The 59,808-nt window shown below is 53.5% G+C and overlaps 19 protein-coding genes across 19 annotated transcripts; 11 read left to right on the top strand and 8 right to left on the bottom strand.

The window, feature by feature from the left end:
* Window positions 1–611: 611 nt before the first annotated feature.
* Window positions 612–4,457, top strand: CORC01_13619 (uncharacterized protein; the record flags this gene model as incomplete). The annotated part of the gene is made up of 2 exons (XM_022625235.1): window positions 612–3,035; window positions 3,090–4,457. 2 exons carry the CDS (start codon window positions 612–614, stop codon window positions 4,455–4,457), a joined length of 3,792 nt encoding a protein of 1,263 aa, XP_022468274.1.
* A 3,399-nt stretch (window positions 4,458–7,856) lies between these two features.
* On the top strand, window positions 7,857–9,400 carry CORC01_13618 (uncharacterized protein; the record flags this gene model as incomplete). The annotated part of the gene is made up of 2 exons (XM_022625234.1): window positions 7,857–8,316; window positions 8,415–9,400. 2 exons carry the CDS (start codon window positions 7,857–7,859, stop codon window positions 9,398–9,400), a joined length of 1,446 nt encoding a protein of 481 aa, XP_022468273.1.
* Window positions 9,401–10,483: 1,083 nt separating this feature from the next.
* Window positions 10,484–11,467, bottom strand: CORC01_13617 (golgi apparatus membrane protein TVP23; the record flags this gene model as incomplete). The annotated part of the gene is made up of 4 exons (XM_022625233.1): window positions 10,484–10,641; window positions 10,755–11,038; window positions 11,235–11,280; window positions 11,365–11,467. 4 exons carry the CDS (start codon window positions 11,465–11,467, stop codon window positions 10,484–10,486), a joined length of 591 nt encoding a protein of 196 aa, XP_022468272.1.
* A 732-nt stretch (window positions 11,468–12,199) lies between these two features.
* CORC01_13616 (HpcH/HpaI aldolase/citrate lyase family protein) lies at window positions 12,200–13,213 on the top strand (the record flags this gene model as incomplete). The annotated part of the gene is made up of 2 exons (XM_022625232.1): window positions 12,200–12,245; window positions 12,297–13,213. 2 exons carry the CDS (start codon window positions 12,200–12,202, stop codon window positions 13,211–13,213), a joined length of 963 nt encoding a protein of 320 aa, XP_022468271.1.
* Window positions 13,214–13,222: 9 nt separating this feature from the next.
* CORC01_13615 (uncharacterized protein) lies at window positions 13,223–15,481 on the bottom strand (the record flags this gene model as incomplete). Its single annotated transcript, XM_022625231.1, has 5 exons — window positions 13,223–13,604; window positions 13,766–13,812; window positions 13,922–15,012; window positions 15,063–15,090; window positions 15,173–15,481. The coding sequence occupies 5 exons, from the start codon at window positions 15,479–15,481 to the stop codon at window positions 13,223–13,225; spliced, it is 1,857 nt and encodes a 618-aa protein (XP_022468270.1).
* A 3,115-nt stretch (window positions 15,482–18,596) lies between these two features.
* Window positions 18,597–18,851, top strand: CORC01_13614 (uncharacterized protein; the record flags this gene model as incomplete). The annotated part of the gene is made up of 1 exon (XM_022625230.1): window positions 18,597–18,851. A coding segment is annotated over one exon (255 nt), but the record flags the coding sequence as incomplete, so codon positions are not given.
* A 3,609-nt stretch (window positions 18,852–22,460) lies between these two features.
* Window positions 22,461–23,342, top strand: CORC01_13613 (RNA recognition domain-containing protein; the record flags this gene model as incomplete). Its single annotated transcript, XM_022625229.1, has 5 exons — window positions 22,461–22,480; window positions 22,564–22,636; window positions 22,780–22,886; window positions 22,982–23,214; window positions 23,269–23,342. The coding sequence occupies 5 exons, from the start codon at window positions 22,461–22,463 to the stop codon at window positions 23,340–23,342; spliced, it is 507 nt and encodes a 168-aa protein (XP_022468268.1).
* A 735-nt stretch (window positions 23,343–24,077) lies between these two features.
* On the bottom strand, window positions 24,078–25,434 carry CORC01_13612 (ChaC-like protein; the record flags this gene model as incomplete). The annotated part of the gene is made up of 2 exons (XM_022625228.1): window positions 24,078–24,648; window positions 25,229–25,434. The coding sequence occupies 2 exons, from the start codon at window positions 25,432–25,434 to the stop codon at window positions 24,078–24,080; spliced, it is 777 nt and encodes a 258-aa protein (XP_022468267.1).
* A 3,162-nt stretch (window positions 25,435–28,596) lies between these two features.
* On the top strand, window positions 28,597–29,673 carry CORC01_13611 (uncharacterized protein; the record flags this gene model as incomplete). The annotated part of the gene is made up of 4 exons (XM_022625227.1): window positions 28,597–28,637; window positions 28,721–28,739; window positions 28,855–29,152; window positions 29,210–29,673. The coding sequence occupies 4 exons, from the start codon at window positions 28,597–28,599 to the stop codon at window positions 29,671–29,673; spliced, it is 822 nt and encodes a 273-aa protein (XP_022468266.1).
* A 1,733-nt stretch (window positions 29,674–31,406) lies between these two features.
* On the bottom strand, window positions 31,407–32,786 carry CORC01_13610 (uncharacterized protein; the record flags this gene model as incomplete). The annotated part of the gene is made up of 1 exon (XM_022625226.1): window positions 31,407–32,786. The coding sequence occupies one exon, from the start codon at window positions 32,784–32,786 to the stop codon at window positions 31,407–31,409; it is 1,380 nt and encodes a 459-aa protein (XP_022468265.1).
* A 4,198-nt stretch (window positions 32,787–36,984) lies between these two features.
* Window positions 36,985–37,416, top strand: CORC01_13609 (uncharacterized protein; the record flags this gene model as incomplete). The annotated part of the gene is made up of 1 exon (XM_022625225.1): window positions 36,985–37,416. The coding sequence occupies one exon, from the start codon at window positions 36,985–36,987 to the stop codon at window positions 37,414–37,416; it is 432 nt and encodes a 143-aa protein (XP_022468264.1).
* A 286-nt stretch (window positions 37,417–37,702) lies between these two features.
* CORC01_13608 (uncharacterized protein) lies at window positions 37,703–38,002 on the bottom strand (the record flags this gene model as incomplete). Its single annotated transcript, XM_022625224.1, has 1 exon — window positions 37,703–38,002. One exon carries the CDS (start codon window positions 38,000–38,002, stop codon window positions 37,703–37,705), a length of 300 nt encoding a protein of 99 aa, XP_022468263.1.
* Window positions 38,003–40,777: 2,775 nt separating this feature from the next.
* On the top strand, window positions 40,778–42,144 carry CORC01_13607 (uncharacterized protein; the record flags this gene model as incomplete). Its single annotated transcript, XM_022625223.1, has 2 exons — window positions 40,778–41,128; window positions 41,197–42,144. 2 exons carry the CDS (start codon window positions 40,778–40,780, stop codon window positions 42,142–42,144), a joined length of 1,299 nt encoding a protein of 432 aa, XP_022468262.1.
* A 539-nt stretch (window positions 42,145–42,683) lies between these two features.
* CORC01_13606 (uncharacterized protein) lies at window positions 42,684–44,008 on the bottom strand (the record flags this gene model as incomplete). Its single annotated transcript, XM_022625222.1, has 3 exons — window positions 42,684–42,961; window positions 43,031–43,455; window positions 43,536–44,008. The coding sequence occupies 3 exons, from the start codon at window positions 44,006–44,008 to the stop codon at window positions 42,684–42,686; spliced, it is 1,176 nt and encodes a 391-aa protein (XP_022468261.1).
* A 529-nt stretch (window positions 44,009–44,537) lies between these two features.
* On the top strand, window positions 44,538–45,148 carry CORC01_13605 (acylphosphatase; the record flags this gene model as incomplete). The annotated part of the gene is made up of 4 exons (XM_022625221.1): window positions 44,538–44,559; window positions 44,684–44,696; window positions 44,794–44,878; window positions 44,999–45,148. 4 exons carry the CDS (start codon window positions 44,538–44,540, stop codon window positions 45,146–45,148), a joined length of 270 nt encoding a protein of 89 aa, XP_022468260.1.
* Window positions 45,149–47,241: 2,093 nt separating this feature from the next.
* CORC01_13604 (helicase associated domain-containing protein) lies at window positions 47,242–50,172 on the bottom strand (the record flags this gene model as incomplete). The annotated part of the gene is made up of 1 exon (XM_022625220.1): window positions 47,242–50,172. The coding sequence occupies one exon, from the start codon at window positions 50,170–50,172 to the stop codon at window positions 47,242–47,244; it is 2,931 nt and encodes a 976-aa protein (XP_022468259.1).
* A 784-nt stretch (window positions 50,173–50,956) lies between these two features.
* CORC01_13603 (WD domain-containing protein) lies at window positions 50,957–52,667 on the top strand (the record flags this gene model as incomplete). Its single annotated transcript, XM_022625219.1, has 2 exons — window positions 50,957–51,183; window positions 51,272–52,667. The coding sequence occupies 2 exons, from the start codon at window positions 50,957–50,959 to the stop codon at window positions 52,665–52,667; spliced, it is 1,623 nt and encodes a 540-aa protein (XP_022468258.1).
* Window positions 52,668–53,355: 688 nt separating this feature from the next.
* Window positions 53,356–53,883, bottom strand: CORC01_13602 (uncharacterized protein; the record flags this gene model as incomplete). The annotated part of the gene is made up of 1 exon (XM_022625218.1): window positions 53,356–53,883. A coding segment is annotated over one exon (528 nt), but the record flags the coding sequence as incomplete, so codon positions are not given.
* Window positions 53,884–56,349: 2,466 nt separating this feature from the next.
* CORC01_13601 (uncharacterized protein) lies at window positions 56,350–57,255 on the top strand (the record flags this gene model as incomplete). The annotated part of the gene is made up of 1 exon (XM_022625217.1): window positions 56,350–57,255. One exon carries the CDS (start codon window positions 56,350–56,352, stop codon window positions 57,253–57,255), a length of 906 nt encoding a protein of 301 aa, XP_022468256.1.
* Window positions 57,256–59,808: the final 2,553 nt, after the last annotated feature.

The following is a 59,808-nucleotide window of genomic DNA, read 5'->3' as shown; positions in this document are numbered from 1 at the left end:
GGATTTGATGTTTGGCTGACTCCCTAACCAAGGTAAGGTAATAATAACTGAACGATCAAATTCGCCAAACGACCTCTACATCATTCCTTTCAAGCTCGCGGGCCCCCCTCGCGAGAGAACCACCCTGCCAGAAACACAAAAAAAAAAAAAAACACGTGGACACCCCTCCACTCCCCCACCCCCCCACCCTTTTGCTTCCATCCCCCCCTCCCCCCCTCCCCCCCCCCCCCCCCCCCTCCCCCCCCCCCCCCCCCCCCCCAAAAAAAAAAAAAAACACGTGGACACCCCTCGAGTCCCCCCCCGGTCCATCTTTTGGGTTGGATGCGCGCTTGCTTGAATCCTCGAAAGTCAGCACGTCTTGCAGCGCATTCGGCACCTCTGGAAAACATATCGCACAGTAATTCTAATCTCAGCCACTTTACGAAGTCAGTGGTTCGCTTTCGCGCCACTGGCTGCTGCGCGTCGTCCTACTCCAACTGGCATAAGTCCGCGACCCATTTGTTTCCAATACTCCAAACTGTCACCCCCTCGCCTTGGCTTGCCTGAGTTCTTTCTGGCACATTGAGACAGCTCGCATGCTTGTGTCAAGGCACACACACGACATCTCCATCATGGCGGGCTCAGACGAGTCTGCCACCATCACCAACAACAATCCCTCTTCGACGACAGCCGCCGCCGCCGCCGCCGCGGGTACGGAGGCAGATGACCAGCTACCGAATGGCACTCATGCACCAGATGCGACTGCAACTGCACCAAAGCAAAAGCAAACTACCACTGTGGCCACGACGAGCGACAATCCCGAGGTGGACGATTTCGGCCTACCCATTAGACGATACGTGTTACCGCCACCCGAAGAGGCCGATCACACGAGCGACACTCAATCCGAACCGAACGAGTCCCAATCGAAGTCATTGCACGATGGGCAGAAAATAGACGCAAGTAACGAGACGGTTCCTCAACCGAGGAAAGTGGTTATTGGCAAAGACGGCGAGTCTGAAAGCGACGATGACGAATTCAAAGATGCACAATCTGAGCAGCCGGCCACGGCCGCAGCTTCCGGGTCGACCTCGAACACACCATCAAGCCCAGTAACTTCAAATTTGGACAAAGAAGAAGCTGGTGACAAATACGTGACAACCAGGAACGATGACGGCAAGGCCAATGACCAGGATATTCCGGCAATTAGGGAAGTCGAGGAAGAGACGAAGGATCAAGCCAAAGAGGTGGTGACCGCCAAGGCCAGCACGGAGACACCATCAAAAACAGGAGTTTCAACGTCCGGTCAGACCGAGAGCAAGAACCAGGCCGTTGCGATAAACAGAGAAACAGATCGGGTCGATGCAGAGGAATCGCAGCAGACAGCATCAGACACTAAGCCCAATGGTTCCCAGGTGCAGCAGCCTGGGTCACCTGCAAAGCTCACTGACAAGGCAGACGAGCCCGAGCCTAAGATGACAGAGCCTACCTCTCCCAAGGCACAGCACAAGAGAGACCAAAGCAACGCCAGCAATGTCGGCGTGTCCGAATTCTCCCATCAACAACTGACGTCAGACAAGAAGGAGGACGATGACAAGGATGATGGCGACTGGCAAACGATGCCTGCATTCGCCCCGTACGACATTTATGACGATGACAACAAGCTCGTTGCAAAGGAGTTTACCGCCGATGAAATTGACGAAACCTACGGCTACGGCGGACTCGGGGGTGCTGGAAAAGGATATACCCGAGTAATTATGGACGATGATGCCGAATCAGCAACGAGTATGGATGACAATACCCAATACCTCTTCAAAGAAGTGAATGGCACGAGCATCGGCGAGGACGATAGCGAGGCTCGCGATGCTGTCTCTCAGATGCAGGCGACCAAGGACCTGTTGACTGAAGGGCAGAGGATTGCATACGTGGGGCTGACGAGACTGGAGGTTCATAACATGGTCAAGGAAGCCGAGAGCGTCGAACACACAAGGAGTGCGAAGAAGGACGTCACAATGTCTGCCGAAGCGACCAAGATGTGGGGCCAGAAGATGATGATCCGGCTATACACCCACATGGACATCAGCTCCGCCGAGCAGATCATGGTTGAACAACTTAGCGACCATGGCGTAGTACCGTCGGACCTAACGCCGATTTTGATGGCTAACGCTCGTGTCAAGAACCCCATGGCCGAGGACGATGGAGAATCGCGTAGCTCTCATTCCGTCACATCACCGAGGAGCTTACCGCCCCCCTCGCCCGCACTTTCTCAACATGAGAAAGCAGCGGAGGCGCCACCGCCATACGAAGCGCACGAGGGAGAGGAGCTCCCCCCTGTCAAAACTCCAGCCCAGATGGTTACCTCTGACAAAATCGACATCGACCTACGATGGACTGTGCTGTGTGACCTGTTCCTACTTTTGATTGCCGATTCGGTGTACGATTGCAGATCAAGAATTCTTTTAGAGCGGGTCGGCAAGAGTCTTCAAATCGACTGGCTTGATGTCAGAAAGTTTGAAAAGAAGGTGACGGACGCGTTGGAGATGCAGCAGGCCGCGGAACAGGAAAATTGGAACGAGGACGAGCATATGGAGCACCGAAGGAAACAAGCTCTCAAGAAGCGCTACATGATGATGGGTCTGGCTACCGTGGGTGGTGGCCTGGTCATCGGCCTCTCAGCAGGTCTCCTCGCTCCCGTCATTGGTGCAGGCTTGGCAGCTGGCTTCACAACGATTGGAGTGACGGGCACTTCCACCTTCCTCGGAGGAGTCGGCGGAGCTGCCATTATCACATCCAGTGCCGCGGCATCCGGGAGCGTTATCGGTGGCCGAGCCGCCAACAGGAGAACGGGAGCTGTGAAGACATTCGAGTATCGGCCATTGCACAACAACAAGCGAGTGCATCTGGTTGTCACGGTGGCCGGATGGATGACGGGTAAAGTGGACGACGTCCGTCTGCCATTCAGCACCGTGGATCCCATTATGGGCGACTTGTACTCCGTCTACTGGGAACCGGAAATGCTTAGGAGTATGGGTGACACCATCAACATCCTCGCTACGGAGGTCTGTCGTCGCCACTTCTAACCTCTTTTCTCATTCTCACTAACCTTTCCTTAGGCCCTGACACAAGGTCTCCAACAAGTCCTGGCAAGCACAATTCTGACCAGTCTGATGGCTGCACTTTCCTTACCTGTTGTCTTGACCAAGCTGGCGTACCTGATCGATAACCCGTGGAGTGTATCACAAGACAGGGCGTGGTCTGCAGGCCTAATTTTGGCAGACTCTTTGATCGACAGGAACCTGGGAACCCGCCCAATTACGCTTGTTGGATATTCGCTCGGTTCACGAGTGATTTTCTCTTGTCTTTTGGAGCTGGCGAGAAAGGGGGCTTATGGCCTGGTTCAGAACGTCTACTTGTTCGGTTCTCCCCTGATCATCAAGAAGGACGAATACCTCAGAGCCCGCACGGTTGTCCCAGGAAGATTTGTCAACGGATACAGTAGCAACGACTGGATCCTCGCTTACCTGTTCCGTCTAACCGGCGGTGGCCCTCGTAAGGTGGCTGGCCTGGCTCCCATCGAGGATCTACCATGGATTGAGAACTTCGACGTGACAGAGTTCGTCAAGGGTCACATGGAGTACCGTCAGGCTATGCCACGTCTCCTCCGAGAATGCGGATGGCTCGTAGAGAGTGACGAGTTCACTGAAATCGAAGATGCCGACCCCGACAATCACCAGGAGCGTCAACGGGAACTCATCAATGAAATCGAGGAGGCTCGTAAGGAGCTTGAAAGGGAGGGGCAAAAGAAGAAAAGCCGGTTTTCAATCTTTGGACGAGGAAAGAAGGCAGACAAGGAGAAATGGGAGATTTACGAAGACTCCGCGAAGGATGGAAACAAGCCGAACCCGAGGACAGAAGATAAGGAGGGTAACAACCACGGTGTGCTGTTTGACGTGGAGGCCATTCGAGCCGAAGTCGCAAAGGAGAAGACTTCAACAACACAACAGGAGCCCGAGGAGTTCCAAGTAAAGGAGCTCAAATCTACGCTTCCGCCAATGAGGCTCGACCTGAATTCTTCAAACTCATCGCTCAACCCACGAGACAGTCTGCGCGAGACTAAGAGCGCGTACGCAGTGCCGGGCCGGGCTTCATACGAAACGACGGGCTCATACTCGTACACGCCGGAGAGGACGCCGACGTTCCATGGGAGCCAGACGTTCCCACCGACGCAGAGAGCCGTATCGCCGTACCATTCGGCGCAGTCTCCACTCGAGGAGGAGGTCGAGATGACGTTTGACACTTCCTTCCACGACCCGCCGCCCGCCCCGCGGCCGCCGCCAAAAGACGATCCTCCTCCACCTTCACGGCCGGAGATGAAGTCGGCGCAGACGGTGCCCAATATGGGGGCATCAAACCCCTGGGCGGACGTTGATGACGATGACGATTTTGGCAAAGAGAAGGAGATCCAGATGACTTTTGCATAGTGTGGGGGTGACGAGCTTGCATGGCTTGGTGGCGCATGGTTTTTTTTTTTTTTTGAAGCGAATAGGAACTACCTTACGATACTGCTGCAGTTCATCTCCCTACCTGAGCAAAAGTTTGCTTTCAGATTGGGAAGTCCTAACAAAGCATGTTCACAATCACGGTGTTCTGTGCGACCGGGTGATGCTGTTGGTTCTTGGGTAGCGTTTTGGGTTTCTACACTACCAAGCCGTAGACTGACCGTTCAAGTACATAATTTCGTCTGCAAGGACGTTCAAAGTAATACAACAAGAGAGACTATGTCTCTGAAATTTCAAGTAGTACTTGCGTATTGGGGAAACGTCTGCACAATTGATGTCAGAAACGGAAAGCTGGCAACAATGTTTGATAAGTTTGCCTAATGTCGTGAACTGGGAGACTCGTGGAAAAGTCTTCCGGACATGGAGGTGCCAAAGTAGCTTAGTCAGTGCGGTGGTTCAGTCTCGGTGTTTCCAACAAGATAATAGCTAAACAGGCTCTTTCTCGGACTATAGGCCAGGCTGGCTGGACGACGTCTCATGGCAATCTATCTACAAATCTGGATCACGTGGGCCTCTAGACAGGTGCATAGTGATGAGAAAGTGGGCGTCAGAGCATGAATACGGAAAGGAAGTGACAGAGATGACGGTCCAACTGCTACGCCTCATGAATTCTTCCCTGATGAGAGTCCCCATTATCCGTCTCACCGTCTCACCGTCTCCACGCGCGCGTGCAGGGGCGTTTGGCATTGCAAGGGCTCCTACGGATGACCTCGAGCAAATGACATTCACGGGAAAGACCGCAGCAGAATCTTTTGACTTACTTGCAGAGTTGCGAACACGCGCCGGCGAAACGCTCATTCGGTGAGTGGGATATCTCCCCGCCCTTCTTCAGGACGCGCATGTTTCGTCGTCGTTGGGCGTTGGCTTACATGCGCATGCGCGCACGGGGTGGAGCTTCGGGAAAGGGTTGCATGGAGGGGAATTTGGCAGAGCCCGGCCGGTGTGGTTGGATTGGATCGGCAGACAGCAGAGAAGAGGGTGTGGAAGCGATGCGACGTAGCGGGTGGGGAAGAGGGTAATTGTATTTTCGGGACATGGGATGGCATGGAGAGGAAAGTTGGGTTCCGTCCCTTCTTCTCGTTTTGTTCACGAGCTTTTTCGTCTGTACTGGATGAAGCATGCTCTCGGAACAGATGACATTTCTCTGTGTTGAAATGGGATGGGTTTTGTCCACGGCACAACATCTGAAGGAAGCCTCGGGGGCTTGAAAGTGACGAATGGCCGTGCGATGGGGCGGTGTTCGAGCAGGGGAACGAATGCTTGAAGGGGAAGCTTGTGCTGTTAAATGAACAGGTCCACGGCATACATAGTCCCATGCCATCACCCGTTGATAAGGGAGCCTGGCCGGGAGGTGGAGTATATTGAAAAGTGAGAGAAAACGGTCGACAACGGCAACTTGCAAAATGCGGAGTTCAGCCGGCGGCGGAAGAAGGATTCGTGTCGAGGTGGGCATCGCCCCGGTGAGCATCCAACGCCTAACGCGCGTTGGGAAAAGCTCACATCAGCCGCAGCGGCACTAGCAGGTGGCCTGGTAGCGTAAAGTAGTGCTAGTCCGTTGGCGGTTTCTATCAAACGGTAAGGGTCATCCGTCTCGGCCGTCTTTGGATGAGGCGGGTTGTGAGTTGGAGAACCAACGTCTAGCGGTGCAGTATGTCTGCAGGGGGGCGGCGCCTCTTCTTTTTTTGTTTCAATTAATAGCATCAGGTCTGTTGGCTCCGCCGCGTTCCATTGGATGGTGCTCATTTGCTGACGGTGGGGCTGGGGCTGGAGTTTGGGTGGCTCTCCAGGGTTTAGCGTTGGAAGTTGGACCCGCTTTTATACAGCCTTACCACGCACGACCTCCCTCTCCCTCTCTGCTTCTCGCCATCTCTCCCTCTCTGTTGCTCTCCTCTTGTCCTTCAGGCAGATGCACACTGATGACCTCGAGGCGCAAAACGTCGACGGAAATTCGTTTGATCATGGAAGAGCTGGAACTGACTGTCCATTGGTAAGACTGCAGAGTGCTTATGAGCCGCCTGAACCCCTCTCCGTTCTCCTTAGAGGGTGACGTTGAGCATTGAGACAAGCTGGTGGCGGAGCAGCGTACCTTAGTGATTGCATTCAGCAGTTGTTGCTGCTGCAGTATAACATCTCACCAATCCATTGTGCTAATATTGGGATGGTGGGTGGGGTTTTCAAAAAAATGACCAAGTATGATAGGTAGGCTGATCTTCCAAAGGGAGAGGAGGTGAGAGCATGATGAGAGGGACGCTTGGCCCTGCGTCGAGGTGCTTGTTGGATAGGTAGACCCACCCGTTTGGAAGGCACTCGGTCCCAGGTCGTATCCTTCTACGGATGCTGTCAAGACTTAAGTTGTTTCCAACAAAGTCTTCGTTCAAAGACGAGAAAACAACCCCCGCAACCTATTACCGTCTTCGTCTTCACTACTTACCTGTAGACAGTCTGACTAACACAAAACACTCGAGACTCAGCCTCAACCAGCAACAAAGCTGCCTCGCGACGGAATTTACAGCGCCTCAGTGCAAATATCCTGTCATAAGTGGTCCAACGGAAAGGCGACGAACGGTATTCATATTGTCAATCTGACCATCGACCAGCCGCGAATCCTTCCTCTCTCATTTCTTTGAGCGGCGCTGCCTTGGCGCGTGGCTTGCTGTAGTTGGCGTAGCGCAGATCTCGGAATCCCTGCACCGGGAGACGACTAAACTGCAAAGGCTAGGAAGCGAAGCGAAGAATCTCGCGAACCTTGACAATAGGTCGACCGGCCGGATGTCCAACAACGCTTTTTCTCGGTAACGCGCGCGCCCAAAAGCCCAAGCCCCTTAACCCCCGTCAGCAGCAAGCCGGCCGAACCCTGGCCAACGAAAGGCGCCCGTCTTATTGATCCTGGTCAGCCCCAGGGTGCTGCTGCATCTGCCACTGTCCTACCCAGTACCAACTTGTCTCATTGCTTCTCCCCTCTTACACGCCTGGTTGGCTTTCTGCTCTCGCTTTCCCGCCTCTCAGCCTGGCCTTTCATTTTTCCCATTCCTGCTTACTTCGTTTCTCGGATTCGGTTCAGTTCTTGCTTCACTTCATATCATTTCGACGCTTTGCGAAGTGCCGGTATTCTCCTTCGACGAGAAGGGGGCTTAGGATTCTAAAGTTTAGGTGGATTTTGAACATTTCGCCGATTCAACAGAGAGAGTGGGTACAACTGGATTCGAGAATAAGGCACCATCACATACAGCCGAGAGCGACCAAGTCAAGCAATACAATCATCGTCAAGAACACCACTTGCACAACATATAGATTGCCAAGAAGGACGAGAGATATTACAATATGTCAAATCCGGCGCCGGTCCAGTTAAGCCACGGAGACACCTCCGAGACGGTACGCATCGTCATCAACAATGGCGGCGAGAACGGCAACGTGGCCTTTGAGGGCGATGCTTCAAGTGGTGCTGGATGGACGACCACATTGATGGATCCAACGAGGTCAACCACGGGCCCAGAACAGAGAAAAGTCATGTTCAACACCACTTCTTTTAGCTCGCACGGCGACGGATCATACGTCATCACGGTAGACAGTGCAACTCACACCATCAGGTTCAAGCTTGCCGACGGCGTCCAGCTCAGCAAAGCTACTTGGAAAGCAAAATCAACAAGCGGGAATGAAACGGTCATTTCGACGGTATCCGCAAGCCAGGAGAATCCGGGAGTAGGCTCTGGGATGACGACCTTTGCGGGGGCCTTACCAACAGCGGCGGCTTCTGGTGTAAGGCGTCAAGAGTCCAATGCAAGTGAGTAAACTCCGCTTGCAGATTCGTGGATTGCCTTCCAGCGTCGCTAGCGTTGTTCTTTTCTCCGTTTCAGCTGCTGACTTCCCATAAAAAATTAGTGACCCTCAATAACGATAATCTTGTCATGCCGATCAATGCTCAGGAGATGTCAATCTATGCGAACTATACTATGTATATTGAGCTTCAGTGGATATCGGAAACCAAATCCGGCACGACGACGAGTGGGGCTTTCGCCGTCTTCACGGGAGCCTATCCATCTGAAGAGTACAACCAGACAGTCGGAAGACTCGCGGACAAACGCGGTAGCAGTGCCACCGAGGCTTCTGGCAGTGAAGATGAGAGTGACTCGACGTCAACGCTGCCAACGTCCGTCATTCAGGCAACAGCCACCTCTACGGCCTCTCTCAACCCAAATGCATCGCAAACAACCATCAGCGGCGGTTCCAGTAGCAGCAGCGGTAGCGGAGGGAGCGGAGGCCTTGCGCCCGGTGCCATCGCCGGCATCGTTATCGGCACCGTGCTCGGGCTCGCCCTCATTGCATTCCTGTTGTGGTTCCTCCTGCGCCGTCGCCGCCGCCGCGCAGACCACGTCTCGGACGGCGTGTACGGCCCCGGACACAACCCCCACGGGTACCTCGCCGACAAAGAGACCCATGCCCGCGTGACCGAATCGCCGCGCTCCCCATACACTGACGACGGACAGCACCAGCATCGCTTTCACCAGCCGCAGCAACCCCAGGAACAGCACCACCTCGCGCGGGAATTCCATCAAGACGATCATGGTCGCGATGACGCCCTTGAGGCAGGCGGCGCGGTCCCCGCCTCGGCCGTTAGCGCCACGGAACACCACCAGCGTCCCTTTGCGCCGTACAGCGAGGAGCACACGTCCATGGCCTCGCGATCCGCCGAGGACATGACCCGCAGTGGCGGCGGCGGTCCGCGCTCCTCGACGCCCAACGTCAACTCCAACGTCGCGCATCTGATTGAGGACGGTATGACGGAGGACGAGATCCGGAGGCTGGAGGAGGAAGAGAGGGCGTTGGACGCGGCGATTGAGCAGGCCGGGCCGCGTCGGAAGCCGTAGGGATTTCGTGTTGGTAACCCACAATCGTTGATACCTTTTATATATATGTATTGCACATTTTTGTTGCATATTGTTTTTGGCTGTAAAATCATGTGACGACTTTGATAATCCTGAGCTCGCTGGGCTCGTCACAAGTGTTTTGGTCCGTTTGTCGTTATGGAGTTGCGGGGAGACTTGTCGGTATCCCCCTGTCAGGCGTAAAGAACGCAGAAGGAGGAGCGATGAAAGGTGCCAAAGTAGTTGTCGTTAGAATGGGTTCTTGCGGTAGAAGGGGTGGATGAGAACACTGTTGCGATCTCCAAGTTTGTTGTCAAATCCTCCATGTACGTCGCCTTCACTGAAGCTGCCAGACATGAATCTTCTTTCGCCCGTTTGGATGTCCTGTCACGAGTCCTGGGCAACTTGTCACCCAAGATCAAAGATGAAGAGGGGCCTCCTCACCGCCACTAAAAGAGACCAGAGGTTATCTTATCATATGGATGACTTAAAGAGACACTTGCCCGGAGGTAGAACGCAAAGTTCGACATTTTGAAGCCCAGCCTTGGACCTGTTCAGCCTCCATGATTACTAAAACTGACTGACTGCGCCCCTGAGCCTGGTCATGAAATCCCGTGGCCCATTGCCATCGGCATAGAGGGAGAGACCACAGAGTAACTCATTAGCTATTATAAGGAGACATTGACGTAACCCGTGCGGAATCTAGAATCATTACAGTACACACAATGCCCCTTTCTGAACAGAAAATGCCTTGATCATTTGAAACCTTCTGAGTCATGCTTACATGTCTAATGTACAGTTTGGGTATAGCAATATCACAAACTCACCACTTGCGTCCGGCCTTGCGGCGAAATTGCTGTGCTCTTTTTTCTTTCTTTTTCGGTTTTGGTTTTGTTGGTCTCCCTCCTCTACCTCTTCACTTTTGTGCTGTTTTGATGATACCACTTGCAGCAGGACCTACACGCAGCTTGTCCTCTCTATCGAGTGAGAACCCTCTCGTGATAGTATGGACAAGCTCTTGTTCCAAACACCCCCATGGCATGCTCTTGGCCGATCCGAGCAGTCCAACGTCGGTTGCTATGTAACTTAACCGCGGTTGAAAAGGCGGCCGACCATGCCGCTCGCGATGCTCCCCGCCAGACCGCCAGAGTATAGGGCGCTTCCAGCCAAGTTGGACGCGTGGCTAAACTTGTCGCATCTCGAAAAGGCCATGGCGTTCATAATGGTCAAGACCAGGGCGATGACTGCGGACCCACCATAGTAAGTACAAATTGCCTCAGTATCTAAATGTTGCCTCCAAAGAACCCCCTCATCCCAAGGGATGTGGGGGTCAGGCAGGGGGAGGGGGCAAACTCACCAACGAGCGGCAGCCACAGGAACTGCAATCTCACAAGCGCAAAGATGGCGAGCAGAATCCAGAGAACGGGCTGCACATAGAGCGCGAGCCAGAAGAAGCGGCTGTCGGTCGGGTTGATCGTCTTGGTTCCCGGCTCGCTGCTCTCAAAGACCCACTGCGAGTCGCCCGTCTGCACGTCCACCTCGTTCCACCACCGCAGTCCCACGAGTCGACGGCCGGCAATGTTCTTGAGGTAGTAAAAGTCGGCGGCGAGGAGGAGGATGGTGATGATGAAGATCATAATCCTGTAAAGCATCGGCGAGAGGTGGTTAGCAAACGGAAGACAACGAAGGTATGCAGCGAAGAGCCGTGGGCACGTGAGCACCTGGTCCGGTGCATGTCTGCGGATCAGGAAACAGCTCCGGAGGCGGTGGTGTTTGGAGGACGAGTTTATTTCGAATTTCGAATTTCGAGGAGTAAGTGAGCTTTGCGAAGACATACATGCTTCGAATGATCCACAGACCGAGGAAGTACACGAGTACACTTGCTGTCCTCCCGAGAGCATGTCAGTCTAAGTTCCAGTACATATGAAAGATGTTAAGGCAATGCGAGATCTTGGTGATTGACTGACATATCCGAAATGCAAGAAATGTTAAAAGTGTGATGGGATGCGAGCTCAACCGCCAGCTCAGGGAGCCCGGCGCATCTTGCTGCTGTTGGTGCGAGGAATCCATCTCGGGGCGACTAAGACGCTCGTTTCGGTGGCCCGTCACACTAGGTAAGGTATCGTTTCTTCGAAAAGTTCAATTGCTCTGTTTCGTTTCCAGCCGATGGATACAATAGATCGACGCAATCAGGAGCTTGACTTGGTCTTCGTAGTCGTGCGCATATCGTGGTTCTAATGGCAGTCGGGGAAACGAGGGATACTTGTTCGAAAAGAGGCCCTGAGACTCATTACGGTACAGCTGTCGTAATGCGCGGACCGCAGGCCTGCCCTCCTAGGCGCGTTCCTTGGCCCAGACCCGTTGAAGCTACGGTAAGCTGTTCGGCGGGTGGAGGCTGAATTATTCCGCCAGGGGGTCGTTGGTGCAGGAGACCCACTCTTTGCGCTCCCGGTGCCCAGGGGTACTTCGGCGGTCTAACCCGGCAGAAACGACAGCTCCTGATCAGAGCTCGCATTACATCATCAGCATCACCCCAGCTCCATTAAAGCAACATCCAAATAGCCGACTCGATCTAGTCGTTCCGAAGTCGAGTTACCGGGTGTCGTCCGTACATGAAGTGACGACGAGCTGCCAGCGCCAGTGATTCAAGAGCTACGCCTGGTTTTATTTGTACTTATCAATTGCCTTCATCATAATAAGCTTTCCTTCATTGCTTCAACTAAGTTTTAATCAATTCAAGAGTGATAGGCTACGGCTTACACAATCCCAACGTGTAGCATTGCGTCCGGCAGTCTATCCATCATGGCGGCAAGGTCCTCTTCAATCGTCCGCCGAGCGTTGCTTTATGGTAATGAAAGCCTCTGCAACTCCGCCTAGAGATTGACTGACAAGCGTCCAGTGCCTTCATCATCGGAAAAGATGCTGACCAAGTCGTTGGGTCTCAAGTCCGACAACGTGACTTATGATCTTGAGGACTCCGTGACTCCCTCGTTGAAATCGGACGCTCGACGACAGCTACGTTCATTCCTCTCCAAGCATATCTCGCGGCCGTCTTCCATCTCCGAACTGGCTGTCCGAATCAATGCAGTGGAAACCAAGTTTGCCTTGGATGACTTGACGTCTTTAGGCTCACTCCCAAATATCGATGCTGTCGTTGTTCCCAAAGTCAACTCCGCTGCCGATCTGACTTACGTTACCGATGTTTTGCGTCACGTAGCCCCCGAAAGACACACGGCAACATCCCAAAATCCCATCAAAATTATCGCCTTGATCGAGTCTGCTCGTTCGGTTATGAACCTTTCAGAAATCTGCAAAGCGTCTCCATACCTCAGCGGGCTCATCTTTGCGGCCGAAGACTTTGCGCTAGACTTGTCTCTTACAAGAACGCCATCTCTCACCGAGTTCCTCTACGCACGCTCCGCCATCGTAACTGCTGCCAAGGCCGCCGGCTTGCCGAGTGCGATCGACCTTGTCTGCACCTCCTACAAGGGGGATGAAGGCCACAAGCGATTGGAAGAGGAATCTATCGGGGGAAGGTCCATGGGATTCAATGGAAAGCAGTGCATACACCCGAATCAGGTGGGACTTGTCCAGAAACTTTTTGCCCCTAGCGAAAAGGAAGTGGAGTGGGCAGTGCGCGTTGCAATCGCAGACGAGAAAGCTAGCAAGGCGGGCCGTGGAGCTTGGACGTTGGACGGTATGATGATCGACGCACCGGTAACAGGAAAGGCAAATGCAATAATCGTGAGGGCAGAGAGATGTGATATCGACGTGGCTAACCTCTGGGCGAAATGGAAGGACCAGCAGCCTGAATAGAATGCGTCGCTAACAAAAGTAGTTAGGCCGCCAGAAGGCGCGCATTTCGTCCTTTTCGTCCTCTTCGTCCTGGTCCAGCTGTGTAACCTTCTGCTGTTGCCGATAGTCGTTCTCGTAATTGGGTCGTTCACCATAAAATTCGATCTCAGAAGGCTGCTCTGCTAAGGGGTCAAATGCGTCTTCTGGGTGCCGCCAATCAGCTTTTGTAAAAGACTGGTCGATCAAAACATCCTGAGATACCGGACGATAAGGCCCTCTGGCCATGTCGAAAGGCAGTTGGAGTCGATCGTCGTGCTGCTGAATGCCAGGTTCATCGAAAGGCTTGTCCTCGCATCCTGAGCTCCCTATTCCCAATACCTCTTGTTCAATGCGGGCGATAAAGTCGGTTATGCTTTCCGACGGTTGGAATTGAGACGGATGAAAACTATTCATAGAATCATGACCGTTTGTTCGGAAATGAGACAGAGGGTAAGGCTTCCTTGGTTGGTTTGCCAGAGATATCAGTCGCGAAAACATCGGTGGCTCCCAGAAGGCTTCTTCCCTGTGACTGACCTTGCTGTATGGATGATCATGAAGATCGTTACTAGAAGCTTCTCTTTCTGGAAAAGCGCAACGAAGATTCGCTTTCTCTCTATGCGGAGGTTGGTGATTTTGGGCGTATATATTTCGCCGGTAAGGTATTGCAGGTATGGCAGACAATTCTGGCACCGCATTCTTGTCATGTTGCTCGACCGTTGCCACACGTTCCGGCTCGGGGCCATCCGCCACACGTATTCCGTCTTTTTCAGTCATTACCATGGAAGCTTCGTCGGTCATTAGTATCATCTTTCGTACTTCCTGGGTATTCCCTGGCGTTACTTCCATTTCTGTGGATAGTTCATTGGGGTGTGGTGCCAAACACGCTTGCGCAGCCGTAGCTGCTCGGGTCGTCAGAGTGGTAGTCTTGGAGCGAGACTCTGTATCAGAGTCATTGTGTATCCTTCCACCAGACGGTTCATCCGTGGCTTTTTGTGTGGTTGAATCTACCGAGCCACCCGCCCTCAACCTTCTCTTCCTCTCTGGCTCAAAAGTATCTTGTGCATCTGCCAGATTCGTGGAATTCTCCAACACGCGAGGTGACAGTGATGGTTCGTGTGTGGTCATGACTCCCTTGTCCGAATATAGAATGATCCTCGGCTGCTCCCGGAAGGCTTTGGCTGTCTTGTGCTTCTCTTCTTCTTCAAGATGCAACCCTTGCCTCCGTTGACGCGAATCATGCGACGAGACACGAGCATTCCCACCTTTTCTAGCTCCGTCGAATACACCGGTCTCCCGAAGCGCTTCTCTCATCAGCTCAGGGGTACTACTATGGTGACGGCCAAGAATGTCGCCTGGCAAGGATATTTGATGATTGCCACTGGTGTTCTGAGTCACGTAAGTCGTAGATCTACTGCTTGATCGAATGTGTCGAGCCGGTGCGACATAGGTCTCGTCATGGATATGTTGGCGTTGGCCATCGCTTATAGAATCGGACCTCGTAATACTTCTCCTTGAGAAGTGATCTTCACACACCAGGAGCTTTTCTGGTAATCGATCGCTCAATTCACGGTCCTCGTAGCGGGCACGATGTAGCCCTAGTCCCTGGTCCGAATGAGTTGCTGTAGGCGTCTCCTTGCGACGAAGGAACGCTGATATTCCTACAAATTCACTCTCTCGCCGTTGTCTGCCCTTGGCTTCTAAGCGTTGTTGTCGTTGCCATGAGGACTTGCGTGATGGAGGCTGCTCAACCGAGATCATGGAGTTGTACGCCAACTCTTCAACTACTACGCATTAGTTTTGCATTCTCAGCTCATAGAAAATGATAGCTCACCAGGCTTTGGCGAGGATATGCGCCCATTCTGGAAGAGGCCTGGCGTCAGGCATGGTTGTAGCTACAAATTCATCAACATACATAGACCCTGGTCCCTACTGATTACTTACTGTGAGTCTGTTATTGAGAATGGCCTCAGATTGGAAATTATTTGGGCCCTCTCGACCGGAGGAGGTGGTCTTCTTGGGCGAGTTTTCCGGCCGCGTAGTGGTCTCCTCACGGGTCCTTTGTCGCTTCTCTTTAGGCTTCTTCCGAGAGTCGTAACGATCTTCTCTTGTTTTGTACCTCGCCCGCTTCTCGAATCTAGGTGGAGGACTACCTGAAAAGACGAGGACTTCGTTCGATCTGAGCCGTACCGTTGGGGAACGTTGAATGGGGCCATGTATTACCGCCGTTGGCAGCCTGTCTTTCCTCTTCATTGGTTCGGCGATAATGGAGCTGTCTCGCGACAGGTCGCGCTTGTGATCGCCTCGAGCAACTCTCTGGAAGGATATACCGTGTGGTCTCCATCCTGAGGCTTGCGGACTGTCCTCGCCCTGACTTGGTTGTGATCTGTTTGCAGGCTCTACAGTATCTACGCCTCGACGACTAACATTGACAAGCCAGTCTTCCACAATGCCAGTGCCACTTCTAGCAGCTCCAAGCACGTTGCTTTTCGGAGGCTGATTCGACTTTCCCGAGTGAAAACGACTTGTCCTTAATTCTTCCCGGCGGGGTTGACTTGATGCAGTGTGTCTGTCGCCAGAGCGGCGGAAATGATGGCGATGTAGGTCTAGACCACGGTGATCCTTGGTCGGACGACGGTCCATCGTACGCTGTTTTCGCGCCTGTCCAGCTTGGCAACGGTAGCTAAGATGGCAAAGACTGACAATTAAAGGGAACACAACGCAGAAGACTGTGGTGGGCACGTATAGTCCCAATACATCCAGCCTCGGAACTTGAGCCAGACGCCAAATATGTCTAGGAGAAGAACCTCTTATGTACCCTAGGGGCCCGACCTCGCCTAAAGACGACAATAGCTATCCACGTCATACAGACCAACGTTCTGTTTCTTAGGATAGTGTTCCTTCTTCTTATTCTGATTTCACCAACACTTTCTCCATGGATTGCTGTTTAGCAGTGAAGAAAGCGCTGCTCGCTGGATTAAGGCAGGTAGAAGGCAAGGGTGGAGCTCGTTTTAAAGCCGGAAAGAGCTCGACTGATGTTCCCACCCAGGTAGGTACCTTACCTGCCTGCCTAAGGTGGGAACAGGTTGCCTGGTATCAGGCGCTAGTATTGCTGTGTAAGGTAAACCAGGCAGGGACCCAATGTACCTTGAAAATTTGGGTCAGACGATAGCTAGACTTTGCAGGTCGGCGCACTTGATATGCAGTCGACGCGAACCTCAAAGTTGCGGCTGTCTCAAAATGCCAAGATGTGGCCCTGTATAGACGGAACACGTCCTGTATCGAAAACCCGGCCGACTACTATTGATAGCACCACCTTGGCTATGGCGAAGCCGTACCGGACGCGACCCGTCCTGACAGATGCTTGACAGCTGAACTTGCAGACTATTTTTGCCCATAGCCGCGAAAAATGCCAAATCCGAGCTCGCACGGTTTCCACGCCTAGCCCACCAACAAATCCACATCACTTGAATGCAGATAGGGCGGCCAAAGCCTATAACCTACATTTATCACATGACTTTGAAAAGATGCGGAGAAAAGGTCTGACAACAGCTATACCGTTGTCTCAGGGTTGCACGGAGACAAAAAAAAAAAAAAAAAAAAAAAAAAAACCTCTTTGAGAGCTTCTCGGCGAAAGCGTTGAATGGTTGAGGAGCTGGAGAGCTAAGATTCCGCACGCAGCTGGAAGAAAGTAGTAATTGAGATCAGCCCAAAAGACATTTTACAGGGTTGCATCGTCCGTGACGACGCACGTGTCTACAAGAGCCCCCCCTGGACGGGTCATTTCGCAGCAGTATCTCAACATCTCTGCCCTCCTCCTATTCCTCATAATGGCCAAATAATCCGTATTGCATATTCGTATACAACATATTTACAGCATCTACACTTTGCTGGTACACACCTTTTTGAGATAGACGTCGAGATGCGTTATCTCAACATGTGTCGATAACAACGGTGGCCCCAATGAGCTCTTTGCTTTTGCGGCCAAGAAATCAGGCTGTGGACCTCGATGAAGGCGCAGCAAGTTTCATCTTCGTCCGGTGACGACCTAATAGACGGTCCCTGGCAGTTTCGAATGTTCCTGGGATCCCCAGAGAACAAGCCCGTTCGTTCTCTTTCATACCGCCAGCCCTGCCTGCATCGAGCTTGTGCACAACATTCGTCGACCACCTACCTATATTCGACTTGCGAAAGCCAAAAACCCACCATTGGAGCAGCAACTAGGTAGTATGTGAAGACGGTGCCAGACCGTGGAGCCATCTCTAAGTCTTGGTATTCCTGGCTGGATCGCGGGACATGTGCATGAGGTTTCCTGCTGGTGGCATTCCGGAGGCCAAGTTGCCCCTCCATCTCGAATGCAAGGCCCCCATAATCGCTGGCCCATGCGACACATCACGGCGGCTATACTTCCAAGGGTAAGGAGGTTAAAGGTTCCACCACCTTAGTCCCTACCGATGCGGTGCTCTAGCCGTTGACACATCATTGCGTCACATCATACAGTTGTATTGAAGCTGTTCCAAGATGGCGCTGCTATATCCTGGTGATGGAATACAGCCTGGTATTCAAGCGCTACTGCCGCAGAGCTCGACTTCGCCAAGGGATATTGCTTTTGGCCGTCGTTGCGCTGGGCTGCTGGCTCAGGGCTATCCAATATAGGCTTTCGATGTCGCGTCATACGAAGCGGGCAATTGTCGGGCGGATAGGTAATATCAGATGTACCGAAAGTCTCTAGGTCGAGGACAGCCGAGGGGTTGTTTGCGCGACGTGCGTAGCTTGGGGGAGGGGCTGTCATAGCCGAACCAAGTTGACGATACGACAGAGGGGTGAGGGTGAGGGCTATCCACGTCTCCACTGGATCGACCAGCTCCACTAGCATGGACAACTTGGACCACAAGATACATCCACTCTGAGAGGTTTAGTTCACAACTTCACGACTTCACCCACATCGCAGAGGCTGCTCATGGGCCTCTCGCTGGTCAGTGCCTCGCGGGGAGTGGAGCTCCAAGGGGACGACTGCATGGAGCGATTCTGCGCGACAACAGAGGTTGCTTACCGACTTCTAGTTCGCTGCGGCCCTAGGGCTCTCCCAAGACGTACTGCTTCGCATGTCGCGTCGCATGAGTAGTTAATGCCGGCAAAGGAACTCTCGTCTTGGGAAGCTGCTTGGTCACGTCTTTGCGCATGGAAAACAAGCATCTAGGTCAAGATCACGTCAGAACGGGTTGACGAGGGTAGCATGACAAGACTCACAAGAGGAAATGGCTGGAACACTGGAGCGCATTGGACGACAAGCCAGGGACGGACTACAGAGTACGGACCGACACCACCCACGGGCGGTTTTGGCGAGTGAGATGGCGATGGAAGTTGTCCAGACTCTCCAGCGGCGTGGCACGACCATGCCAGCAAACGGATAAACGATTGCGCCAAGGACGAGCAAGGACGGCGGCGGCGGCACGTGAACGGCGAATGTCGCAATATGGCGGCTGGACGAGATTACCAAACGGATGAGGATAGACATTCTAGCATCAGTCAGAGTTGGCCGCCTCCCAGAGCCCGTCAGGCCGCACATCTGGAATGCAAGCCGAGTCGAGAACCGGTTCTGCAGGCTCTGCAAGTGCAGTGAGGTGCTACACTAGTAGACCCCACTTTCAGGAGAAGGTGGACGTTGGAGAATGATGTCGCAGCTCCAAGATGTTCATCTTGCTTCAAACTGGGCATGGTCAAAGGAGGCTGTGCAAAGTGTGGGGTCGAATAGGACTGCCACTCTTGGTCCGGTGCGTCCACAAGTGAACAGGCCAAGCCTGTCGTCCCGCGCAGGTGTTTCCAGCATAAACCAGCAGCCGTGGGCCCATGGCAGACACAGATGCCAATCTGTTTCTGGAGTCTGGATCCCACCTTGGCTCGTCTCCTCCTTCTTCCTTCTCAACCTAGGTAGGTACTCTCAGGCTGACGGGCTCACCACCTCTCGCGGCGCCCCTCTTCGGCATTGCCAGCTTCTACACTACGGAGTACTCATTCACCATCTATCTAGCGGCTTCTCAGAGGCTAGCAGCGCAGGCGTCTGTGCGGATGCGAGTCTTTTGACTGACTACAACAAGGGGCAGCTACATAGCACATCATGGGCTGATTTGCCCGCCTTCGATCAGGTAGTGAGCTTTTTTGCCTGCCAACCCTGCAATAGCTGGGTTCATGGGTTCTAAGAAGCTTTCCGTGGTCCTGGTCTCTGCATCTCATCCCACCACACTTGCAGGCGCTTGGTTAGTCAGGTCGACCGCATAAAAGTGAGCACATTGGGCAGCATGATGAGCCGTAGTTTCGAGTTTCGACGGACGGGCAGCAGTGGATTTGCTCAATGTCTGGGTACTTGGCTTCGGAGCGTGTATCGGGCGACAAGCCGTTACTCCTGGTGGTGGTGATATTGTTGACGGGGTAGGGCCCTGCGACGAAAGCTCGCAGAGTGGGAAATACGCCTCCAAGGAGCAGTTGCCTGGAGGTCGAGTGCGTAAGTGCGTGCGTCTCGTCGTGCGTTGTCTAACTTGAAGGGCCACGAAACGCGAAAACATCTACGACACCAGGCCGCGACAGCAGCACCTCGCGGCGCCGACGACAGCAGCACCTCGCGGCGCCGACGACAGCATGAAATTCGAAGGGCTGCTGTTCGGATCTTCGTATGGTGTTTCTAAGGCATCCGACTGATTCAGACTCGCTGGATGAGAAGGGCGCCGCGTCTGGACTGCACGGCTCGCGGCAAGAAAAAAGAGATGACCATGGGTGACAGAGGTATCGCGGGGTTGTACATGTGAGCTTTTCGTCTGTTTGATGCTTGTTTGGGAGGGGGAGCTAACCCTGCTACCACACTCATGCTCTGGTCGAAACATTGATGGGCGTTGGGCCCTTTTCCCTTCCTCAACCCCCCTTGCGCAGAAAAGCCGAATTTGGGATGTGGGCGGTCCCCTCTTTAGGACCCCCCCTCCCCTTGACACTGCACTAGATGTTCATGGGTGGATTTTCATGGGTCCCTCTTCCCGGGCAGATCTCCCAGATGTCTTGGCCCCTTGCCTCGTGTGCCAGCAGCAACAGCAACAGCAACAGCAACAGCAGCGGCGGCGGCAATGAACCAGGAAGCCAGCGGGCCTGCAAGATGGACGCATGTGCCTCTCAGGATGAGGCAAGGTACAGTACCTACGTGCCTTCACCGCAGGCAACCTAAGTCATGTTCTCATGCTCTCATTCTTACTCCCATCTGGTATTGCATGTACTAGAATGCCGCTGTCTTGGCCGGCCAGGTGTGCTTCTGGTCCCTGTTTTCGTTTTCGCCGCCGCCGCCGGAGCCGTTCAAGCCGTTGTGGCGGACCTCGTGTCCATCACATATACACAGTAAGATGAGGAACAGGGACACGCTTGAGAATCGGGATGGAGGGGGGGAAATCGAAGACCACAGGAAAAAGAACGAGAAGAGACAAAGAAAAGCGCGATTATTCGATTCCGACAGCGACCTGCACCTGTCCCTATTGAACCTCCGCCCCCCTTCCCTTTCCCCTTACCTACTGCTACTACCTTATCGTCAGGGATCCGGTACTTACTTGGTCTGATTGATTGAGAAGGAGAAAAAGATTCCTAGCGGCTTTTTTTTTTTCCGCATTATGTATGCCATTTTCATCACTTTGGGGTTATTGCTACTTTTCCTCCAAGTCCTCGATTCTTTCTCAACATATTTCAACTGCATCAAAAGAATTCGGTAAGAAATAGTTGGTCCAAAGAACAAACCAACATAAGGTAGGTATGTGCACCCCTTCACTTGACGTTTGTATTCAATTATTTGTTTGAGTATCCGTACCGCTATCTTTCTTGGTGTACGAAAGAATACCTCAGGTTTTCGTTTTGCTTGTTCCCATTGCACTGTTATTTTTATTTTTGTTTTAATTTTTACTCTTTCCTGTCGCCTCAGGCCGAGAACTAACCTTGGCGGTTATTTTGTACCTGGCTATACTCATTAGCGAGGAGAGGTACCTTGCATGCCGTCATTCGTCCTGTTGCTCGTCGGTCAATTGAAACCCCCCCCCCTCCTCCACTTGCCCCGACTCGCTGGACCCCTCCACGTTCCCGCCACGAGCTGTTGTCCATCTCGCATCTTGCCCGCACGGCGCCCTCCAGTCCCAATCCAAGCAAGACAGCCGGCGGCGGCGACAGCGCGGAAGAGGACGGACAATTGAGGCTGGGACCAGCGACGGCAAGCCGCAAATGGGAGCTGAACTGCACACCTCAAGCAAAAGAAGCAGGAAGCAAGAGGCAACAGTGCCGCCCCTCCTCCCCTTCCCCGTCACCCCCGTTCCGCTCCTACCTTGCCTCTTGCTGTACCTGCCTGACCTTTCCGTCCAAGTCCTTTGCTCAACCCACCCCGCCTACCTTGCCTTACGGCACTCCTGTCCAGTCAACTTGCCTTCCACTCCCACTCCCACACTCATACACACCAAACCTTACCTGCCTTGCCTTGGGGCCCTTTTTTGCACTGCCTCAACGCCCTTCCTCCATCCATTCAGAAATTTCCCGCTAACCAGCATTTCCTTTCTCTCCCCTCAAGGTGGCCTCTCGACCTCTTCTCCTTCTCACCCCCTCCTTCCTTTTTTCGATCCATCAAACAGTCTCAATCCTGACGTCCGTCAACCACTCCCACCAACACCGCCCACCTAATTCCAACCACCAGGTCCGTATCTCGCTTCTCTCAATCACTCTCTCTCCCTCTCTCTCTCTCAACACAACGTACACCTCGGCCTTTTCCAACGCTCGGCATCTTTTTTCTGTGGCAACGCCTGCGAATTTCTTTGTTAGACACAGCCCACAACCCCATTAACCCTCCATCTCGCACTGCCATCCTCCGGCCTGGAAATTGTACGTTTTGCTTTGTCGCCTGTGTCGGGCCACTTTGCGCGCCAGGTTCGAGTGACAAAGGCCCCCTTATAACACTGTTTCGTCTCTTTGCTGCACAGGTGGATGCGAATTTCCCAGAGTTGACTCGCCTGCTCAACTGAGAAGTGCCAAAACGAGCGCTTTCGTCCCTTGACTTTCTTCCCTCATCATCAAGAAACCCCGCTTGGCGCCACCCAGAAACCACTTGCATTTATGCATTGCAGCCTCCCTTGAACCTTTTTGTCAGAGAAAACCTAACTCGCAAGAACCAGATAATTCACCAAGCTCTTTGCAAAAACCAATACCAAAAAACCCTACTATCATCATGTCTAAGCTCTTCATTGGGTAGGTTCTTTTCTGCACCGGCGCATCCTTGACGTCCTTTGACGATGCCAAACACATTTTTTTGCTGACAAGACTTTCAATAGCGGCCTGGCATGGCACACTGAGGAAGGCACCCTCAGACAGAAGTTCGAGGAGTTCGGTGCCGTCGAGGAAGCTGTAAGTACTGATTGTCCGGTCCGAAGAAACTTTCTTGAGAGTGGCGTCGCCATGGACCATGGAGAGACACTTTGTCCCACTATTACAGTAAAAAAGGAGAGAGCGAGAAAGAGATCTGACCGCAATTTTTTCCCTCCTTGAAGGTCGTTGTGAAGGACCGCGACACTGGCCGCAGCCGTGGTTTCGGCTTCGTCCGCTACACTCAGGATGGTGACGCTCAGAAGGCCATTGCTGCCATGAACAACGTCGAGTACGCTGCCTTTGCCAAAATGCTTTCCATTGCTTGCTTGTCCCGGCGCAATGATGGTGGAAGTCCCTCGGTCGGCTAACACATCGACTTGCTAGATTTGATGGACGCACTATCCGCGTCGACAAGGCTTCCGACAACGGCCCCCGTGGTGGGGGTGGCTTCCGCGGCGGTTTCGGCGGTGGACGTGGCGGCTACGGCGCCCCTCCTGTTCCCTACGGAGGCGCTCCCGGTGGATATGGAGTTCCCAACATGGGCTACCAGCAGCAGCAGCCCGCCTACGGCCGCGGCTACCCCCCTCAGCAACCCTACGGCGGTGCCCCTCCCCAGGGTAAGTTGAGAATGTCGCTTCCCATCGTCGGTCCGTCTCGCTGACACTTCATAGATGGCTACGCACCCCAGCCTCCCTACGGCTATGCGGACCCGTCTCAGCAGCCCCAGGGCGGCCGAGGCTATTAGTGCTCGCTGGAATTCGGAGATTCGTTGCCCGCTTGTTGTCGGTATTCGCAACTGGGGAGCATGCGGCCAAGGTTTGTTGCCCACATTACTCCTCCGAGTCTGACAGACGTTCGTGTGCGCGCCCGTTGGTTCGATCGAGCTTTGGTGATATTCTTCGCTGCAACACAATACCCGGTTCTTCTGTTGCACTGGATCTCTGGAAAATAAAACCCCAACCCGCGGTCAAAGGGTTGGTAACGGCCTAGTCTTCTCAAATGGAATGGTTTTCTGCTTCTGTCTTTGACCTTCATCTTGTTGCCCTAAAATGGTTGCTACCAAGTTTTGGTTTCTTCCGCATGCGGAGACGGTTCCTATTCCGGTGATTCTGGGGTGTGTGGGTTACTGGTGTCTGGGAATGATGCAGAGTGTTATCGGAATTGTCGTGGGAGCCAACAGATATGTGGTCTAATGCTACTTGTCTGCGCGAATGTCTCTATGTGCTGTATGTTTTGAAACAGAATGTTGGTTGACATGGCTCTAAGGCGTTGTTGCACCAGGGGCAAAAGGGCAAGAATTTAAAAAAAAAGGGGGGGGGGGGGGGGGGGGGGGGGGGGGGGGGGGGGGGGGCGGGGGGGTACGGAGGATGAGGAAGGGGTGGAGGGTGAAGGAGGGGGGGGGGTGGAGGGGGGGGGGGGAGGGTTTGAGGGAGGGGCGCTTGTTTCCAAAGAAGAGGCAAAAGAATGTGCAGAAATCTCTTCAGTCTGTCTTTTCTGTCTCCCCCTGTTCCTTGACACTGGTTTCTTGCTTGAAGTTACCGCCGACAGCAGACAGGTGTGGTTGGGCCGAGGTAGCGTCGTGCGATATCACCGCGGCGGCGATGATGGCCCGTACCCGGTTGGAGAGGTCGGTGATGTGGACGTCGCCACTCTCTGGGCTCAGTCCGTTAAGAGCTTCCTCAAGGCCTAGAAGGTAGTCGATGTTTAGCCCACTCGGGCCGCGGCTCTTGTGAATAAGGGCGGCGAGAGCCTGAGGATCCTGTGGGCCAACGAACTGGTCGTTGTCCGGGGTACCAATGTACACGAGTGTGCGTATTGGCTCGGAGCTATCAGCTGGGTAGAAAGGGGCGTAGTGAATCGTATAGCCGTTGATCTCGCGAATGTCAAGATAATCCTTGACCTCGGCGACCTTGTCGGCCTTGATACGGTAGGCGACACCCCAGACGCGTTCGGGTGCGGAGTCGTGATGGTCGGTTAGTTGCTCCCAGAATGAACGTTCAATGAGAGTGACAACGCGGCCGGGAGCCTCGGGCGTACCCCTGTGATCTTCACTGGTGAAGGATTTAGAGAGTCTCGAGATGACAAGCAGAGGATGGCACTATGTGAAGCCTTTGAGGGTAAGACGATTACCTTGCCTGTGTGAATTGTCAGTGAGACCAGTGGAGACGAGACGGAGGCAAGACATGAAGTGTAAATAAGCATTGGTGGCAGCGGGCACTAGGGACGCAAGGTGGCCTTATATCCCGCAGGACTGGATGAGACGGCACACCCGGGGGAGGGAAGGGAGAGACGAACTTGCCAGAAGCGACGGACATATCCCGTCACCCAACCAGGGATTCTTCTATCTGTGGGGACGGACGACACAGATCAGCCGGCGGCTCGGATGGCGGCAAGGGGAAGAAAGAAGAGGGGAGAAAGGGGTGTGTGGACGAGGTGAGGCTAACCGAAGTGCGGCGGAGGCTTCCATATCAGACTCCTGGAGGACCAGGTTTGCGAAGTCAGCACCGACGTGTGTGAGGCTTGTCTACGGCAGGGATGTACGCGGGAAGGCGGGAGGAGCTGGAGGACAGGAGCAGCCCAAGAGGCAGAGTGGCAGGGATCGAGGGTGATCTCGACGGGTCGAAAACATACCCATAACCGTACAGCCAGAACTCGCCGCTGCCGTTGGTGGAGAGGTTGGAGTCGGCCATGCCGGTTGTCGTAGACTTGCAGTCTGTCTGGGACGATGTGCCACGCGAGGGAGGCGAAGAGACGGGATATGAGAAGTGACAGCCCAGCTGCTGCTGCTCAACGTGGGTTCCAGGCGAAGAACTAGAGAACTGTGTTACAAATGGCATTGACGATGCCAAAACCTGAAGAAATTCCGAGCAAATCAGTCCTGGTCCGGTGTATCTAGTGTCGGGGCCTGCACACGACACCAAAAAAGCAGCGGCAGAGGCAGCTCGGCGATCCAGCTTGGATCGATCTCCCAGGGCACTTGCCTAGCTGGGAGAGGACCGAACGTTGTGAGAGCCGTCGGTGGCACCCGAAAGCGGCAAATCGCAAAGGCCGAGGCGGGAGTCGTGTGAGAGGACCACAGGAAGCCGCGCGTACACATGTTGGAAATAGGTAGACGAAAAGGACGGGACAGGACAGGACAGACAAGACTTGAGGGGGGATAGAGTGAGGAGGTAGAGATAAAGGTAGAGAAAGAGAAAGAGGAGGAGGAAGAGGAGGAGGAATTGGAAGTGTTCTAGAAGGGGAGGGGATTTGAGGGTCTAAAACGGGCCTGGCGGAAAAGTCAGAGTGGCGGGCTAAGGTAGGGTGAAGTGTTCCGGGCGAGGTCTTGAAGAGAAGGGGATCATGGTACATACAATTTAGGACGGGGAGGCGGGGAACGAGAGACAGGGAGAGAGAAGGATTCGCTCCGAGTATTCGAGGCAGACGGACAGGTCGAGTTGATGGCCGCGAATCTGCAAAAAAGCTGGAAAGCATACGCAATCCCGCTTGCCGGCGTCCCGTGCTGGAGGCTCGGCGTTCTGGGGAGGGGCGCGTTGGTGCCGGGGCTGTGGTGGGGCAGACAGGGCAGACTGGAAGGGGGAAAGGGGCAAGGTGGAAAATTGGGAAATATGTTAGGGTGGTACGGGCTGATTGTAGACCGTGACGCTTACACGATGAATCGAACAGGGCCTCAGCCGGGGAGGACGGGAGAGAGGCTCAATTGCCCACATGCGAAGAGCACAACTTCAAGACTTTAAGGTAAGGTTGCAAGATGCTATTTATAGGGAAGGTGAGAGGGACACCACGCGCAGCTGCCAACTGGCCAGATCGTCTCAGGTGTTGGCGACTGAAAGAGCCATGGTGAAATAAGCTTAAATAGGGATACGACAACCAGCTCATCTCAGATGGATGACATGCCGCCCGGCCCAGTGGTGTCGAGGACTCGGGGTGTGGTGTGCGGGAGTTGTATGAGTTAAGCGTCACTGCTGTCAGTTATGTGGATACGTACCGCTCTAACGCAGGGTCCAAGACTCCAACGTCCATTCCCGAGGCTCCTTCAGGTAGGTCCCGGGAGGGGGGTGCGCTGGACAGAGCTCTGTTGGGCTGCTACTTAGAGGGGATATGTCCCTGTGGGGTCCCTCAGCTGGCAGTCTGGCTTCTTGTTGTATTAATAGGTAGTTAATACGGATATAAGAGAACCCTTAGTTTACTCTCTAATTTAGGTGATTAATACTGGACTTCCATTAACCTATGCGATCTCTGTTGGATCAGCACCTCTAACTAAAGAAGGCTGCTCTGCTAGCATACCTTAGTGGGCCTTTCAAAGAGAGGAAGGCGTGTAAGGTATTTACTGTCAAGTCAATATTAATATTATATTAAGGTATATTCTATTTTTTTTTTATATGCGTAAGCAGTAAGTATCAAGGGTACTATTATTTAATTCAAATACGGAGGTATATCAAACCTCTATTATGGAGCGACCTCTGTCCAGCGCGCACACACACCCCTCACGCTAAGGTAGGTAAGGCAAGTACAGCGACTGCAATGATTGGGAGACATGGAAGCGAAAAAACCCGAGGCTCTTGGTTGGAAACAAAGTGCGCAAGACCCCTTTTTACGGCTCGTGGGCGATTTACTGACGGGATTTAGACGGACTGACTCGTCTGCTTTGGGCTGTATCCGTATCTGTTGTTGTTAAACATTCAACATTAAGGTTGTCTGCGATTGCAATACCTAGGTATTCTCCCCGTCCTGTCTGCCTTTCTCAATCGATAGCTCGCATTCCCCCTCCCCTGCCCCACCGGTGCGGCATTGGTTCAAACCCACCCGACGGCGGAACCAGGAACAGCGGCGAGCGTGGCGGGGCCACGAAACCGAGCTGGGTACTGACTGACATTGGTGGGACTGACGATTGAATGAATGGCAAACTGCTGGGGGAAAATCCAGAGATGACGAAAGAAGAGAGAACCTGGAACCCGAATTGGAAAGAAGTAGACAGGCGCCCCCCCCGTCCCGGGTTCCTCTGGACTCTAGTGTACCATCCCCGGTGCCTGGGATAGGAAAGTGAGAAAGTCGTCAGAATCCAAAAGCGAGCAGAGAATCAATTGGCCCTTGTTCTGTTTTTAGCCTGCCTCCCCAGAGAGCAATCTGGCAGACATCCACTCGAGAGGCTGACTGCAAACCATCGCCTGTTCATCCCTTCTCCCGCAATCCCGCTGGCTTGTGGTGTCTCTCTCTCTCTCTTTTTCCCCTTTCCTTCATATCTAATGTATCCAGCGCAGCTGCGCCTTGCAACCTTTTCTCTTAATCTGTTTCGTGTCTCGACCCGGGCGCCGACTCATACACACCGAGGCTTCGGCTTCTTCCAACACTGTTTCCCTGCAAATCGCCGCCCGTGCCATCCCACGCACCCCCAAAGAAGCTGCTCGGTCGTCCGTTTGCCGAGAGCTGCCCCCAGCTGTCTGTCTTGTTTTCTAAGGCCAGCTAATAATCCCCCCTCTTCGTCATCTCCGCGACCTGTTATCGCATATCTCCCCTCTACTGAGGAAGAAAGCCTTGCCTTACATACCACCACCACCCTTAATTCAATCTACGACCGCAACTAGACACCAGAAAGCACCCTCAGCCCAAGCCTCAATTCACATTCGGCGTGCGGCTGAAACCACTCTCTGCATTCTTTCCGCTGACCTTGAAGCCCGATTGGCATTTTATTGCCTCCGCGGCAGCCTAACCCACCGGCCACCCAGTCCTACCTCTTGACTAGCGTGCCGACTGCCGCCTGACGTTGAGTCGTGGTTCCGCTCCCCTGTTTCTGCTTGCTTCCAGGTTCCATTCTCTCTTGGCTTTACATACAGCTACTGCGGCTCCCCTCTGCTCTGCTCTGCTCTGCCCACAGTAATCCCCCCCACCTCGCCAGCTTCATATAGCCCAGGAGCCTCGATCCAGTCCCCTCCAACAAAAAGACCCTTCTTTCCCCCCTCTTGATCATTTGTTTGCTCCTAACCGCACCAAATTTCGCAATGGCGTACAACAGACCCTACAACCCCGACGAACTCCCAAGGTACGTTGCACAACACGTCTTTCACCATTGTCCATCGCCTAAACACCCAGTCAGTCTACCCCGCCATGCTAACCCTCTCCTAGGTTTGCGGAACCCGAACAGGTACGTTTGCGCCCTCGGCCTCCGGTCACCTGACGCATCACTACCTTATTCACCCCATCGGCACCCTTCAACCCTGGATTTTGCGTTCCCAGATAAATTAACATTCCCATCATAGAAGGGTGGCGCTGCCCCGGCACCTTCCCAGCAGCCTTCCCAGCCTCGCTACGAGAGCAAGCCTCCGCCACCCGTTCCTCGTGACGACTTCCATCGCCCGGATCCTCGGAACGACCACCGCCGACCTAGCCCCAACATGTACGGCGTCAGCTCTCCTCCCCCGACGGGCAACCCCCGCCCGACCGCCCACCACCGCCCACCCCCCAACTCCCGGCCGCCTCCGTCACCCGCTCCCGATATGAGTGCAGACGGCGCTGACCCGACGCTTTTACCCCTGTTCCGAGCTGTCGATAAGGATGGTAAGCGACGGTGCTACTACTCTCTTGCAAGGAATACGCACTGATTGTTGTCTACAGGTACTGGCCAGCTCTCCGAACGTGAGCTGTCGACCGCCCTTGTCAACGGTGATTGGACTGCTTTCGATCCCCAGACAGTTCGCATGATGATCCGCATGTTCGATTCCGATCGCAGTGGTACCATTGGATTTGCCGAATTTTGCGGACTCTGGTCCTTCCTTGCGTCGTGGCGCACTCTATTTGACCGATTCGACGCCGACAGATCCGGAAACATATCCCTCGGCGAGTTCACCAATGCCCTCGTGGCTTTCCGCTACCGTCTCAGCCCTGGTTTCGTCGAGCTTCTCTTCCGGACGTACGACAAGCGTGGAGAAGGCGTCATGTCTTTCGATCTTTTCGTCCAGGCTTGCATTTCCTTGAAGCGCATGACGGACGTTTTCAAGAAGTATGATGACGACAGAGACGGCTATATCACTCTCAGCTTCGAAGATTTCTTGACCGAGATTCTTAAGCAGCTCAAGTAGGTCTGACAGAAGGAAATTTAGGAGTGGATTGTAAGACCCTAGGAGCCTGAGCCTGAAACGGCCGAGTCTGAGATGGCCAAGATTCGATTTGCGTCCAGGTTGGAGGATGGCCTCCTGAACAGTCAGCAGGCAAGGATGGACTAGAAAGGAGGTGCTGAGGGATGCTGCATGTCTCTCCATGATTTGAGAGAAGAGAAAAGAAGAGATGCGTCGTTCAGGTTGGAACTTTAGATACCCCGGGTGAATGGGTGCAGGTAATGGAGATGTCTATGGTTTGGATTGGCACCCTACTCACAAGGGGTGGACTCATAGTGTTTGAAATGCATGATGGGGTTATCCTCTGAGATTTGAAAGCAACTCAGTGCCCCAAGCAAAATATCGGGCATTGCACGGTGAATGGCCGTCATGGAGAGCAGCAAACTGACGACAACTCAGCTTATGTGAAAACTCTTTGGGATTAGGGCGACTGGTGACCGAAGTTTAGAAATACGTTTGATGGAGTCTATATACAGAGAGAGCATAATGGACGTAGCTTGCAGAATTCACACAACAGAACAAGCTGTGTGTGATTCTCGTTTAAGCTTTTCCAATAGGCAAACTTTCATGTTTCAACCATGGTTAGCTACCATACATGACGCCTAGTTGTCGCCATGTTCATCACAGTTTACTTATAGAGAGAGCGTGATACGTAGTAAAAACCTCATCTTGTAGAGTTCGCATAGAAGAATGGGCCCTTTTGCGTTTCGCTTCCCACTTTTCCCGAAGAGCACAATTTAACATCCCAAAGACACTAAACGTCACGCTTAACCGTCCTTGTACTCATCAGTGTCTGCTCAAGGACAGAGCACGAGGCGAGATGACGGGCTAATCCTGTAGAGTTGACAACAGTAGAACAGGCTTGTTCGCACTTTCCTTTCCATCTTCCACCACTACCTTTACCATAGATGTAGAGACAAGGTAGATGTCATGCTCGACGACTTCGTCAGCAACTGCCACTGTTGGAAGGCTAGCTCGACGGGCGTTTTATTGTTTCTGAGCCATAGTAGGGACCAATTCTTTCCTGGTCTTGCAAACACTTGGCGCTTCTTACATTGCAATATCGCAGCAAGACTGTATCTTCTTACTGACTAAGTTTTTTTCCTTGTCGGACGGGTCATTTGACGGACAGACATGTTTTGTCTTTGTAACTGATTCTTCACGTCTAAAGATTTTCATGTTCCATCAAGTGTGTATCTATCTACTCAAGGAGAGCACTGTCTTTTGAGACAGACTGTCGAGAGAGGGCGGGGCATGCTTAATCTCTAGAACACAATAGGTCAAAATAACTGCCCTTCCCTAATTCACATCTTTTCCAACACCTAAAGCTCCTCAGTCAGTCTATGGAGAGGCCCTGCGAATCTGGTTCTCACGTGCACAAAACTCACAAAAAACTCATGGCAGTGGGAATCAAATACACCGTGTTGTTATAGCAGCTATAGGAAGGGAATTCTTTGAAAGGGCCAAATGTATTTTTTGTACTGATTACTTCTCTCCTATTCACACATAATTACTAAGTCTTTATTATATTGGTTATGATATTATATTTCCAAGACGGGTATCTCCTTTCTTTCGTCCCGCTTAGCTTTCCCCATATGACAAGCCAAGAGGAAATCTCCTTAGCTCCAACAAACGTATCGCTGGAAAACATGCTAGGTTTGACCTGGCAAGATAGGAAACCTCTCCGCTCGATGTCTTCAGCGGGGCCCATATTTAGCCGTGGTATCAACCGGCGGCAAGCCCCGTCCTCTCGCCCGCCCCTTCAACCCCTTTCCGACTTCGGAAAGACTCTTTGACGACGACGACGAGGAGAGCACCCTTGCCCCAGACTCAACATTCCAAACGCCTTCCCTCGTCATCGCAACCTCCTCGCCGACGCCAAGAACCAACACCTCTGTGCTCTTGGCCCTCTTCGCCTTGTCTCTCTTGTCCTGGTCGCTGGCCCTCTCGCGGTCCAGCCTGTCGCCGCGCTTCCCGTTGGAAGAAAAAGAATAAGCAGGGGTGGCAATTTGCTTTGAGGTGTACTTTTTCGTCCTCAGCATCTTCGTCACCAGCCCCTTGACATCCTTGTCACCGTCGTGCGTGCTGACCCAGGCCTTCGCGCCGAGGGCGGCCGCAGTCTCCTGACCCGCCGGCATGCCCGCCGAAATGTTCCCACCGAGCCACCACGGGTTCGACACGGTGTCGAAGCAGTGCAATAGAGCAGTCAGAGGCAGGGCGGCCTCGGCCTTGAGATGCGTGTTGGCGTACTTCTCCAGGCAGCGGTAAGATATGCCATGGGGCGAAAAGATGACGGAGACAGCTCGACCACGGACATCCGGGCAGATTGATGCGGCGGAACGGACGGAACGCAGGGACCGGCTGCTTGGTGTCTCTGGGGGCGTCGGCAGGCTGAGGTAGGCGGATGAGTTCTTTGTCTTTTGGTGAGATCCCAATGCGAGCTGGGGTGTCGAGGCGCTGGCCGCAGTCCGCAGCGAGACTGGCGTCCTCGGGGGCGTCATGAGATGAGGGAATCTCGGCCATGTTGCCGGCGGTCGGTATGTGATGCCGACGGCGGCATGCAGGCCTTTGAAGTCTCTCCGTTGCGGGATGAACGCGACCGATACCTCACCTGGCTCACCACCGGGGAAGAACGGGGGCACCTTTACCCTGATGATGGGTTGCTCCCCTGTGGTCTGCGAATCCTCCCACCGCGGTATCGTAAAGACCTTATCCTTGTCAAAGTATTTCCAGCTCCGTATCACCTTGGCCGCCGCCGGCTCCGCCAGTATCAGGGTTCGCGTCCCGCTGGCGGGGAGCTGTCGAAGTGTTGCCTTATTGCAGTGGTCACTCTTGTGCTGGCTGATGATGACGAGGTCGGGTTCGGGGAGATGTTCTAAAGAGCACACACAAGGGCACTCCTTATGTGTTGCGGTTGAGAGTATGGAATGAAATATAGTGGAAGGCCCTGTAATCCATGGATCCATCAAAATTCTGAACGGCCTTGGTGTAATGCCAGGAAGTGACTCGGGCACAATGGGCTCAAACGTGAGGAGAAAAGAAGCATCCGCGTTGAGCTGCTTCACGGTCAACGCCATGGCTTGGAAGAGCACAATACCAGACAGGAAGAATGAATAACACTGCAACTTGGCGCGTTGAAGATGGAGAGATTGCTAATGAGCAATGGTCTGCCGGTAAGTACCGCACACAGAAGATGAAGATAAGTAGAGAGATCAATTAGATATGTTCCATAACGACGACAACGTCTGGGGGCGCGTCGGCACGCAACTCTGGGGATGCGTTGCCGTAAATGATCGGACGTGGAAAAGGCCTTCAGGGAAACGCGAGGCGATTGCAGGAAACTTTACCTTAGCTACATTAGAAATATGGTCCTTGTAACGCTAATCTTGCAATCCGCGAACTCAAGCTGGCGAGAAGGTCAGAGCATTGTGGTCGGATCTTCAACAGATCAATAGGCTAAGGGCAAGTTAACGCGAGGTGCTCAGACATCCGGGGGCCGGCCGATGAGGACATAACGACCGCTATGTGAGAATGGCCAGCTACGAGTTGCGTAGGGAGGTCGCCAAGTTCGGTCAGGGTCGGGGGCTGAAACTCTGGAGGCTGTGCCATTTTTTGGTTTGGAAACCTGGAGGTGCAGCCCTTGCAGTTTCCGAAGAGACAATTTCATCGCTCTGGCCTAATCAGGCGGAGCGTCTCTAGGAGCTCCCAATCATCCCTTTGACTTGCCAAATGCCACTGGTCCAAAAGCCATTGTTACTCGTTGAAGCAGTCGGGTTTCTGTAGGCCTTCTTGGCAGCAAAGGCCCGCCTCGAAGGTCTGTGCGCTGAGCCTCGAGGGGTTGATCAACGAGCAATTGTGACAAGTCTGTTTGGGATATAGGAGATAGTGGGCTTTGATTGGGCGAGGACAACTTTGGACGACGCAGGGCAAAGGAGACCTGGGACGCTTTTCAAGTCGATTCGACTTGCCAGATGAAAAGATGGCAGCGGACCGCCGACTTGGGTGCATAGACAATAGAGATGCCAACAATGGGTGAGACCTAGGCATATCTCTGCGCCTCATGCAGCACTGACAGCCGGCTGTCGCGGCTGGAGCAGTTCCGGCTACCCCTTAGGAGGCAAGGGATGATTGACCCGATGTCGTCCAGACTACGTGAATAATTATCTCTAGCGGTGAGTAAGGAACATCCACTCTGACTAGAAGCTGCAGAGAAGAGTCAGTAGGTTGCCGTCCTGCCCTAGAAGTGGGTGCAGAAGCCATGGCTTGTTTCTGGTCATGGCAGAGGGGTATCCAAGAGCAGGGTTTTAACCGTTTTCAAGAGGCCGAGTCAGGAAGGCTTCACAGAGCGTGGTGAGCGGTGGGCCTGTGGTTCATCTGCCGTCCACATCATGGAGTCTAGAGGTCTTCCTGCAACTGTGCACACCGAAACTGGTTCGGCTTTTGATGCTGTCGGGGCTATCCTGTCCCTTAGGAACCGGAGGACATGAGTTGTATAGGGGGTCGGAGGTGTGGAAAGGCCGATTTGAAGTGTGTGTCTCGTGTGCATCGGGAGGCTGACGAAGCAAAGTGGTCCAATTCAACGGTGACTGGGCTCCTCTGTCTTGCAATCGAGTGTCGTCATCCCTGGAACTTGCTTGGAAGGCAGTGGCAGTGTTGCCGTTGCGAGGTTGCGACTGCAGTCGCAGAAGCGGTCGGTGTCTCCGACTGGACATACTCTTGATTGACCGCCATGTCTCTGAAGGCAGGGAGCGAGGCGGCAGATCAGGAGGTTAATGGACGGTTGAGCGAGGATTCCGTACTAGTGGTAAGGAGAAAAGAATCGAAAGAGAAAAATTCCTAGAGAAAAAACCAGGCATGCATGTGACAGGCACCAAAGGAGTGCTTCTCGAACTTGTCTCGGGTTCTCTGACTCCCCACCAGGCACGCCATGTTGCTAATAGCAGTCAGCCGCTAGAGAACTACGAGTTTGTTGCACGGCAGAGGCAGGCTTTAGTGGCTGCAGAAACCTCTGACCCGCTCAAACTCGCCGTATCCAGAGACTAGCGTGGGTTCCTAATCACCCGAAGTAAACATGTTATTTGGGTAGACAAGTCTTTGCCGGGAGTATTACCAAAGCAAGTTACTTGCAATCAGTAGTCTTGGTGAAGGCTCTGAAGATTGGTACTGTAATTCTCGAGCGGCCACAGTCCTTCAAGCAGCATCGGCTCGACATGACAGGGGGAGATGAAGCTTCAGGTGATATTCTGTAGGTTTTGCTGGTTCTGGTAAAGTCGCGTAGGATCACTTTGGAAGAGCTTTATCGTCATAGCTACCTGCTTTCGCTCCTGGTTGGTTGGTATTCTCTTATCAGTGGATGAGCTCGCGTCCAAGACCTTATCCCCCGCACCCTCCCCCTTCCTCTCTCCGGCACCAGCCAGGAGGAACTGGAAAGTACGGGCGGTGACTGTCACCAAAATGCGACAGGCCGCTGGGTGCGGCATCAACTCGTAATTAGGCCCGTTCCTCTCTGACTTCGGCCAGGCGGCAAAGAAGGGCAGAAAGGCGGGGTTGATTCACCGCTTACTTCATTTCTTTTCAGCAGCGCCAAGGAGGATGTCGTTGTTCTCGGTGACAGTGGTAGTTTCCCTTCAGGGCCATTTCGGCACTCGTGAAACCATTCGAACTGTGGCTAGCAAGTACCTCCTAGACTACCACACTACTTGAGCGATGCAGCCGCCAGTGGTCTAGGGGGGAGGTGTTCGTGTAACGTTCCGTGGGTAATCACGAGATGGTGCCCCCGATTTGGTCCGATTTGAGGGTCTCGACTTGCCGTGTCCTTGGACAGCGAAATGCTGCTTGCATGACACCCATTCCTATGCATCAATCGATGGAATGACTCTGTATCCGTATTCACGGACGAGTCGAGATTCATGTCCCGCAGCCTCAGGAGCCAATCGTTTCTTCTACTCTGAAGAAAATAATTGAATACAAAGGCGAGAAGAAAGCACGATCCAGGCAAAGTAGGGTGATGTCACTTTAGTGCTTCGAGGGCGTATGGCTGTGTCAATACCCGCTTTACCTGCGAGTGTTGTCTGCGGTTCCGAAGTGCCAGCCGCCCAGTAGTCGGTCAGGGTCCAGGGGTGTAAGTGGCAAAATGAGTGTGGCAGGGGAAAACATGGTCGAGAGCTGGGAGTTTTGAGGGAAAGGTGCAAGTGGCTGCGAACTTGTCAGTCGTTGCTCAGAGTTGCTCAGGGCTGATCAGCCATCCGTGATTGTTTCCCGTACGGATACTGCCTGCCATTGGTAATCTGGCCTGGCTTATTCGAGTCAGCTGACACATGGCCCGAGGGAAGAAAAAAGGCCAAGAGAAATGGAGGTGCGAGGGCGGCATCTGGACAAGGCTTCGGGGCTCTGGCGGGAAGAAGCTCTTCTTTCAATAGAGGCCACCTCGGTGAAATGCCGTGTTTTCGGGTTGCATTCGGCAGCTTGTGCTTTTTTCCAAAGAGGCTGGTTTGGCGAGGGAAGACTAAAGTGGAACGGCTCAGGCTGCATGTTAATTTTTTTCCCTCGGATCTCAAGATCGGATTCTGGAGTCAGTCGGCCGGCTGTAGGAGTAAATTTTTTCTCGCTTTCGATGAACTTTTCGTCGCTGAATAGAATCTGCCGATTGTTGATAGGTCGAGGTGAGGGAGGATGCAAGGCGAAGAACTGGAGGGTCCTCGCGCGGAATGTGGGGACCTTCCCTGGTCATTTCGATACGTACCTCCCTTGTCTGCGCAACAGCTTTGCTCACCAAGGCATGGGGCGGAAGGAAAAGAAAAACAGCAAAGGAGGAGCGAGGTAGGTACTAGCTCGACGGAGAAGGCACTCCAGCACCAAGTACATGTTGAGTATCGTCTGCAGGAGCAAAAGGTTACTTCTCTCGCTTGACAGATAATCGGCAACATCGTAGCATCTAGGCATGGCGGCGCAAGGTAGCTGTGGATAGAAGAGGCAGGTTGACGTGCTGAAGAGCTCCTGGGGCCTTGCGTAATCCTAGTGTAGCGAGGGGCATTGGAGCTGCATCGCAGAAAAGGGCAAGGGGAAGATATTACTTACAGAAAGAAAGGGAAAAAAAGGGAAGAAAAAAAAAAGGCCCATCGTTACAGATATCCACATCTACCCTCATCTTGCGGGCCGCACACCACGCGTGCCTCGTGCGTGGTGTACAATTGTCTTCGCCTCTGTTGCTCTCTCTTCCACAGCTCTGTCCCAATTCCCACCCCGTCAAACCCGCCTTCGCTCTCCGCTTACCTTATGGAACGACGATTCGGCGCCAACGTCCACGGGTCGGGGGTAGGGTCTCCACCGATGCGTGCTTTGGAGGCGCTGCAGACGCTACAGATACCACGGATTAGCTGCAGCTCCAGGGTTCACCTTTGCAAAAATGCTTTCAACTTGTCAAGGCAAGGCAAGGGCCCTGCATCTGGGCGGTGTCTTTGTGCTTCGGGCTGCCTAATGCCGACCCGACGAGGCAGAAGCAACCTCATCCTCGCTCGTCTTTCTGCTTTTCCTTCGTGTCTCTCTTGTCTCTGCTGGCCCTCCGCTGGCCCGTGTCCCCGTTCCCAATGCCCAACGGCAGCCCCGATCATGCCTCTCCTTGTAGAAGGGGCCGTTCATCGCTTTTATTCCGGAGATTTGGTTTGGGCATCCTCATCTGGCCACGGCAATGCTGCCGTGAAGCAGTAAAATTAGCTCTTGCGCTGACCAAATGAAGCAAGCAAGTAGCGGCCACTAGTTTGTATGTTCATGCGTCAGGATATAGTGTAGCAACGCTGGGCTGCGCGCTGCAATTTGTTCGCTATGCGAAAGAGACGACGGGAGAGAGCTCACAAGAGCCACAAGAAAGCCTTGCTTCACTTTAGAGGTACACGCACAATGCTATCCGCACTTGCGGGTACAGCGTATCTCTGGAGTCTGATTGCCCAGGTAGCTAATGAGTAAGGTAGGTAGGTACACTACCTACTTGGGGCCCCTACCCGTTGGCTGGGATGTCAACGTGACGACCAGCGGGGATCCCAACAGCGGGGCAGACGTTGACCGAGGTCAGGACCACCTCCGGCCAGTAAGCGAAGGCGAGAATGAGCCAGGGTTCCAGCTCCGCTACGCTGCGGGATGAGAACGAGGAGAAGAAGTGAGATGCGCAGATGCAAGCAACCAAGCAGTAGAACCACCACGCCGCAGCAAGGCGAGACGCAAGACACAGGAGCAACAAGAGGCCATTCGCCTCGGCACCAGAGCTTAAAGGCACGAAGCGTCTTTCGACAAAGCACATCGAGTAAGGTAAGGCAGGAGCAGGACTTGCTTCCAAGTTCGGATCGTGGAGCGAGTTGACAACGGTCAGTCGAAGGGTGGGGCGGGGCAAGGCGAGGAAAGGTCAAGGAAGGTCGAGGTCCCTTGTCACTGGTGACAGACTTTGCGAGTTACTTCCTGGTGCTAGCCGTGGGCAAGAAGGAGACAGACAGGCAAGCTTGCCTGCTTGCTCGACTTTCAAGAGCTCCCCTGTGTTGCGGCAAGGGCCTCTTTCCTCTCTCAACCACTCGCAAGCTCCGAAAAGAAAGAGCAAGGCAAAGCAGCCCACTCCCTGCCCTGCTCACACCCCCCCTCCTTTCCCTCTTGCCCCTCCCCGCTCCTCGAGGTTGTCAACTGCTTGACTGCATTCCCTGTCACCCTCCTCAATCCTCCTCCTCGTCTTCCTCCGCTGTGCAAGTCCATCCGATTGTCTCGATAGAATCTTGCCTAGCTCTGCATACACGCCCCTGCATCGTTCTCGTCCTCTCGTCCTCGTTTTCCCCTTCTTCTTTAACGCCCCTCTTCCCTCTAACCCTGGGGTTAACCAAGCCAATCCCATCCACCAGACACACTCGATCCCCGATCGAGTCATTGATCTTTTCGACCAACGCCAACCAATTGTCGGCTCTCGACATCGTCGGCGGGTCGACTTGCCGACTTTTTCCCCTAGGTCTTTTCCCTCACCCTACACTATGCTTCCCAAGTGGAATGCTCGCTATCCAGGCATCCCACTGCTGAACCCCCCGAGCTTGCGGATTGCTCTCCTGCCATTGGAAGATGACGCTGTCGCCCGGTTGCACCTTGAATGAGCACCAAGCTGGTGTCGTTTTGTGGTATGCCGGATCTCAAGCAACAGCGGAAGCGGAAGCAGAGGCAGAGGCTCGTGGCCCCACGGGCGTCGACTGGTAATGGCCGCCGCCATTCTCAGACAAGTCAGGCACCTCGTGGTGCAATCTTTTCATCCAACAAAGAGAAGAGGCGGAATGACTGACTCGAGAGGAAACATCTTGCTACTCGTCTCTTGGAGCAATACGTCTAGTCCATCGGACTTGTTTCCAGGTCGAACAGCCCAGCTCGGTGTCATGGAAAGCCCGGCCTCGGCGACCAGCCGTGCCACTGCCATGCGACGAGCTGGCAAAGGCGACTAGATCCTTCTGAAGCTGGTGGTGATAAAGCTTCAAAGCCTTTGCTTGGCCCGTCACTTACACCGACCGCGTCGCCGTACCGACCGCCGGGACAGTGCAGGGCAGCGCTCTTCCACCAGCAGCGAATAGTAAATATTGATTGCTCGTAGCTGACGGTCTTGCGACCGACGATATTGACGCCGTCTGCCACGGGCCCAACCAGGAGGTGGACTTAGGTTCACCTAACCATGCGACGAATACCAAGTCTTACCTCACAGCTTGTCAGCTGTTCACCTCTGTCGCTCCCCAAAACGACTACTTCCTTGCCCCTGGTGCCTCCCGGCCACACCCTCGCTCGTCCGTCTCCTTATTCGCGGCTGATTATATCCCTTTTCATCTGCATCTTTCATTACATCTGCTTCAGGTGTGCTGTATCCGTAGAAAGTGAGCCCAGAAGCAGCATAGGCCCAGGCACAGAAAAGGTACGAGCGCGCAACTCAATTATCATGGCAGCACTTTCGGCACGAGGAAAGCAAGGTAGCCGAGACCTTCCCCACGGCATGTGTAGAAAAGATTGGAGCATGTATTCGTCGGCGGCTTTGGTTTTGTCTTCCATGCTTTCGTCGACTGAGTTCTTAAGAGTATGAGAGAGTGAAAGAGAGGCAAGTGGAGGGAGGATTTGCCAGATCCAACCAAGCTCTTTCCTTGCTCACACACCTTGCTATTATCCGTCCGTACCTCCTGTATACCTAGCCTTGTAAGCAGGCCCTCATCTGGCTACGGATCATGCTGCGTAATACCTGGCCTTATGTGACTGGGCTGCGACCATGATGTACCTGGGTGAGCAAGGCAAGACAAGGTAGCTAGTCCTGACCTGACCTGGACCTGACCTGGGTAAGGTACCTCCCATTAGATACCCACCAGACCGAGCCACACCCCTACCTAGCCCGTACCTCTCTTTTCCCCATTACCGCTACTTACTGCTTTCGGTCAACTTCCCTTCTGCCCCCCAAAATCAAGTTCCTTCTCTTCCTCTTCCTCCCCGTCCTTTCCTCCCCCTCCATTACACCTTGTTCTTCGAAACACTCTTTGTAACACGCCTCAAGACGATAGCTTCCAGAGCTCCAGACTCCTGCTCACCGAATATTGCAGCCTTTCGTCGAACCGTCAAATGCTCAAGCTCCAACCCATCCAGTCGCTTTCAATTGACCTCGCTTCGCGATACGCTACAACAGCACTTATCGCTCCTCACCCCGCTCAGTATCGATACCAGCCCTCAAGCGCATGGTGGGGTCAAGATGCCGCCCAGATCTTCTCTCACGTCTTCCTTTTCAATCACCGACTCCAACAATGAGGTCGTCTGTCCTCTGCGGAATCAGGATGGATCTAGTTGTAGGAAAAGATGCATCGGTGTAAGTCTGGTCGCGCTGCATTGCCCTTTTGCTCCCTCACGACGCCTTCTTTGCCACAAGCAGAGGACACTGCCCCCCCCATATACGCTGCTGCATCTCTTCACTTGGACCCAGTGCACAGAAGGAGCTTTGATTACGACAGCAAAAAAACCCACTCGACTAAGAGAAAAATAAGAGCTACTCTGACACCCGATGAAATTGTAGGAAAAACGATATCGTTCCATGCAAGAGCACATTCGCCGCGCCCATCCAGAACACTACATTTCGAAGCTCCCAGCGACCGAGGAAAGCTTTCTGCTCATGATCAACACCCCTCCGTCCGAACGTCCACCAATGCAGCCAAGCGCAACTTCTGTTCCTCAGGGTTCGTCCCTCTCAGTCCAGGGCTATCCCCCAAAGATTGACCATCTTCAAGGCTTCAATCACGATCATCACATGTACGACAACAGCAACCCGGGTACGCCCCGGACCATGGACGATCACGCCGTCGGTTCCATGCTCCCTGCCGCCAGTGCCGCTGCGGCATTGGCTCAGCTGCATGGCCACAAAGTCGAACCCGAGTGGGAGGAAATGGTAAGCTCAAATCTCCTCTAGCGACTTACAACCTCTAGAACGAGTGCTAATCAAACATGCGCAACTAGGGGTGGCACTCAGACACTGAAGGACGCCGCATTCCAAGAACATCAATTGAGCTGCCTCCTTTGCACTTGGCGAATAACGACATCACTAGCGAACCATTTCCAGCAATGAACTCGAGTCGACCGCGGGATATACTCCCGTCAATCCTAGCAAATTCACCCCCCGGTCGCTCTTCAACATTACCCCCAATCCAGCGGCCTGTGGGACCTGCCCGACCAAGGAAGCAGTCCGTCAGCAAGAGAGGACGAGAGGCGCACCACAAAAAGCAGAAATCCCGCGGCTCGGCAGCAGACTGGCTTCGGCGGATCCAGAACGATGAACGGCTTAGACCAGGTAACAATGACCGTAAGGCGTTATCGGCTGAACCTTCTGCAGACTATGGGAAGAGGTGGGAAGATCTCATCGATGCCGCCGACCAGGCTGCATCGGCTGCCGGCGACATCGATGAGGACAGGACTCCAGTAAGAAACACTACGACACTGGCAGCGGCACATTTTCTGACCGTTATCCAGATGCCCCAATCACCAGTTTCTATTCACAGGGCTTCCTTGCCCCCATTTCAACACCATGGATTCCAAGCAGCAACAGCTGGCGGGAGCTATCAAGCCTCGCCACTGCAGCAGGCCTTGACCCCGCCATCCTACAGCCAGGACACAATTGACCCATTTCCTTCGGTTGAAAGCGGTGAAAGCGGGGAGAACTTTCATATCGAGTCGCGAGGCCTATCGGATTCATCACCAAGTTATTCTTCTCAGAATACCCAGATCTACTGCGCAGCCTGTCAGAGCGTTTCACTTCTCAAAGACTCATACGCCTGCACGGAATGCATCTGCGGTCTGTGCCAGGCATGTGTCGACGTTCTTATGGCAGAGCAGGGGGCACGCCGCAAATGCCCCCGTTGCGCAACAATCGGCGGCCGGTTCAAGCCTTTCCAGCTTGACATCCGGTGATTATGTTTTCTCAACGATCGTCATGCATACATTACGAACAAATTTTCGAGCTCTGAGGCCCACAAATTGCATTTGAAATCACACACGGCGTCTTGGATGGGGCCAATGCGCATATACAGCATCAAGCTTGGCATGAGGATTCACCGCATCGATAATACCCCGGCGTTGCAAAGTCGCGAGAGCTTAGACAGAGCTTTTCACGAGCCGGTTCCTCCACATTCTTTACATTATTATAGGGACTAGTGACTTGTGACAGTCTTGGAAAGGTGTGGCTATCTCTTATTCTTTCTGCTATGGGCACAGTATGGGATATGAAAACGGTTACAGGATCAAGGCTCGGCTTGCACGTTGTTATGACCTTACTTTTGACTTATTGATAACTTTGGGTGGGTATAGGCAAACTGTTTTTAGGAGTACTCTATTGGTTTATAGATGCCAATCATGAATTTTGAATCAAGCTTAGTTATGTCCACTGTCCTTATCATGGGTATCATTCAAATTCGTTTGTTGCTATTTGTGTACAAGAATCAAGTGGCTCATCATCTCCTCGAGTCCTTCTCTTTCTCTTTCTTCAAGAGCAGATCGCGCATGGCAGCTCTAGCGTTACGACTGCCTCCCAACTTGGGACCCTTGAGGACCTCTTCATCGGCCTTGCGAATCCCGGTACGGGCCGCCGGCGCCGCCGTCTTCTTCTTTTGCTGGCGCTGGACCATGGCGTCCATGAACTCACGCCGGAACTCCTCGGCGATGCGGTCATCTGCGTTACCGTCGCCGTCGTTTTGAGGTTCCTGGGGTTTCGGCACATCGTAGACGTCAACTGAATGGGTTCATGTGGTTAGTATGGGCTTATACGCAGCTTGAGGTGATTATGGTGGAAAAGCCTTACGTCTGTTTTCGCGCAAAATCTCCTCGACGAGCTGGTCGCGCTTGATGTCGTCGCTGTTGCGCCGGTTCCTAGGCCGCCAAGGTTTGCCGTCCCTTCCGAGGCGGGGCTTCTTGGCCCTACGGCCGCTGGTGCCGAGATCGTCGTCGACGGCTTCGCCGAGGAGGCGGCGGGCGGCTTTTTCCGTCATGGCTTGGTTCCGGGCGCGAACCTCGTCGCCGAGGTCGACCTCCATGAGTTTCCCCTGCATAATGGGGTGGTTTTTGGGGTCGGGTGTTTCTGCGGCTGCGGCAGTTGCTATTGACGGATTCGTCGCGGCGCGGGTTGCGTCTTTATGTTGGGAGTTTGATGATGATGCCGAGGATGTTGGTGGTGGTTGCGCAGGGGGGGTGTTGCGGTTAGAGAGGTGCGATTCTATGTATTCCATCCTTGCTTGATCAGCCTCTGGCCGTTCGGCAGACTAGACTATTGAAAGTCCCCGGGAGTTGAAACGAGTTGATTTACATACATGTGTTTGTTGACGATCGTCGTGGCCGCCGCGCCGGTCTGCGGTGCAAAGCGCTTTGCGATGAGGGGATCGTCGTCTGGAGTTTGTGCTGGCGTGGGGACCAGCGCGCGCGATGATGATGAGAGGCTCAGTGGGTCTGCGTCGTCTCCGGCGGCGGCGGGGACGCCCGAGGACCCTCGGGCGGAGAAGCCTACGCCGTTTAGACGTTTGCGGGCGCGGTGGCGGAGGGCGGAGGGGATGTGTGATTCGGGGCCATCGTCGGCGACGGTCTCTGTAGCTGATGCTGATGTCGTTATCGTCGTTATAGCAGCGGACGGGGAAGCCGCAGCTAGTGTGGTGGTTTCGCACCCGTTGTCGTCGGAGGGAGATACGGCGCGTTGGCGGAGGCCTGCTTTGCGCTTCTTGTTTGCACGGAAGAGGATCGGGGCCGGGGCCGCGTCTGCGACCGGGGAATCGTCAGTGGGTGGCGCCATGATCCTGTTGATGTGAGCGCCGGGGCGCGCGATTCTTGTCTAGGAACGCGTCGGGCCGAAAATCTACAGCTGTCGGGAATGCGGCGTTATGGATGTTGATTTTGAGCATGTGAGGACAGATGGGTGTTATGCATGTTGTGAAATAGCTGAACGTGGACGGAAAGCGCAAATTCGCGGTGATGGAGGCCGTGTCAGGGACTCCACCTCCGCGACGCCGAAGATTAGCCTATCGATAAGAATCTCCACCCAGGCATGTTGTCACGAGGGGTGAATGCTCCTGCTGGCATGGATGCCATCGGTCTCAACCCCACCAGGTGGTTCCCGCTTTTTGTCTTTGCCTGTCGCAGGAGCTCGAGGGAGCTTCGAGCTACTTTTGACCTCTGTGCATCTCACTCCCCAATCACTTACAACCCCATCTGCGTACACTTAAAACAAAGACTGAAGTTACTATGGCGAAGAGAGTACGCGGTTTCTATGAACAATCGATCTTAAGACAATTCTAACGGGAATCAGATATATTTCCTGGCCCATGGCGGTCAAGTACAAGGTACGTTTGTTCCCCCCTGAGCCCCTCCCCCTCCACATGAGCTCCGAGCTTTCATCTGCTGGATAAGAGGGAGGGGTGTGAACTTGTGATAAGTGAGTTTTCGGGACACACTGACGTCATAAATCCAGGTGTCGGATTCCGGTGCGTGATGCGAAATTCTGACAACACGGCTTTCAATGCTGTTTAGATCGGTTTAGTGTCAATCGAATAAGTGATGTTTTTTATGGTATTGACGAAGCGATGTGGACGATAGATACTTTACGCGAAAGAGAGCCACCGAGTACGGACTAACGGGGTGGTGTCGCAACACTGACAACAACAAGGTGGGTTTTCCAACTTGTTCGGTTTTTTTGGTAAATGAGTCTTCGGTTTGACTCTTCTGATGGAACTTGATAAGGCCTTGCACTCCTTGGAATTGTTGCCGCTGACTCAATCGGGCATAGGTGGAGGGCGAGGCACAGGGAGAAGAGGATGCGCTGAAGAAGCTGCTCAAGGATATTGACGAGGGCCCGAGATCAGCCAGGGTTGTTAAGCTTGATCAGGAGGAGAGGGATCTTGTTCAGGATGAAAAGGGCTTCGCGGTACGACGATGAGTGTTGACTTCAGCGACTTTTCTTAGATGAATAATGCCTGTAGGAAGACTAAGATCGAGGGGATTAAAGAGTGGAAAGGGAGAGGGATCGCGGCGTTATACGATGTTTCATCACTGTAGAGTTCAAAATTGTTATTAAACTTTCTCTGCTAAGGAGCACTTAGCTTCAAAATCTCAGTAATGTCAAAGGCGGGTGATCGTCTTTTGGACGAGTAATGCAACAAAATTATTCATTTGTTGAGTACAGGTGAGGTCCAATGAAGAATCAATGCCATAAACAGCGAACGCGTGACTACGGAATATATTTCTAGTTCTCGACCTAGTAGAACTCCCTGCAATACGGAACGGCCGTGACCTAACGGACATGCAAAGGTAGACAGCACCACTACCATATGTCAGCATTGCCACATCTAGCTAAAGTAAAAGTAGGCCGTAGGGAAAATCATATGTAAATATCCACTGGCATTTCTTTCTATTGGCAACACAAGCAAGACATCTTTCCATATGATTGCCAACAATGAAAGTGAGGGCGGGCACGTCCTAATGGATATGACCAAGACAACTGATACACAGGGCACCGTCTTCAAGATCTAAGATGGCCCTATGGCGTCAAAGGCTGCGGTAGATTTTGTCAACGCCTTCTACCCTGACGACTATAAAGGCCCATTAAGCTCTCCCCGGAATAGCGTGGAAGCAAAGCTGGTCTGGTTTACCCATGTCCTATGGATCCTTGGCAGAGCTCCCCAACGCGGTCCAGAAGCTGTCACAGCAACCAGCGGCCCACTGAATACTTATCAGACTCAGCTATTTGGCTATGCTAGTGTTTCACTCATTCCATTCTGTCTCGTGAGTATGCTCGCTGTCCTTTGCGGAATGGTAAGCAAATAGAGAAAGAAAGCGACGCACTGAGCTGACGGCTCGTCTGCTAGCGACATTGACGCGTACCCGCTGCAGACACCTGCCACTACACTAGAAGGAAATGCCCACCACTTGTATACGTGAAGACAGGTTCGACCTCAGTGAAGTGAGAACAACTGATCGAAGAGTGCAGAGCAGTGGAATTGAGCAGTGGAAGAAAGGGCACTGCTGAACCGTTGATGGTCACCCACCAATACTAGCCACTAGTCATTCAGACCATGAGAACGTTTGTGATCTCTTAGTTCCAAGTCGGCACCAAGGCTACCCTTTTCGCAACTAGTTAGCTATGGCTTTTGTGATCTCATGGTCTATGTGACATTCAATTGCTACAAGTGTGATATTTCTAACCAAACATACGGTAAGTTTGTCAATCCTCCGGTCGATGCCCAACTTTTAATCTCTTTCGAATTCCTGCTCTAATCATTATGAGAACCACCCACAATGTAGTCAGCGACCCTTGGTTGATCCTTTGAAGCTGCCGAGTCCACCCGTCCAAGGTGTAGTTGCAATGGGCAAGCCCCTGCAAGAAACTCTCAATACTACCTACAATTTTAAGTCGAGGGGTACAAGGTTGAACGTAGTAAGGATCTTTAACACTTTGTTGTTCACGTCGAGTGTTATCAGGTCTTGATACTCATCATCAAACCTCTATACTAAGGTAGGCATCGTTCAATGTTAATGTGACAATTCCGCCTCTGTGCCATCATGTGTCTGCTTTGTCGTCTTTTCCTCACTCCCCCATTACAATGATTGCATTAAAGGCAACCGACAGGTCCGGGTTTCCGAATCTACCGTCCATTGAATGTCCGGATACCTCGCAAGTGATATCGCCGATGCGTCTACCCAGCATTGTCTAGTCTACCTGAGATACCTTCCCGACAACCCTACCACCTAGCGTCCGTCGCTAGTAACATGAGTCCACCCAAAAGCGAGCCGGAGCTTGGCAAAGGGTCTTGACAGAGATATCTGACACCCAAAGACAATTCACTCGATGTAGCGTCATCCTTCTCAACAGGCCAACCCATTAGCAGGATGACTGGGACCAAATCTTCGAGCTGCGCTGGCTCTCTCTGTCCCTTCGACGGAATTTGTGAGCTACGACGCTAAGCAAGGGAGTAGAATCTCAAGAGGAATTCGAACCCTCCAGAATTTAGCATTTCTACCCATCAAAAGTCGCTAAAAGCCTCTGCCCCGTCGCTTAATGACAGGCTTCCTCACGGCCCCGTGCGTAACAATCTTCTTCCCCCCAGCCGCCGTCGCGGCTCCGCCAGTCTTTCTCCTCGCAGACTTCTCCTTCTCCGCCTCCAATCGATCTTCCTCCCTCTTCTTATCCTCGGCCATCTTGGTCTCGATCTCCATCTTGCGGTTAAACTCCGTCTCGGTGATGCGCTTGTCTCGCACCGAGTACCCCTTTTCCTTGACCGAGTAAAAGACACCTCCCAGATCGGCCAGCCAATGCGGGTCCACGGCCGTGACGGTCGACACGTACACCTTTGACGTCAGGATGAGCTCGTGATAGACGACGTAATCGGGTGGATGACCCGCGTACAGCGCCGACGTCGGGTGCAGCTGGACGCCAAGGTTTGTTCGCAGGTTGATGTACTCGCCCGAGCCCTTGTACTTGGCCGCCTGGTGGTAGTAGCCGCTGCAGATACACTTACGGATGACGTCCCAGTCCATACCGCAGCTAAGCATCTCCATCTTTTGCATCTTCATGATGTCGAGCAGCTGGTCGCGGATCTCCTTGGCGCGGCGGAGCGACTTGGGGTGCAAAAAGTGCTTGATACACCAGCCATCCGAGCAACCGTTTGACCTCCACGCTGAGTACACCTGAAGATACGTCAGGTGGTCCGACTCGTGCACCCAGAACTTTTCACGCTGGGCATCTGCCTCGTCCTGGCGTTCTTTGGGTCTGTAAAAGACGTTGGGGACGGAGAGCATGGACACGATGGTGATCATTTCCTCGCTGCAGCCGTATTCCTCGGCCGTGATGAGGAGCTTGGAGAGTGACGGGTCCATCGGGAACGCGCTCATCTTTCGACCGAGCGTAGTTAGCTCTCCCAGGTTATCCAAGGCGCCCAAAGCCCACAGATCAAACATTGATGTCGTGATGGTGTCCTGCGGTGGCGGATCCATAAAGTCAAAATCCAACAGATCCTTGACACCTAGCGACTTGAGCATGAGTACTGTGTTGCTCAGGTTCGTGCGCTGGATTTCGGGAATCGTCTGCATGTAGAGTTCCTCTTTGAATGCCTTCTCAGTGAACAGCCGAAACGCCTTTCCAGGCCCTGTTCGACCGGCACGTCCCGATCGCTGCGACGCGTTCGCTTGGGAGATTGGGGTAATCTGAAGGGTGTCCATACCCATCTTCGGGTTGTATACCTTCATCTTGCTATATCCGGCGTCTACCACGTATTTGATACCGTCAACGGTCAAACTCGTCTCCGCGATATTCGTCGCGATGATGCACTTGCGCACACCGGGCGCCGCGCGGTCGAAAATCTTGGCTTGCAAGTCTGCCGGCATCTGACTGTAGATGGGTAGGATGCTCAGCTTCGGCGGGTCGTTGAGGGCGTCAAGCCGCTTCTGGATCAGCTCGCAGGTGACCTCGATGTCTTCTTGTCCCGTCATGAAAACGAGGATATCACCCTGGTCCATGGACACGTGGATGGCCAGGACCTGCTGAACCGCCTGATCCACGTAGTCTTCAACTGGTGACCTGTGAAACATGACATCGACTGGAAAGGTCCGGCCCGGGATGATGAACTCGGGAGCCCCGCCGTAAAAGTCCGAGAATCGCTTCGCGTTCATCGTCGCAGAGGTGACGATGAGCTTCAGGTCTCGTCGCCGCTGGAGAATCTTCTTGAAAAGCCCCATTAGGATGTCCGTGTTGAGAGCTCTCTCGTGTGCTTCGTCCATGATGACGCACGAATACCTGTCGAGGTCAGGCTCGTTGAGTGACTCTCTCAACAAGACACCGTCGGTCATGTACTTGATGACGGTATCCTTGCTGGTGCAATCTTCGAAACGAATAGCATAGCCCACTGTGCTGCCCAGCTTGACTTGCATCTCCTCGGAAACACGCTTGGCAACACTCATCGCGGCTACACGTCTGGGCTGAGTGCATCCAATCATCCCTGAATTTCCAAAACCATCCTCGTAGAGAAATTGCGTCAGTTGCGTCGTCTTGCCGGATCCCGTTTCGCCCACCACGATGATGACTTGGTTCTCCCGGATGACACGCATCAAATCCTCTCGAACGGCAAACGCAGGTAGGTATTGCCTCTGCTCGCGCAACGTCTTGCTCCGACTGAAATCACTGCTGCCCCCATCATCTTTCTTCATGTGGTCGCTAAACTTGTTGCTGTTTTCATTCGTCTCCTCCTTCTCCCCTCTCTTCTTCGCGTCATTCTCCGAAGCCACAGGCAACGCGCTGTCGCCATCATCCTCCTTCACGCCCATCAAATTCCCCAAAGCCGTGCCAGCCATGCTCGTGGCCTCCTGTGCTTGTCGCTGCCGTTCCCTCTGCTGACGCGACTCCTTCACCACCTTGCTGCCTTTCCGACTGAATACGGCCATGTCGCTCTGGAAGTCACGGACGGCCGGCACGGGCTCCAGCTGCTTCGTAAAGATGGTTCGTCCATCGAGGAACGGAGGTCGCAGATCATGCACCAAGAGATGGACTCTTGTAGCCTCCTCGTCATCGAAATCGGCACCCATATCCCTCCTCTGCGCAACGCCCGAAACTAGCATGCGATTTGTCTCCCATGCGTCATTCTCCCTCTGTCTCTGCTCCTTTCGCGCATCGAAGCGCCCCGTCATCTTCTCCGCCTTGACGGCCTCCTGCTTCTCGGCCTCCCATGAAGAGTACGAAGCGAACGGGTTGTGGGTGTCGTCTCCGAATGTGTGGCCGCCAAATTCGTCTCCCAAATACCAGTCGCGATCCAGCGCTTTCGAGTCTTCGTCGGTGGGTTCCGGGACGTCCCTGGCTGGCGTCTCGGCGGCGCGGGCGTCGCGCGGTGTTGAGCGGCCCGAGTCTTGGAATCGCCCTCCGTCTAGCCTCCGGCGCTTGAAACTGGGACCTGATCCATCTCTGTTATCGTACATTTTGGCCGTGACCTAATGGTCGCGCACGTCGTTGTCGTCGTCGGTCTCTAGACCTTCGCGCGCTTTTCACCTTCGATGAAGCCGTCGTCCGAGCAGAATATTGTTGGTTGCACTGCTGTGGGTGGCATTGAGAATAGCTACGATTCCAGGCATTGGAAGAGTAAGGTAATCTAGAAATGCATGTAGGCAATCCAAGTAAACAAAACAAACCATGAGAAATGGGGCAGTACCCACCTAAACCGAAGCGTTTAAGAGGGTCTGGCTTTCTTATGCGTATATCCATAACAGATATCACCCACTAGTCCGATAATGCAATGAGCGCGGCTCAAGCTGGCCTCCAAGGTACTGAGAATGAATGTATAGTACGGTCCGCTAATGCTTTGAAACTTTCTGGGGGAAACCATTTAGATCATCTTATTTCAAGGTAATTGGATAATATTGCGTCATGCTTATTGCGTCAAACGCTTCATATCGAAGCATGCAGTACCTTACTTCACCACCTGAGGTATCTTAGACCGCCACATGCGGCCTTATCCTTTTCTGTACTATCGATAAGAAGATAAGATAAACCCCACCACGACTGGAATTTTTTTTCTGTTCGTCGCTCAGAGTCGTGGATGTTGGAGAATTCGCTTTGCACATATCGATTCAACTTTACCCCGGTCGAAATCTCAAATTAAAAAAAGTCGGGCACATATCCTGCCAGTTTCGCCGCTGCGTACTTTTTAGAAAGCGCGCATTATATACCCGATCACAGAGACATCTTGAAATTGTTGTCTTCAAGATGTCCATGATCACAACATCAACCTGGGTGCCCCGAGGCTTCGCGGCACCCTTCCCCTCGAAATACACATTTGACGAGTCCGAGTACGAGCGCATTGCCGAGCTCGCCAAGCTCCAGCTGGACGACGCGGAAGAGGACTTGAGGGAAGCGCAGGACGAGGAGGAGGGCGTCGCCAAGCCCGCCGACGAGGATGCGACGACAGGCGCCTCTGGCAAGAAGGCCGAGCAGTTGGTCTATACCTAGAAACTCGCCAGCTGCAGCTGGGATCGCATGATGCGTGACTTGCTAACGTGTAATTTTCCTCCGCCTTTGTAGGGTCGACATTAACGACGATGATCTGAAGGAGTACGATCTCGAGCACTACGACGACACCGACGAAGACGACGAGGAAAAGGTCGGCCAGGGCGAGGGCATGGCCATGTTCGGCAACATCAAGTCGCTAGCCTACTACGAATCGAATAAGGATGACCCATACATCACCCTGCCCGCCAACGGCGGACCAGACGACGATGACGACGACCGCGAGGACCTGCAGATCCTCGCGACCGACAACCTCCTGCTCGCAGCCAAGGTCGAGGACGAGATGGCCCATCTTGAGGTATACGTCTACGAGGACGCCGCTGACAACCTCTACGTTCACCACGACATCATGCTGCCAGCCATACCCCTTTGCGTCGAGTGGCTCGACATCCCTGTCCAGAAGGCCGGCGTCGACAAGGACTCGACGGCCAACTTTGTCGCCATCGGCACCATGGATCCCGATATCGAGGTCTGGGATCTCGACACGGTGGACTCCCTGTATCCCAATGCCATCCTTGGACAGGCCGGCGAGGGCTCAGAAGAGAAGAAGAAACAGAAGAAGAAGAAGAAGGCCAAGAAGGCCAACGACGAGTACCACGTCGACGCCGTCCTCGCCCTTGCCGCGAACAGGAAACACAGGAACCTGCTGGCTTCTGCCTCCGCAGACAAGACGGTGAAGCTTTGGGATTTGCACACGGCCAAGTGTGCTAAGTCATACACCTACCACACTGACAAGGTGTGCTCTCTCGCATGGCACTCGGTCGAGTCCACCGTCTTGCTGAGTGGCAGCTACGACAGAACGGTCGTCGCCGCAGACATGAGAGCTCCCGAGGCCAAGGCGCCTCGGTGGGGTGTTGAGAGCGACGTCGAGAACATTCGCTGGGATCCTCACGACCCCAACTACTTCTACGTCTCTACGGAAAACGGAATCATCCACTTCAACGACATTCGCAATGCGCCATCAACCCCCGAGGCGACCAAGGCCGTCTGGACCTTGCAGGCGCATGACGAGTCTGTTTCTTCTTTCGATATCAACCCCATTGTGCCCGGCTTCATGGCCACTGGCTCAACTGACAAGACTGTGAAGCTGTGGAACATCCAGGCCAGCGGCCCCTCCATGGTTGTTTCTCGCAACCTGGATGTTGGCAAAATATTCTCCACGCAGTTTGCCCCGGATTCCGAGGTGGCTTTCAGACTCGCCGTTGCTGGCAGTCGCGGAACCATGCATGTGTGGGACACTAGCACCAACGCTGCCGTTCGAAACGCGTTCGCTGAGCGCGTCCCGCAAAAGTCGGAGGGCGTGGAGGAAGATCGTCTTGTTGGCGTTCTTGATGATGATAGCAGCTCTAGTGAGGATGAAGGAGAGGAGGGCGAGCAGGACGCCGATTCGATGGACGAGGATGAGGACTAGGGTGGACGCTCATCAACATGGATTGAGGACCTTTCACGTGTGTTGCCAGATGCAGCCTGCTCGAAGTCTGGTTCCAGAGCGCCGGGAGACTTTTCCCACAGACTTGGCCAGATGAATCGAAACAGCAGGCCGAAGTCGTCTCCGGCGGCCCGGTGCCGACCCAGAAGGCAGTAGGCCAAAAGCATCACAATAGTGATGACGACTCTGGGCCGGGACGTAGACGGCCTGTACCCAGTACCAATCGGGTGGAGAACAGCCTTTCAGTGTAGAAGTTACCTAGTGGTCTCAAATCGTCTGAAGTTGAATGTGGTCGTCTGAACAGCATCAAGCATAGACCACATAAGCTTCGTCGACATTTAAAGCCAAGACCGTCAAACAGTGGGCTCTAACCGGGAGAATTGGTGATGAAAAGTAACTCTTTAAAGACTGATATATGTGAAGTGGCTAAACTTAGGCGGGTGAATTCACGACTGCGTGGCCCCCAAAGTTTGTTCACCACAATCGACCATTGTGAGGGAGTGTTGTAGTAGAGTGGAAGAATCGCTAATGAAGCATGAACAAAGCGTGGAAGGGGGGCGGCAACAGCCTGACATATTCATGCGTACACATGATGAAGGAGGCGGTGGATCAATATCAGAAGTAGGATAAGAGCCAGGCCAGGATATTGCTCGTGGTCTATTCGCGGGTGTCAATTGTCAACCGAGCATTGAGCTCGACCAGAGCTATGCCAGAGTGATTGTAGACTGACGAAAATGTTATCAGCCAAAGCAAGCTTGGTGTTTTTGACGCCGCTCAAAGATTTCTCCTTGTTTCCAGACCGAACGTGTTCGCCGCCTGCAAGACCCAGGTGAGAAAAAAGCAGTTCCTGATCGACTGGTTCCCACACCACCACAGGGCGGTTCCCCTGGAAGACGCGTGAGGGGAGCAGAGAGTTGTCCACGTTGTGGGGAGTGGGTGAGAGAGTGAAATCGCTGGGCCTACGTGCGCAAGGGGCGCTGACTGGTGAAGGTTGTAAGCGTCGACATGGATCCCCGTCCCGCTTGCGCAGGCACGCCAGGCATATAGCACCACTGGGGTGGGATGGCGCAGGATGAAACAGTGAAACCTCAGGGGGGCCTACCAACGGGCAAGGATGGCGGACGGAATACCCAGCCAATGACGCCTCTTCCTCCGTCTGGTCGAGCCACCACTGGGGACAGCCGGGAACCACCGGCCACGAGACTTTTCTCGGCTAATGGGCTCTTAGGTGACGCTGTCTTGATTTTTGGAGGCGTCGACTCCAAGTCACTGGTTCAACACAGAAGAAACCCACATCTTTGCAAAAGCCCAGCCCTTCTTTATTATCCGTCCACGGCGGATCACATCATATTGTCCAAACAGGGATGATGGTGGCTTCCCGGAGAAACCTGGCAGGTTGACGATGCGCCGCGGCTCGCCCATCTTGAGTCGTAGTGCACAATCTTCTTCCAGGATGTTGAGCGGTGCCGCGTGCGAAGCGCTCAAAGTTGGCGGGTCGGCGTCCGTCGGGGCCCACGAGTTGATCGAGGTGCCGGTGGATGGCGATTGTTAGAGGCCCGATCCCTCTGTTGGACATGTCAAGCTTCTTGAAGAAGGGCTACTTTCTTTTGATTGCCGAGCAGTATCCGTAGTTCGTTGCATGTACGCCATGCAGAGGCGACACAGCAGGGCACATGGCGGTCGCAGCCCGACGCATCAGTCGCTATCGCACGTCATGTGTTGCCGACGTCGGTCCGTCGACAGGGTGTGTGTGTGTGTGTGTGTGTATGAATATGCCCTAGTGAAGGATCCAATGAGGTCGGAGGAGCTGTCAAAGGAAAGCGAGTGACGCGCCGGACTGGTCTCGGCTGTGCTGGTCTGACGATGCCGGCTGTTCTTTCTAGAAGGCAGATCATCGCATCCCTTTGGTGGCGGCAGGATGGTGTCGACGGCGGTTTGAACTTCGGGCTGACGATTGGCATCGATCCATGTGCCATCCCACCGTTCGAGTCGTGCCACGCCCAAATGTGTATTGGCGCAAGGAAACAGACGGGTAGCGGTTGTAACACAGCGAGTCCAGCAAACAGATGGCTGCATCCTTTCCCAAATGGGCGGAGGGTCGTGGGCCAAAGCCAGCATACGTAGTACACACTGAACAGTGGACAAAAAGGGGAGTGGTGGCAGAGAGTGGACGGCGAAAAGGTTGTGCTTGGTAAAGAGTGGGGGAAGGGAAAGGACCAGGGGTTCATGACAAACACGAACTGTCATTGGCGTAGAGGCCATCTCCTTTGGGCCCTAGCGTAGGATAAGAGGGGTCTTGGTAAGAGACACTGTGAGGAAAAAGGGAGCCTTTCCCTTTCAGTTCGCCAAGTCCCACCGTCCACAGGGGAGGCACTTGTGAAGCGAAAAGGAAGCCCACCCTCGTTGGCTCCAGTCCTTGTGAGGTAAGAGTGTCCAGAGCCAACCAGAACGGGGCATGGGTCAATCAAAGAGCGACATCCCCCAGGTACCAAAGGGACTCGGGCCCCATTCATCCTTTTTCTTTCGGCCAGGAACCAGGCCCGGGTCAAGGTTGCGAGAGAGGAAAGCGCTCGAGAAAGAGAGGAGAACCGAGAAACAGCTAGAGAAGATCGCCTTGCGGCTTGCACCTGCAATATTCAATTATTACTCCCACACGCCCGACCCTTGGCCTGTCATTTACGCGCTCTCTGCTCTCTCTTTTTCTTCTTCTCAACCTATTCCATTCCCCATATTGGAAAAAGGATCCTGTCTCTTTCGCTTCTACTCCAGCAAACACACCATCGTTCCCTTTGTGGTGTGTCTTGTTTCTATTCTTGCCTTCCCTCTAGACATTTTCCCTCCACGGAGTACTCGAAAGCATTACACCTTTGTCTCGGGCTCGAACTCGTACGGCAGCAACACACAACTTTCTCTCTCTCTCACCCCCTCTCTCTCTCCATTATACCGCGCGACACGTTGAACGTTCCTTTTCGGCTGGCTATTGCACTGAATCGTCCGTCATTACACACAAGCGAAACCTAGATCAACCCCAAAGTTGATCTATATCACTCACAATCATTTCATCGACTCCATCTCACTGAGTCATCCAAGACTCATTACAGCTCACACAGCAACAACATCAAGTGTTAACCGGACCGACCCCGACTTATCGTACTCCCGAAGTACCCCAGGACTGGACTCCTCACATATTGTCTCGCGCGATCAGCAACACACAGCAACTCTTGCGCAGGATAATCCATCACGGCCAGCCCGTCTCGTCTTAATAATCACTTGTCTCGCTTCTTGCCAACATCGCCGTGGACAGGCGGACACTGAAGCACACCATCACTCAACAATCAGCTCGGCAGATCCTCTCGGTCACCGCCCCCATTCACCTTTTTTCGGCATCACTTCCCTGCTGCTCACTCGACTGCAACTATCTTGCTGCACGGGGTCCACTTCAACCGCCAACCAAGGTCACACGTCCAATCACCATTGCAGTTTCAAGCACTTTTCATCACCATCTGCCGCTCTTCGCAGTCCTTCATTGCACAACAGGCCCTGGCTCTCGGATCAGGCGCTTGCGTTCCGCAACTGAACCCAAGTTCGCCTACATAATCAGCAACCCCTAGCCTTTTGCTCACGTTTTCCCTTCAGCCAACACTAGCTTCTACCGACAACCATCATGTCGTCACTCTCACGAGCCTTCACAACCCGTCGGGTCAAGCAGAGCATCGATCTGTCCGACGCCGCACGGGGAAAGGAGCGCAGCAACATCATGCAGCGAAGCAAGACCACCAAGCACCCCGTCATCAGACACAAGATCTCTGCACCCATGGAGCTTGTTCACACCACCAACATGCTCTCATATAACGCTCCCGATATCCGACCCAGAACCGGAACTGACGCCTCGATCAACTCGTCCAGGAAGTCGTCAGAGGACGACTCGGAAAGCGCCACCTCCGCCGCGTCGTCTCCCCCGACCAGCCCCGACGTAGCGCCTCACGAACTGTCAAAGGAGCCAAATCACCTTTCCTGCTACTTTGTCGCCCCAGGCCAGGCTCTCAACTCTTCCGTTTCCGAAGTCCCCGCTATTCCTTCCGTCCCTAAACGCGCGCCCTCGCACACGAAGCAGGCCTCATACGACGCGGTGGCTCGCCAGCGCTCACTGTCTCAAATGTCCAAGTCTTCAGACAAGACCGTTTCCTCCAAGGCCAGCATGACATTCTCCTCGCGGGCGTCATCGGGTTCCAGCGCTGCCTCTACAATGTCTCACAGCTCAGTCGCTCCCGCTCCGAAGACCCCTGTGCCGCCTCTACCCACGCCCGCATTCCAGCATCCCCACCAGCCGAAACATGAGAAGTCTGCCGAGCCGCACCCGTTCGGCCGTGAGCTGGCCCAGGTGACCGAGATTGCGGAGGAGTTTGGCATCCAGGACGATGTCATGTACGAGGAGGAGTGCGCCCTCAAGGCGGAGGGCCTCTGCAAATTCGCCGCAGAGGATTACCTAACCGAGGTTCAAAGCTTGTTCGCCAGCTTTTTCCAGGACAGCCACGCATCTCAACGCCCCTTGGCTGCCGCATGGATCTGATACGCCTCGCTGCTTTCTAGCGGCGCCTCGCTCAAAATTCTTCTTTGTACATACTTTCAGGAAGCAAAAAAGCAACCTGACTACGGCCTTGGCTTTTTCTTTGGGAACGGAGATGATGAAAATGCGACCTTTTGATTCGGACAACAGCCTCACTTGGAGCAGACATTACGCGACACGGAGAGAGATTGCTCTGTTTGGAACCTGACGCCCAACTACGTGCGGGATACTTGGCGTTTCTGTGTATATATACCTTTGAATGACGTGTGGATATCCCCCCGATAGTGCCTTACATATAGGCCTCTACCAATAGTGCTATTGATAACTAGCTATTGCTGCAGCACATGTTGTTGGTTGGAGCCCTCGGGTGTGATGTGACTTGTTTTGATTCGGACCACACGGTCCGTGGTTGTTTACCCAGAGTTCGTCGCTGCATGAATCCACCCGTGCGCTGCAGCCTGTCCATGTTTACTGAAGGGAGCTTATTTCGCCTGATGATTTGCGTTCATTTCATCGGATGAAATGAACAAGCAATAGCCTCGAATGCAAACCCACAGACTGTTCGAAAACGGTGTACGAACAGGAGTATGCAACGCACAGCCAAAGAACAATCTCAGGCAACCTTAGCCAGAAAGCCAGTGGGCAATAAGGTAGGCGAGAGCGGGTAGGATGCAGTCAGGACGGGTTTAGCTCCATCGCGCCAGACCGAGCTATCGGAGACAGCGTCGCCGAAGGAGGCGGCCCATCCGTCTTTTTGGTGCCCGGACCGGTGAACTTACAGTACGCCAACGCCTTTTTGTTTTTGTTCTCTGTCTACGGATATCCCTCCCTTTGCTATCGAGTTTTTATTTAGCACAAAGCATAAGTAAATGGCTTCCCCTCCGAGTCTATGCGACGCCTCTTCGAATGATTTATCGGGTATACCGTCAATACCGAGAGACGAGTAAACGGCATGAGCGATGTGGTCAATTTGCTATCCATGTCATCCGCGGAAGGGGAGGGAGGGCTGTAGGTGAATCTGATGATTTGAATGATGTTCGATGTGGAGTGTGTCAGCTTGTCGGGGTTCCCGCCCAAAGACGGAAGGATCGTCAGCGGTCGTCGCGGGGGGTATGTGGCGGACAGGGGTAGTGATGGTGGGGACTCTAGAGTTCCCTATTGTCTGCATCTGGCGTCCTGGCCAACGATCTTTTGAGATGAGCCCTTTCCGTGAGCGAACCTATTGCAACGATTGCTGCATCATTGTCTCTCTTGACTTGCTGATGATTGGAGGTAAGGAAAGGGAGAAGAGGGGTTGATGGTGATGGTTGGTGGTGGGCGCGGAGAAATGGGTCCCGTTTGTAGGCAGCGGCAGATGGGCACGGGGTGGTGAGGATGTCTTGTCATTGAGTGAGGTGCATCTCGAGCGTGAGTGACCTTCTGTCCGATTGACGACTGCGACGTTGATGCCATGTGACGGCCTGTCGGGTCTTGTGGCCAACGCGAGCACCAAGGCATACTTACTCTGCGTTGAAGCAGTAATTGGGGGGTTTTTTTTTTTCATCACCCAGCCGCCTTCTCAGCACAAATGTTTGCTTCAGAGATGTGAATCAGGGAGAGAATTTCAATCCGGTGGTCCTCCTCCAACCCCCGCCCTCTTCAAGGGGTCCCGGGGCCACAAAGTAGGGATACAGTAATGTCTCTGCGCCTTCCGTCTCGGCAGAAGGAAACATGGAGAAACCTGTTCCAGGCGTAGCCATAACAACTTGACTGCAGATATAGCAGTCCCCAAGTTTTGCCTGCAGTGGATCATGCTTGTACTGAAGACAAAAGGAGGGCGCGAGGACGTCATTGCAATTCATTTATATGAGAAAGTGGAGTTTCCATCCGACTGAAGTGATCTAATGATAGTGACTTTTCCTGACTTGGCCCTTCCCCCAAGTTGATGGGATGCCAAGAACGCTTTAATTCTCCCCTGTTCCGTTCTTCGTAATCCCGTGGGCCCCCGTGGATGGGGAATCGGGGCCCTGCCCCAGTTCGTTTCGTTTGATCTTCCTCCAGGGTGCTTGCCCGCATGAATGATGCAGCAAGCGAAAGGAGGACACGGGGTGGGCAGCAGGGCGATGGGGCCGCGGATCGCCGTGCCCGGGAGGCGGGTGTTTGATCGGGGGTCAGGATGGGTGGGAACACCCCCGAGATTTTGACCGCAGGTACTAAGGTATGTCTCTCTGCGCCTACTCCTATCCCTCATAAGGGCCAATTACTCAATATTGCATATCCATATATAACACGCTTACAGCATCCACTAATTGCTGTTTAACACTTTTTAAGATAAACCTCGAGATCTCAGGGTCTATGATTAAACCTCCTCCTCATCCAGGTTCACAGTTAACCTCAATGGCCTCATCAATAGATGAGAAAACTTAGACATTGCCAAGTATTTAACGCGAGGAACTAAGGTATGTAAAGCCTGCCTGTCCGTGGAAGTTTTCTACCTCCTATTGCTGAAATAGCCGAACCACCCCCCCACCCCCCCGGGGTCACGAAACCACGCAACTCGTAAAGCTGGGTCTGGTG

This window comes from Colletotrichum orchidophilum (genome assembly GCF_001831195.1).
Source record: "Colletotrichum orchidophilum strain IMI 309357 chromosome Unknown Scaffold_202.1, whole genome shotgun sequence".
NCBI classification, from domain to species: Eukaryota; Fungi; Ascomycota; class Sordariomycetes; order Glomerellales; family Glomerellaceae; genus Colletotrichum; species Colletotrichum orchidophilum.
This window is presented reverse-complemented; position numbering and strand designations above follow the sequence as displayed.